General features: G+C 39.5%; 1 protein-coding gene across 1 annotated transcript; it reads left to right on the forward strand.

The window, feature by feature from the left end:
• The first annotated feature begins 27,601 nt into the window (after positions 1-27,601).
• On the forward strand, positions 27,602-56,435 carry LOC128696877 (uncharacterized). Its single transcript, XM_070081263.1, has 3 exons — positions 27,602-28,027; positions 40,693-41,206; positions 56,025-56,435. Exons 2-3 carry the CDS (start codon positions 40,698-40,700, stop codon positions 56,185-56,187), a joined length of 672 nt encoding a protein of 223 aa, XP_069937364.1. The 5' UTR covers positions 27,602-28,027; positions 40,693-40,697; the 3' UTR covers positions 56,188-56,435.
• The last annotated feature ends 7,867 nt before the right edge of the window (positions 56,436-64,302 follow it).

A 64,302-nucleotide genomic window follows, 5' to 3' on the forward strand; every position in this document is an offset into this window, starting at 1 on the left:
ATGGTTTCCAGCTATTTCATTTTACTGGCTGCGATATTTCTTTGCGCATACTTCTGCTGTTTCTGCGAGAGGAGTTAAATATAGTATTGCTCGTGAGGCCAGGACACACAGGAGAATGTAATAGCTAGAGACCATGCTTGAGGCTCACTGGTGTGCCCAGCTTTAGGAAAAATATGGCTTTCGATCCAGCAAGCTACGTAATGTTTTGTGACATCTGTATCTGAGTGGTTTAAGGCGTCAGGTTGGCAGCTAGCTACACGCGAGGAGAACTGACGACTTTGGTTCGAATCCTGATATATATTCACCTCCGTATATTTCTTGCTAAATTGACCCGCCCCTCTCTTTCCTTCTGTTCCCGTCCCCCTTCTCTCACTCTCCCATTTTCTCCGTTAGCCCATCTTTCTGCCTTTGTCTGCGTTGTCTTTCTCAGTCTGTCTCTATCGCTATCTGTCTTTGCCTTTGGGCTCTGTCTGTATCACTGTTTCCTTTGCTCGGTTTCGAGACAACAGACATACCGAGAAACCAATGCCAACTTAACGAATAAACAGTAGTAGACTTATGCGGGTAAAACAAAAAAAGTCAGTTCACAGAATCCACCAAGGATTATGTAAATTACACATGATTACAGAATTAACCCTAATGAATTCTTCAAATACATAAACTAGAAAATCACGTAAATAAATAATTTCTGTACACTGATCTTTTAGCTGCATTTGCACCATCCTGAGCAATGCAAGTCTGTCCATGGACAGCACTTCTATAATACCTCCATGTCGGTAAAAGGCTCTTGATTCGTGGAACCGGAGCTACCATTCCCTTCGGCTCGGACCTGACTGTCTCCCACTTTCCCGGCTGCTGTATGACCCAAACGGGTTTAGCACTTCCCAATATAAAAATAATAATAATAATAATAATATTATTAATATCAAGACGTACCACCTCTGCTGTTTCAGTATTTTCTTCCCCTATCCCCCCCTTCCACGCCCCTCTCTCTGAACATATATATATATATATATATATATATATATATATATATATATATATATATATATATATATATATATATATATATATATATACACACACACAATAAGATCACATAATGTGAGAAGTCACGAAAGCGCTTGGAATTTCACTATTCTTTCACACTGGTTGTTTTGCATATATATATATATATATATATATATATATATATATATATATATATATATATATATATATATATATATATATAAATGAAAGAGGGGAAGGTACATTGGGATTGGCGGAGAGCATGTATAGTCCCTTTATATAAAGGGAAGGGGGACAAAAGAGATTGTAAAAATTACAGAGGAAAAAGTTTACTGAGTATACCGGGAAAAGTTTACGGTAGGGTTATTATTAAAAGAATTAGAGGTGAGACTGAATCTAGGATTGCGGATGAGCAAGGAGGTTTTAGAGTGGGTAGGGGATGCGTAGATCAAGTGAAGCATATATGTGAACAGTATTTAGATAAAGGTAGGGAAGTTTTTATTGCATTTATGGATTTAGAAAAGGCATATGATAGAGTGGATAGGGGAGCAATGTGGCAGATGTTGCAAGTATAGTTTTTTATGAGGATAGTGAGCCTCAGGTTAGGGTGTGTAGAAGAGAGGGAGACTACTTCCCGGTAAAAGTAGGTCTTAGACAGGGATGTGTAATGCCACCATGGTTGTTTAATAAATTTATAGATGGGGTTGTAAAAGGAGTAAATGCTAGGGTGTTCGGGAGAGGGGTGAGATTAAATTATGGAGAATCAAATACAGAATGGGAATTGACAGTTACTTTTTGCTGATGATATTGTGCTTATGACAGATTCTAAAGTGAAATTGCAAAGGTTAGTGGATGAGTTTGAGAGTGTGTGTAAAGGTAGAAAGTTGAAAGTGAACATAGAAAAGAGTAAGGTGATGAGGGTATAAAAAAAATTGGATATCAAATTGGGGAGGAGGAGTATGGAAAAAGTGAATGCTTTCAGATATTTGGGAGTTAACGTGTCAGCGGATGGATTTATGAAGGATGAGGTTAATCATAGAAATGATAAAGGAAAAAAGGCGAGTGGTGCGTTGAGGTATATGTGGAGACAAAAAACGTTATCTATGGAGGCAAAGAAGAGAATGTATGAAAGTATAGTAGTACCAACACTTACATAGGTGTGAAGCTTGGGTTGTAAATGCTGCAGCGAGGAGGCGGTTGGAGGCTGTGGAGATGTCCTGTCTATGGGCAATGTGTGGTGTAAATATTATGCAGAAAATTCGTTGTGTGGAAATTAGGAGAAGGTGCGGAGTTAATAAAAGCATTAGTCAGAGGGCAGAAGAGGGGTTGTTGCGGTGGTTTGGTCATTTAGAAAGAATGGATCAAAGTAGAATGACATGTAGAGCGTATAAATCTGTAGAGGAAGGAAGGCGGGGTAGGGGTCGTCCTCGAAAAGGTTGGAGGGAGTAAAGGAGGTTTTGTGGGCAAGGGGCTTGGACTTCCAGCAAACGTGCATGAGCGTGTTAGATAGGAGTGAATGGAGACGAATGGTATTTGGGACCTGACGAGCTGTTGGAGTGTGAGCAGGGTAATATTTAGTGAAGGGATTCAGGGAAACCGGTTTTTTTATATAGCCGGACTTGAGTCCTGGAAATGGGAAGTACAATGTCTGCACTCTAAAGGAGGGGTTTTGGATATTGGCAGTTTGGAGGGATATGTTGTGTATTTTTATACGTATATGCTTCTAAACTGTTGTATTCTGAACACCTCAGCAAAAACAGTGATTATGTGTGAGGTGAAAGTGTTGAATGATGAAAGTATTTTCTTTTTTGGGGATTTTCTTTCTTTTTGGGTTTTGGGTCACCCTGCCTCGGTGGGAGACGGCCGACTTGTTAATAATATATATATATATATATATATATATATATATATATATATATATATATATATATATATATATATATATTACATTCTCCTCCAGTATGTTCTAGCTTCACGAGGGATACTTTATCAATGCACTATGCAGAAACAAACTGAGGTAAACACAGTTAACCAACCAAACAACTAAAAGTTTAAACCTGAATTGATTGTAGAAGGACACACTGCTGACAGAAAAGAAGACAAAGACGAATATATATATATGTCGTGCCGAATAGGCAGAACTTGCGATCTTGGCTTAAATAGCAACGCTCATCTTGCCATATAGGACAAGTGAAAATTTGTGTATGCAATAATTTCGCCAAAATCATTCTGAACCTAACGAAAAAAATATATTTCACTGTGTTTGTTTAGTATTAAATAATTGTAAACAAATCTAAAATATATTTAGTTGGGTTAGGCTAAAATAAATTGTTCTTGTTATAATAAGGTTAGGTAAGTTTTCTAAGATTCTTTTGGTGCAAAATTAAAAATTTTTACATTAACATTAATGAAAAAAATATATCTTTAAACGTATAAGAGAAAATTTTAGAAAGGACTTAATTTTAAATGAGTTCTTGCTAATTGACCAGTTTTACATATTCGGCACGACATATATATATATATATATATATATATATATATATATATATATATATATATATATATATACATTACGCCAGTAGTTTTTAAAAGACAAATTTATACGTTAATTAAAAAATTCTTAGATCGAAACGCATCCTCAATAAAAGTTTGTTCTGTTGCTTGTATCTGTCTTCATAGCTGGAGTCGTCACCAACACACTGAATCGTACAGTTGCTAACCGAGATACGACTGCTTGAGAACCAGGCCTCAAAAGCGTTAACATTAATACATCTGCTGCTAGGAGATATATTATATTTGTTTAATGGAGCTCGGCCCTAATAGGGTTAACTGAAACTCATGACCAAAAGCTCAATAATAAAACAGGGTACAATACAGTACTAAAACAACTTTGTGAAACAGTATCAAAGTTGAAAGACATTCGTGTCAGTCGGAGGGATACATAGCCACAAAAATGAGCATCGGACCAATGAAGTTCCTTGACTGGGTTCCACTTGATGAGCCACACATGAAATATTCCAGCAATTAATGGCATCAAGGGTGTAGAAACATGAAGATTATAGCCTATCCTGCTGTGGACATATGCATGATGATGATGATAATGCTGAGAATGACGATGCTGCTGCTTCTGATGATTGTGATGATGGCAGTAACATAACTGATGAAAATATAAAAAGCATTGTGTTACATTGGTAAGAAGACAAGGTTTTTAACCCCGCGAACTTGCTATGCGTCACGGAGACGACATGCTCAGCTGGACACACTGGATGAGGTATATTGTAATGCTGATTTTTTCCGCAATAATCTGGCCATTATAACGCGACCGAAATTCATGAGTCTTGTTAGATGGGTAAGACGTGTGCGACACTTAAGTATCTATAATGTCGAGAAAGTTCATCACATGACGTTTCTGCAATATAAGTACCAAGTGTTGCACAACTGCCTTATGCGTCAAAATGGTTGGTATTGTATAGCTTTTGTAATATATTATATTTTCGGGGCTTAGGGGTAAATGATGTCCCTAAAGACCTACAGTATGAGGTGTCACTTTATTACATACACAAAGGTATTAGGGTGATATAGTTAGAAAACAGGATGAATACAACAGCTGCACAAATAACCCGTAGATAGGAGAAAGGAACTTGATGTAGGAGTTATTTGTGTACAGTAGTTATCCGAAGTGTATATGACGAAACGATCTCTACATACCGCATGTATAACCACTAACCGTGAAGCATATAACGAACCAATCGGCAAATAAGAGAAGTATAGCGATTGCTCAACAGCAGATACAGCTAAGAAATCAACATACACGTCGAGTTCATAGATTACCCCTAGATAAATGTTGCGAAACGAGTTCTTATACGTGAGAAGGGCTGGGTTTGAAGACTGCCTAGCATAGACTGGTAGGCCTATTGCAGTGCCCCTCTGTTCTTATAATTTTTATGTACGTATATTTCTTGTAATAATTTCTCAAAGCTAAGCGCCTCCGCGTTTGCCAAACGACTAATCATGCACAGTCTAATGATTATTGTGGTCGCGCAGATTCCTAATGATGGTTACCGTACTTTAATCAAGTCGTTGACTTTTTTAATGATTTTGGTAATTTAACTTCTGGCTATATATTCATTCTACTTTTTGGTAGTAAGAAGGCAGTAAATATCGACAACACTGACCACTTTAAATACAAAAACACGAGAGGTAGGAAGTAGAAGCTGAAGAAAGTACTACTGATATTACAGCTCTCTTCTGCTCCTATATATAGTCAGTTTACTCAAGTATTTAAAATTATCAAAGTCCTAGAACCGAAACATCTTCCATATGTAAATATATTTATGCACCAAAAACTATTCTGACACAACAATGGTCCAGGACGGACCGAAACGTCGTCATAAAATTCCTCTCCTAAGAGTTATCATAAATTGTTTCAGCCACGGTATTGTGACTTTATAATCTTTAATTCATTTGTGTCCTTTTCTATCATTATTCTTCTTAACAGCTTAAGATGTTTCGTGCCTTCTAATCATGCGTGTGGAACAATGGTATGGCTAGAGGAAGGGTGGAGCACATTCAGCGTCTTTTAATTTTATGCCCTCGCTTTTGTTTTTTAGCTGCTACAGCCCGTGCCGATTTAGCGTACTTATAAAAATAATGCCTGAAGGTGTGTAATAGCAAATATGAGAACACCGAAAAGTTGTAATTGATAAAGAGACAAGCAGTATACTGCGGATATTGGTGGAAGGATTATTATTATTATTATTATTATTATTATTAGTAGTAGTAGTAGTAGTAGTAGTAGTAAGAGGAGGAGGTAATTCTCCACAGTATACGTGGTTCAATATCTGTACAGCTAAATATTTTTTTTTTCAAATTACCAGCAGCCCTGCTATGTGATTGTGTTTGATGTCAAGATGAGAGTTGTTCCATAGTATTTCCTCTTGTAAACCATACCACGGGCGGGAATTGAACTTGTGGCGTTTTCAATCGCCACCCGTGGTATAGTTTGTTTGCAATCGTGTCATTACAATTTCGTGAGTCATTTCCTCTTGTATTTTCCTTCCTTTTATTACAAGCTTTGATTCGGAAAATCTCATTAAATGTTTGTGTGCAGCCCAAACTGATAGGTAAAACGCGTGGTTCAGCATAGTGATTCACATAATCGTATGATGACATTTTCCGACTCAAAACGTGTAATAAAGGAGGAAAAAAACAAAAGGAAATGCTATGAACTGCTCATAACAAACACAATAACCCAGAACCAAATCGGCTTTAACTGGCAAAATCCTTCAACAATACAGGCATTAAATTAGGCATATCACCGGGAACTACCAAAAACTAACATTACTACGCACTATCAACACTGGAAATAAATGGTATAAAATACCGACACAATGGAAATATAAACACACATGCAGTATAATGTGATTCTTTACTGACAACGTTTCGCCCACATAGCGGGCTTTTTCAAGTCACAAATCAGATCTGCTTGTGACCTGAAAAAGTCCACTGTGTGGGCGAAACGTTCTCAATAAAGGATCACATTATACTGCATATGTGTTTATATTTCCACTACCAACAATGCTTAACGTGTCTCAAGATCTACCTAGATGGGGCCAGAAGGACTACTGCAATATCTTTCCAATATTTCCTTAATTTCGTGTTAACACCTTTGTTCCTCCTCTTTCCAGCTTATAAACTGTGCTACCACCAGGTATGGTCTACCAGACTAGCCACAGCCTGATGTGTGGGCGAAACGTCGTCTTTTTAAAGCTTCTAAAGTGCTGCTTGTATGTCTTTATCAACCACAGCCTGCCTGGAGTTGATGAATAAGACATATGCAACCCTAGGGTATCTTATTGCCGAAACGTTTCGCCTACACAACAGACTTCTTCAGTCGAATATAGACGGATACAACAATGGAAACAGTACGTGTAGTTTTGACGTGATCAGTCCGTCGCTCATGTGTTGCTTATATGTCTTATTCATCAACTTGTCCGTACTGCATACAGTCATATGATTCTTGTCTGGACATCAGGTGTAGCTCGTGAAATAGTTTAGTTGTCACCAGAAGGTCGACTCCTTGCGGAATATGGCGATAATATCCTCATAAGGAAATTGCAAGTTTCAGAATTAATTTAAATGCATATTTGCACAGCTGAAAACTAGCGATTGCTTCGCTAGGTAATCGGCTACGTCAGACTGTCATAAAAGAAAGTTAAGGAAGTATTCGACCGACTCATGTTCGAAACGTGCTATTTTGTTTCCCCTCATAATACTTTACAATTACTCTTAAAATAACAGATACTGAGATATAATCTACGTAAAGTTAGGTTAGGTTAAGTAAGATTTGTCAGGAAACAGGACAAGTGTTTCCAGACGCAGGTCTTAGTCATATGATGACCCGCCACTGCAGTTTTTGTCATCTGACAGAGGCCTTCCGCTGGCATACCGGTTCAACCCTTTAAAAATTAAGGTTATGATTATAAATATTTTTCCTACTAGTTAGTTACGTTAAGTTTTCATTCCCACGATGTTAAACATCACAACACTACAATCGTCTTCGCTTTACCACTGCATCAATACAACTTAATTCAATTTTTCTTTAACGATAAAAAATGTTAAATATGAGCCGAGATTGTTTTAAAAATTGAGAATTTTGATGATCATATGAATCACAAAAACGACAGTTGCTATCATAAAATAAAATTTTTTTGACATCCGAACATGTATTAATGTATGTAACGGCAGTTGTTAACATGAGAGGCGGTGAGGCGGAGGTAACAGACTATAACAAATAAAAGGCATAAATATAACGACAATGTAGATGGAAGCACACAGGGTCATGCACCTATGATATCTTTATTGTACACTGTTTTTCTCATTCTCTTTAGTGACCAAGGTACAAGAATCGAAAATAAAGATGTCCTAAGCGTATGCATTTGTATCCTTTCATCCGTAGCGAGGGTATATAAAGAAGGATTCGTAATCAAGAGAGGGCAGTCAGAGTGACGAGTTTTGTGCGCTGGTGTAATTGAATCTTCTCTCTTCCAAGACCTGGTAGGTATATATATATATATATATATATATATATATATATATATATATATATATATATATATATATATATATATATATATACACACACACAAGGAATTCACAAGAGCAGGCGAAATATACACAAACACTGATCTCTGGCCGAAGGAGACTCGAGCCTACTAACCTTGGAACAAGGTACGCAGTGCATTACCATCCTCACCACACTGGACCAATACCTTGGTGCCCAGCTCACGCTTGATGTTGATCGAAGGCAGCCAGCTTTCAGGCGGGAGGCTTACAGCTTTTCATCTCATCCACTGCGTGCATCGACCAACTAGAGATTTTAACAATGCAAGGAATTCGCAAGAGCAGGCGGAATATACACAAACACTCATCTCTGGCCGAAAGAGACTCGAACCTACGAGAAATAAGATCACAGTACTCAGGTGATATCACAATATGCAGAACAGCCACTGTGAAAAAAATAGCAAAATTCCATGCGTTTCGTGACTTCTCACATTATCAAGGAACTATAAAAATAAAGGGCTAACAGAAGGCATATAAGAACGAGGCTACACCTATTTTTTCAGTGATTGTTCTGCACACACACACACACATACACATACACACACGGGGCCAGGAGCTAGGACTCGACCCCTGCAACCACAAATAGGTGAGTACACACACACACACACACACACATATATATACACACACACACACATATATATATATACATACACACACACACACACACACACACACACACACACACACACACACACACACACACACACACACGACACTGGAGGATAGGAGGGTCAGGGGAGACATGATAACGACATATAAAATACTGCGTGGAATAGACAAGGTGGACAAAGACAGGATGTTCCAGGGAGGGGACACAGAAACAAGAGGCCACAATTGGAAGTTGAAGACACAAATGAGTCAGAGAGATATTAGGAAGTATTTCTTCAGTCATAGAGTTGTAAGGCAGTGGAATAGCCTAGAAAATGACGTAGTGGAGGCAGGAACCATACACAGTTTTAAGACGAGGTTCGATAAAGCTCATGGAGCGGGGAGAGAGAGGGCCCAGTAGCAACCGGTGAAGAGGCGGGGCCAGGAGCTAAGACTCGACCCCTGCAACCACAAATAGGCGAGTACAAATAGGTGAGTACACACACACACACACACACGAGGGGGACATGACCCAGGTGGCAAATTTTCGGAGAATTGGGTGGTTCACAAAGAAAAGGAATCGGCCTCTCAAAGTAATTTTCAAGGCAGAATCAACCCGAACCATGATCCTGCAGGAGAAAGCACGGCTGAGAGGCAAGCAGGGGTTCCGGAGTGTGTACCTCGACCGAGACAGAACACAGGACGAAAGGAAGACAATGAAATAGAGAGTTCAAAAACGAAAGGAGAAATGGAAGGAAATGAAAAAGGAGAGCAGAATAACCCAGGATCAAATGGAAGGACAAGCGCACCCCCCAGAAACACCTGCAGAAGGACTCCAGCCACGACACCCCCAAGGCAACTGAACAATCCAAACCAACCATCACACATCGATCCCTCTGTTTCCACCCCCCGCACCACAGTTACAGTATTAGAACAGAAGTTGAATGTTTGGTACACAAATGCAGATGGATTAACGAATAAACATGAGGAATGGCAAGAAAGAATGAGAAGTCCCCAGACATCATAGCAGTTACAGAAACAAAACTCATGGAGACAATAACAGATGCAATCTTCCCACCAGGATACCAGATCATGAGGAAAGATAGAAGGGGCAGGGGGGAGGTGGGGTTGCTCTGGTCGTAAAAAACAGATGGAAATTCGAGAAAATGGAAGGAATAGATGAGACGGGAGAAAGAGACTACACAGCAGGTACACTTCAGTCTGGGGAACACAAAGTGGTCATTGCAGTGATGTATAATCCACCACAGAACTGCAGGAGGCCAAGACAGGAATATGAAGAGAGCAACAGAGCAATGGTGGACACACTTGCTGAGGTGGCAAGAAGAGCTCACTCCAGCAGAGCAAAGTTGCTGGTTATGGGGGATTTCAACCACAGGGAGATTGACTGGGAAAACCTGGAGCCACATGGGGGTCCCGAAACATGGAGAGCCAGGATGTTGGACGTGGTGCTGGAAAACCTCATGCACCAACATGTTAAGGACACTACCAGAGTGAGAGGGGAGGATGAACCAGCAAGATTGGACCTTGTGTTCACCCTGGGCAGCTCAGACATTGAGGACATCAAGTATGAGAGTCCCCTAGGAGCTAGCGACCACGTGGTTCTGTGCTTTGAATACATAGTAGAGCTGCAAGTGGAGAGAATAACAGGAGTAGAATGGGAAAAGCCTGACTATAAAAGAGGGGACTACATAGGGTTGAAGAACTTCCTGCGGAAGGTCCAGTGGGACAGAGAACTGGCAGGAAAGCCAGTAAATGAAATAATGGAATATGTAGCAACAAAATGCAAGGAGGCAGTGGAAAGGTTCATTCCCAAGGGCAACAGTAACAACGGGAAGACCAGAACAAGCCCCTGGTTTACCCGACGGTGTAAGGAGGCAAAAACAAAATGCAATAGAGAATGGAAAAAGTACAGAAGGCAGAGAACACACGAAAATAGGGAGATCAGTCGCAGAGCCAGGAATGAGTACGCACAGGTAAGGAGGGAGGCCCAGCGACAGTATGAAAATGACATAGCATCGAGAATCAAGACTGACCCGAAACTGTTGTATAGCCACATCAGGAGGAAGACAACAGTCAAAGACCAGGTGATCAGATTAAGGACAGAAGGTGGAGAACTCACAAGAAATGATCAGGAGGTATGTGAGGAGCTGAACAGGAGATTTAAGGAAGTTTTTACAGTAGAGACAGGAAGGGCTGTGGGAAGACAGCACAGAAGGGAACATCAAGAGGGAATATACCAACAAGTGTTGGATGACATACGAACAACTGAGGAGGAGGTGAAGAAGCTCTTAAGTGACCTTGACACCTCAAAGGCGATGGGACCGGACAACATCTCCCCATGGGTCCTTAGAGAAGGAGCAGAGATGCTGTGTGTGCCTCTAACCACAATCTTCAACACATCCCTTGAAACTGGGCAACTACCTGAGAAATGGAAGACAGCTAATGTAGTCCCCATATTTAAGAAAGGAAACAGAAACGAGGCACTAAACTACAGACCTGTGTCTCTGACATGTATTGTGTGCAAAGTCATGGAGAAGATTATCAGGAGGAGAGTGGTCGAACACCTGGAAAGGAACAAGATTATAAATGAAAACCAGCATGGGTTCATGGAAGGCAAATCTTGTATCACAAACCTCCTGGAGTTTTATGACAAGGTAACAGAAGTAAGACACGAGAGAGAGGGTTGGGTAGATTGCGTTTTCCTAGACTGCAGGAAGGCTTTTGACACAGTTCCCCACAAGAGATTAGTGCAGAAGCTGGAGGATCAGGCACACGTAAAAGGAAAGGCACTGCAATGGATAAGGGAATACCTGACAGGGAGGCAGCAACGAGTCATGGTACGTGAGGAGGTATCACAGTGAGCGCCTGTTACGAGCGGGGTCCCACAGGGGTCAGTTCTAGGACCAGTGCTATTTTTGATATATGTGAACGACATGATGGAAGGAATAGACTCTGAAGTGTCCCTGTTCGCAGATGACGTGAAGTTGATGAGAAGAATTAAATCGGACGAGGATGAGGCAGGACTGCAAAGAGACCTGGAGAGGCTGGACATGTGGTCCAGTAACTGGCTTCTCGAATTCAATCCAGCCTAATGCAAAGTCATGAAGATTGGGGAGGGGCAAAGAAGACCGCAGACAGAGTATAGGCTAGGTGGACAAAGACTACAGACCTCACTCAGGGAGAAAGACCTTGGGGTGACCATAACACCGAGCACATCACCGGAGGCACACATCAACCAAATAACCGCTGCAGCATACGGGCGCCTGGCAAACCTGAGAATAGCGTTCCGATACCTTAATAAGGAATCGTTCAAGACACTGTACACTGTGTATGTTAGGCCCATACTGGAGTATGCAGCACCAGTCTGGAACCCACACCTGGTCAAGCACGTCAAGAAGTTAGAGAAAGTACAAAAGTTTGCAACAAGGCTAGTCCCAGAGCTCAAGGGAATGTCGTACGAGGAAAGGTTAAGGGAAATCGGACTGACGACACTGGAGGACAGAAGGGTCAGGGGAGACATGATAACGACATACAAGATACTGCGGGGAATAGACAAGGTGGACAGAGATAGGATGTTCCAGAGAGGGGACACAGGGACAAGGGGTCGCAACTGGAAGCTGAAGACTCAGACGAGTCACAGAGACGTTAGGAAGTATTTCTTCAGTCATAGAGTTTTCAGCAAGTGGAATAGCCTAGCAAGTGAAGTAGTGGAGGCAGGAACCATACATAGTTTTAAGAAGAGGTATGACAAAGCTCAGGAAGCAGAGAGAGAGAGGATCCAGTAGCGATCAGTGAAGAGGCGGGGCCAGGAGCTGAGTCTCGACCCCTGCAACCACAATTAGGTGAGTACAATTAGGTGAGTACACACACACACACACACACATATACACACACACACACACACATACACACACACATACACACACACACACACACACACACATATATATATACACACACACATATATATATATACACACACACACATATACACACACACACACACACACATATATATACACACACACACATATATACACACACACACATATATACACACACACACATATATACACACACACACATATATACACACACACACACACATATATATATGTATTTATATATATATATATATATATATATATATATATATATATATATATATATATATATATATATATATATATATATATAAATGTCGTGTCGTGCCGTGCTAAATAGGTAAGACTTGCGATTCTGGCTTAACTAGCAACGCTCTTCTTGCCGAATATGGCAAGTGAAAATTTGTTTATGCAATAATTTCGCAAAAAAATAATTTTGAACCTAACGAAAAAAATATATTTCATTGCGTTTGTTTATTAAATTATTGTAAACTTATCTAAACTATATTTACTTGGATTAGGCTACATTAAATTGCGCTTGTTATAATAAGGTTAGGTAAGTTTTCTAAGGTTCTTTTCGTACCAAATTATTTATTTTCACATTAACATAAATGAAAAAATATATATCTTTAGAAGTATAAGAGAAAATTTTAGAAAGGACTTAATTTTAAATGAGTTCTTGCTAACTGGCCAATTTTACCTATTCGGCACGACATATATATATATATATATATATATATATATATATATATATATATATATATATATATATATATATATATATATATATATATATATATATATATATATATATATATACGTATATCCTCAGGTTTTTACAGATAATTTGGACAATTTTTTAGATCAAGCTGGACGGCACCTCTGTTTAATTTTTTACAAATAAAAACAAGTGAAAGTGGTCATAAAATCAACAGGCACTGACTAGTTTACTCACCATGAACAAAAGCTATGCTTGTTGTGCTTTTTATTTTGTCTGAAACTTCAAGTGATCCAAAACCTGGTTGCAAGGTAATTTTACTAAAGGCATGCAGAAAAGTGAAAAAAAAAAACACGATTAAAAGTGAGTCTTGACTAGTCTTTTAACTGGGGGACATGAAAGAGGATACTTCTAAAACGTACTACAGATGAATTTATTTTGGGGGGAATAAACAGGGACTGGCGTTCCCCTGTCAAAACTATCATCTCGGTTGAGGTTCCACACGTATAAACGAAGACATTTATTACTGAGTGATGGACATGTAACATATTTCAGCCCAGCTTCTATCAAAGATAATAATTGAAATTAAAAGTGGTTGTGAACTTTCCAGTAATTGTTGAATAATACTGATCTGTAGAAATGAGCAATTTTCTTTATCCTTGCGATATAGGGACTGATTACCATGTTTTCTACTACCGGATACGTGGTGTTGAATCCACGTGAAACGGTCATAGCAAAAATCAATCCATAAACGCTTCACAACCTACAAATTGGAGAAAAATATTTCGGCGACGTTTCCGCTCATCCTGGACCATTATTTGTCGTGACTATAATGGTCTATAATTGAAAGAAACGTCGTTTAAAAACTTTTCTCCAATATGTGGGTTAAATGTATATTACTCCAACCACGGTATCGCGCCTCATTTTCATAAACACCTAACATAATCCCTATGGTGAAGAGAACACCCATACAGAAGTACTGGAGCACTAATATCTGTTCCCTAGTGAGTGTTACAGCAACACTTGTGGACATGTCATTCAAATTCGTGATGCACGTGTTATTGTAGCCTACGTGTTGCACATGACTTGTGTCCTTACTGACATGATAATCAACACGCGCATCAACATATGAATAACACATGACAGTTGATTTTTTGTTTGTCACAGTTAAATTGACAGGCAAGGAGCTGTTATACAGCATCAGCTCAATTCGGGGCTCACCCCCCCCCCGTCCCCAGGATGCCACCCACATTAGTCAACTACCACGCAAGCACCTATTTACTGCTAGACTAACAAGGGCCGTAAATGTAAGGAGGTTTGCTCAGAGCCTCAACTTATGGAAGGTATTTGATAAAATCCAATGTTATTAGGACTCAGGTTATGCTTAAGATAAATTTATGAGGTGCGCCCTCGACTTGTGAATATAACAATGTTATCCTGACAATTCAACAAGAAATTTGGCCTTTTTTTTGCCCCTCGTTTGCAGTGAATTGGGCAAAGATCTGATAGATATTCTAAGTCGTAACTGAGGTATGTCCTAAGGTTACCATATGTTCTAATAGGCAGAACCTCCTACTCTGCCAATCTCAACCACGAACTAAATTTCAAGGCTTGGATCTATATATGAATATTAGGAGAGAAGTAAATAATGAAACTGAATGTTGTAGGAATGCAGTTAAAAGCCTGAATAGATCTATCATCTGCTATGATAACATGAATGTAGAAAAGTATGCTCATGGAGCAACTTGCAATGTGAACAGATTGGTTACAGGTACCTCTGGCAGTCTGACAGACACACAGATGATGAACCAACCAAATGTAAAGTATGTGGCCATTCCTATGGTCACTTCCTTAAACGCTATGTGTTTTATTGTTCAATTACTGAAGAATATAGAGAAACACCTATGTGATATGTCAAGGCATCTTATTAATGAAAATAAGATACCAGACATACTAAGCAAATTTCCTAAATTTGCTTGCAACAGGTAAGTCAGTTGTAGATCTAAATCAAGATGTACTCCTGATAACCCTTTTGTGACCTAGTTCAACTTATATGTATCCGCATGCTCTTGCGCTACCGTACATAGGATGAATACGTGATGCACAATAAAATTAGCCGCTTGGGGGGAGGGGGGTAAAATCTCGTCCACTGCCAAACACGTGAAAGAGGCAATGAAACCCCATTGTAAGTGAATCTATGTCGTGGTGTCTTCTAGTGGCAAGCAGCAAAAAAACAAACAAAAAAAAGTCACGATTGGAGGAGGGAGGAGTTGGCCCACTAGTCTGTGCTGAACATCACCCTCGCCAGGGTACAGGTTGGACCCGCTCTTGCCCAACTTCCTGGAACCAGCTCCAAGGAACTCCCTGGACTGCGTCCGTTCGTGCGCGCGCGTGAATGTATCTGTGCGTGAGGAATATCAGAGAATAGGTGCATGACAGATGAAGGGAGGGGTTTTCACCCCAGCGTGGACATCCAAGTCAGATCAACAACTTCCTCAGGCGAGTCTTCCAGTAATCGAGAGAGAGAGAGAGAGAGAGAGAGAGAGAGAGAGAGAGAGAGAGAGAGAGAGAGAGAGAGAGAGAGAGAGAGAGAGAGAGAGAGAGAGAGAGAGCATCAAACCGGAACATACAGTTAAACATACTTTCTGCTTGCATTGCGTGAAGGAAAAAAACAGCTCAGGCATACAGACAAAAAAGACGTCAAGATTAAAAGTGACGTTGTCTCTAACTCAGAACTGTGATCCTTATATATTGATACCATTAGAATAAGTGATGTCACGACCCTTTATTGACTCAATTAGACGTAAGTACGTCACTGATGGTATCTGATTTCTGGGAATAACCGCTGAATGACCCACACAGATTTCACGCCTCGTAAATCCACTAAAATCCTTAAGAAACAATGAAAGTTTATTCTTAAGTTTACTGCAAATTTAATTTAAAGAAATGTATGGTAAAAAGATAAATAACCTTCATTTTTTAATTCTTTTTTTGAATTTTGTGTAGGGAGATGGGCAAAGAAGGAAAAGGGGGAGGGGTATGGGTGAGAGGAAGAGAAGGGAACATGGGTGAAGGGAAGGAAGGGGAATACGGGTGTGGGGTAAGAAATAGTGTGGAAATGGAATGAGTAATATAAAGAGAGGAATGAACTGAATAAAGTAAACGAAACTGAACAGGGAAACAGTTAAAAGTACTGACGAAGAGTGGACAGGGATGGGAAACTAGATAAATAGACGTATATGGATAACAGTGAGAAATCCCCACACGGACAGGCGGGGGATGTATGGGAGATTGATAGGGAAGGTGGGGACTGGTATGGTGGTTGTGAATGTGTGGGGAGGGTGAGAGATGGGGATATAATCTGGAATGGCTGATGCAATTTTTAATGAATGTTTGAAAGAAGGAAAATTAACTAAGGATAGGCAAAGAGCATGACATCTTTTCTATAAACAAAAGTGTTTTATGCGGAGAACGAGACTAAAGTAAGGTTGCGTAGATGTGTCATGTGTGGGATAATATCAGGGAGGGTTAAGGGCTTGATGTAGGCAGAAACTGTTATAAAGTGGGAGATGTCATAGGTGCTCTTTGATGATGACACATAACCTTAGGATAAGTAGCCGTAAGTGGTTAGTAATAGTCTGGCTAGTGGTCGGAGTGGTGGGTCACGCCTTAATGATGCATGTTCAACACCTGGGTATCTTTAATGAGAGAAGTTTCGCCTTTACAATAGGCGTCATCAATCTAATAAGAGCATTGGTCCTCTTCGTCAGTTTGTCAGGATTATACCTTTCCTTTAATGATGGAGGTAACAATGGATTTCGATTTCTTTTACAGCATCTTAAGGCAAATATTTCAGTAGGAGTCAACAGTAGTCTTCCCTATTTCCTCTTCTTTCACATCTCTGGTGCATCTACACATTCCCTTTCGTTTCTAATTTCACTAAATACTTTTGCTTCCATAATTTATTTCCAATTATTAATTAGAATTTTGCCAGCCATACTTTCTACTACCTCTACTACTACTAGTTCCACTGCTAGCCTTACCATTACTTTTTCTTCCTTTCCTAGTCCCGTCCCTGTCCTCGCTTATATATGCTGGCTCCCTCACTTTTTTGTTAGTGTGACTTTGTAAATGGTCCAAGTCGGACCGAAACGTCGTCATAGCTTCTCTCTCCTATGTGCGGGTTATGTATAATTCTTACACTCTATCTTATCCCCTATACCTTTCTACATGTTAACTCGGCGTCTTATATGTTATTTTTTTAAACTATTTTGATTTCGTTTATACAAACATGGAACAAATGCACCATCCATTCCAACACCATCTTCAACTGGCTCAGAATTTCAATATTAATTTCATCCAGCTCCGCTGTTTTTCCCACCTTCAGCCTTTATTGCCTTTCTCACTTCATGTTAGTTTTTTTTTATATTTTTTCCTTATTCTAATATATCTAATTACTACTCGTGCTAAGCAAGAAAGTTCAGCCTCTATTTTAGCATTACACTCAACAATTTTTTTAAATATTCTGTGTATCTCTCCAACACATCTACGTGCTAATCCAGCATCCTATCACTTCCACTTTTGCCGGACATGTCCATCTGTTAACTTAGTTATCTCTATTTTTTCCCTTTGTCGTATTGTACATTCCAATCGCCATTTATCTTTTCTATTTAATCTGCCTCTCTAATATCATTTTTACATTTAAACTTTTATCAAGTTAAAAATTTTTACCTTTGCCACCATTTTCACTCTTCTCCCACTAGGATTTTCCTCCTAAGTCTACTGAATTTTTAAATCTATTCCACACCTTTTTTAACGTCAGCTTTTGTTTCACACCACTCAATCTTCCAATAATATCCACACATCCCGCATACAATTTTTTTGTAGTTTATAAAGACAACCAATAGTTGGGGAAGTTTATTGTGAAGATTAATCCAACTAGGTGTATGTCTCTACACTAGATGTCTTAATAAATTTTCAACTACGTCTTTGATGTCAACTATAACTTGTCGTTATCCCCATACTATTACAACAATCCTTAAACACATTCATCTCCACCTCCTGCTGAGACTAATTCGCGTCCCTGGCTGTGATTTGCATGTTGAATTAGTAGTAGTTGTAGTATTCTGTCAGCAATTTCAGCAACTCTACCGATACACGCAACGCAATTTTTTTTTTCGTCATAAATATTCTCTGAATAAGAGACATACATAACAGAAGTAGCTTTTATCGGGGCAACATTAAACTCTGTGTATAGAATTCTCAAATCATACACGACTAGATAATGTGCTACACTGTGAAACGTTGTCACATAAAAGCTTGTTCAAAGTCTTTCCCTCATTACAGTGTGCAGTACTCCATCTGAATCCAACTCATGCTCTTAATACTCGTTGTGCACAGCCATCCGTCCAGTTCTCAATTCTACCTCCCGTTTTGGAAATAAATGGTATAAAATACCGACACAATAGAAATATAAACACTTAAGCAGTATAATGTGATCCTGTATTGACAACGTTTCGCCCACGCAGTGGGGAAGGAAGGTTGGTAGATTACCGCGGAGGCCTACGGAGTGGGTGTCATATGCCTTTTCAAGATCAAAAAAGACTGCTAGAACGGAGTGTTTGTTAGCAAAAGCATTTCGCACATACGTATCTAACTGGAGCAAGAGGTCCAAAGTAGAGCATCCCTTGCAAAAGCCATATTGGTGAGGAGAAAGACTATTGCAAGTGTCCAAATACCACATCAAACGTCTGTTCACCAATTGTTCCATCACCTTACAGACTACAATGGTCAGAACAATGGGACGATAGTGAGAGGTATCAAGCCCCGAGGTGCCTGGTTTGCGAAACGGTAGGACAGTGGCAGATTTCCATTGAGGGAGAACCCCCTCACGTCCAAATAAAATTGAAAAGACGCAAAAGGGCTATAAGAACTGTAGAATGTAGATGTTGTAGCATACTGATATGAATATCATCAAGCCCAGCTGCCGATGACTGACAAGCGGAAAGCGTGGACTCTAGTTCCAGTAGAGTGAAAGGTACATTATATGGCTCCATTTCATTAGGAGAGAAATCCAAGGGCAATTGCTCCTTGGTAGACTTAGACGCAAGAAATGAAGGACAGAGGTGAAGCCCTTGGGAGACAGGAACAAGATAGTTCCCGATTTACATGGCAACCTCTTGAGGTTCCGCAACACTAACACCAGCAACCCGCAAAACAGGAGCTGGATCCGGAGCGTACTAGCCACACAACTTCTGTACCTTCTTCCAAACCACACACATAGGGAAAGTTGAGGTAATGGTAGATACATAGTCTTGCCAACAAGTGCGTTTAGCATCGCACATGATGCGAGGAGCGGCTGCCCTTACCAGCTTAAAATCCAAGAGACGATCAGAGGTCCGATTATACCGATAACGGCCCCATGCAGCGCGTTTCAAATGCACCGCACAGGCACACGCAGGAGACCACCAAGGCATGCATGTCTGAAAATGACTGCCTGAGGTTTGAGGAATAGAATGTGATGCTGCAGTCAAAACTAACGTCGAAAACTGGTGCACTAGCTTATCAATAGAGGACGAAGAAGGGAGTACCCGTATTTAAAATATGTGGAGAATGAGAGTCACAGTGAGATCCTCACCAATGATGATGGTGAGCATTAAAATCACCTAACAAGATGGGCGGCGGTAGAGAAGAGATCAAGAAAGCAATATCCGAGATATAGAATGCACGGGAAGGGGAAAGAGCTAGAGAGCAAACTGTACACCATCTGTGCAAATAAATACGAGCTGCAGTATAATGCAGCAGAGAACGTACAAAGACCTGTTGATACGGTATGCCAACGTGCACAAGAAGCGTGCTCTCATTAAATGAATCATCAGGAAAGTGATCAGCAGAATGCAACATCACATAGCCTGAAACGGGACGAATAACAGCTGAATGAATTTTGGGCTCTTGTAACCCGACACATACTGGGGAAAACTGGGAGAGCAACACCTGGAGCTCCCCCCCGATTACCCCTGAGGCCATGAAGATTCCATGTAAACAAGTCATTATTTACAAAGACAGGTATGCCAACAATAAGAAGCCATACAATTTACGGGCTATCAGGGTCAGTGAAGTTAATGTGTGGAGGCAACGGTAAGCGTGTAAGCAAGGAGGAATCAGAATGCTGTGAACAAAAAGATTGTTGTGAGGGTCGTGAAAAATGAGAATGGGTAGGAGTTGCGTCGGTGTCTATCGAGGGTTTCATCTCTACAATATAGTTGGAGATAGCGTCAAGTGTCTCAGCGGATAAGGATTTCAGAGACAGATGAGGTAGAGCAAGTAGAGATCGGGGAGACTATGGAGGGACCCAAGAGGTCTGAGAGGGGAGAGGAGTATGAACCTGGAGAGATGCGTTGACGGGGGCAGAAGAGTCCTGCGGTGGAACAGGAGAGGAAGGAGGCTGGAAGGTAACTGGGGCAGAAGACTGGGGAATGGGGGGGCGGAACAGGAGAAGGGGAGACTATGCGAAGGGGGTGAACCTCCACCTCCATGTGAGAGTTAGAAAGGGGGTGAGAACGAGGCACTGAGGCCGAAAAGGAAAACTGTTGAAGAATTGTAAGTACTGGAGGAATGCAAAGAAACCTGGGCTTACCAGAGAGGTTCAGCTTTGCAGGTGGTAGGCGTGAAGAAGATACAGACATGCGAGGCCTTGCATACAGAGAAATTAGCAGGCAAGAAGTAGAGGTAGAAGTAAGGAGGTGGGGGGTTCGGAGATGGGGGTGACCACGGAAGACACAACACCGGAAGAGTTGGTAGGCGGGGACACTGTTAAGGTTGGAGGTTTCCTAGCTACTTGCAAATAAGGGATACGAGGAAGATTCCCCTGAAGGTGGAGCCGAGAGACAGCCATAGCCTAAGTGAGGCCTTCGCCCTCCCTAAGACAGCGGATTTCTCGTTCATTAAGATAGACCTGACATTTATTTTTTTATTTATTTATTTACAATTTGAGCATACATACAGAGGTAAAAAAAATATAGATAAGAGCAGCATGCCAAAGCCACTTATACTATGCATAGCATTTCGGGCTGGCTTAAAATTAACTAAGCAATGATGAAATCAGTGATAATACATTATTGTAAACAGACAACTATAAAACACAAATGAGCATTACAAAGACAGGTCATATGGTTGCATGCATTGTTGTACATTCAGCCGAATGGAGTATTCTGTTAGGTAGTGTATTTAAAAAATAATAAAGTTAGATTGGGTTTTAGGTTTAACATTTGTGTGATATAATTGTGAGAAACATTTAAGATATACAATTTATAAGGTTCAGTTATTCAGTATTTATTTGGTTTTGGGTGAGTAAGTGATCTTTGAGAAGAGACTTGACTTTATAAACAGGTAGTGTTTCTTTTATATTTACAGGTAATGAATTCCAGATTTTAGGGCCTTTTATGTGCATTGAGTTTTTGCATAGTGTGAGATGGACACGAGGAACATCAAAGAGTGATCTGTGCCTTGTGTTATGGTCATGTGTTCTGTTGAGGTTGGCAAGCAGATGTTTGAGGGGAGGGTTAATATCAGAGTTAAGTGTTCTATGTATGTAATAGGTGCAGTAATAAGTATGGATGTTTTGTATGGTGAGTAGGTTTAGTGTATTGAATATTGGTGGAGTGTGCTGCCTGTAGTGAGAATTTGTTATTCTAACTGCAGCCTTTTGTTGGGTAATTAGTGGTCTGAGATGGTTAATTGTTGTTGAGCCCCATGCACAAATTCCATAGGTGAGATAGGGGTAAATAAGAGAGTGATATAGGGCCAGGAGGGCTGACTGTGGAACATAATACCGTATCTTCGATAGTATGCCTACAGTCTTGGAAATTTTCTTAGAAATTTGTTGTATATGTGTATGAAATTTGAGTCTATTATCAAGGTGGATTCCTAAGAATTTTCCCTCTGTTAGCTTTGTGATAGGTGATCCGTTTATCATTATGTTAAGAGGGACATCTGTAGCTCTGTTACCAAACTGAATGAAGTAGGTTTTGTCAATGTTTAGTGTAAGTTTGTTAGTCCTCATCCAGGTAGATATTTTCTGTAATTCGGTATTTACAGTATTGGCTAGCGTGACTGGGCTCGGGTGAGAGAAGACGTATGTAGTGTCATCTGCAAATAGTGTGGGTTTGAAGGAAAAAGAAGGATGAGGTTCATTGCAATTGAGACAAATGAGGGGAAGACTGCAAGATGTATCGGTATGATCCGTGTCCAAAGTACCAGCAATTTCGACACAGTTGGGGAGTAGGAACCACTTTACAATCCTCTAGGCGATGGCCCACAATATAAACGGAGGCCAGGAGTTCACGGCAAAGGTTAAGGGGGCGATGTTACTGGGAAAGTGCCTCCGCCCACTAGCAGGAAGGACTTACATATCCACTTTGAGAATAGACAGAAAATCATTCTGTACAATTGTACGCGGTAAAAACCATTGTACCACTGCAAGAACTGAGAATAGCATGCTTGTGAACTGTGACTGGAATGTTATCAATGGAAGTAATACGAGAAAGATCATAAACTTATTCTGCATTCTGGACAGTAACGATGAGTGCACTGCTTCGAAGAGCGTGAAAGGGCATATTTTGGCCAACGTGTCGTACAAGAGCTTTACCAATACTATGGTCAGAAAGATAATCAGTTGGAGATGCCGGTTGTAGGGAAAAGAATTTAGTCCACTGTGTACTTGTAAATATCGTGCGTAAATGAAGTGGGTGTCGTGTATTTCGTTTTTGGGTAGAATGAAGAGACATCAAAGAATCGTCGTCAGTAAATGGTCTGTAACATTTAGGCATAGTACCGCGGGCGGCCCGACCCGAGGTAGATGGGCAATCCAAAAACCGTCACACCGTATTCGGGGAAGCCAGACACATAGTTAAGGCATCCAAGAGGCAGAGGCACTAGAAGGAACAGGTGGAGCCTCAGCACCTGGAGCAGGTGACAAAACGTCACCAACAGAAGGTACAGGGGTACTGGAAGAGTCTGAAGTATGGTCTAATAACGAAGTCAGGTCAGAACAGGATGTGGTAATAAAAAGGGGCCTGGGAGGAGGAAGGTTATCATGGAACAAAGACTCCATAATGATGGGACTTCTTTCTTATTATTTTAAGAAAAAAAAAGGAAAGAAAAAAGAAGAAAAAGAAGGACAGTGGAGGGACAGTCACTAGAAAGCACGAAAGGGTCGTAAGCTCCTCCTCTCATCCGAGAAGACCTCGAGACCACAAGTATTGCAGATGCAGCATGGAACCTGTGCTATACCCTACCTGTCACGCCAGTAAACCAGCACTCCGGGATAGCAACCACACGTCTACTGAGCCACCTCAGTGGACAAAAGAGAGGGTGTTCGGAAACCTGCCACAAAGCATACATCCTTCGGCTGGCACCTCCCAGAACCGACAGGTAGCCTCTGAAGATACACCTGTCACCTGCAGGACACCCCACCCACTTCTCAGAAATCTGGGAAGGGAGCAGGATGCCTCCAGACAATCCAGATTCCACAGCAAACTACGCCACTCCCGAGGAACATCACAGAGCGGGATGAAGCCTGGCACACTTTCCCCTACCTAGAAACCATAATGCCAGAGGGAAGGACCCCCAGAGGCTACAAACGGACTGGGAAAAGGGGAGGGTTGGGAGGGGGAGGCAGGGGAAAAAAGTGGGGACGAGGAGGATGGGACAGGGAAGGGAGGATTGGGGGGTAATTAGGTTCGGTCTGAGGAAAAAGATCAAAAGGTCTAATTCCTCAGATCAAGAGCCTCTTCGCCACTACAAGGAGCCCCCCCCCCCTCTTGAAGAGGAATAATTTCGCAAAAATCGGTCTAAACCTAACGACAAAAATATATTTCATTGTGTTTGTTCATTAAATTATTGTAAAGTTATCTGAAACATATTTAGTTGGACTAAGCTAAATTAAAGTGCGTTTGTTATAATAAGGTTAGGCAAGCTAGGTAAGTTTTCTTTACATTAACATAAATGAAAAAAATATATCTTTAATTGTATAAGAATAAATTTTAGAAAGGACTTTAATTTTAAAAGAGTTCTTGCTAATTGCCCAATTTTACCTATTCGGCACGATATATATATTATAGTAGTAGTAACATTTACGGATAACTGTGACCATAGAGCGGGAGTTGAGTTCGCGATGGATAGATGGAAAGCTAAGGTGTGGATGTTGGTGGATGACAGAAGTACATTAATAGTAAAGTTTGTGTGTTGAATGAGGGAGATTCGGGGAAGGGTGTGGCGTTGGTGAGAGACATGGAGTGTGTGGTGAAGCTTGTGAATTGAGGAGGGAGGTAGAGAGGAGGGTGGAGACTGGATACTTGCGAGAGAGGTGGAGAGTAAGTTTTAGCTCGAATGAGCTAGAACGTTCCTCTGAACTAATCTGCTTGGATTTCCTACTCATATCTGCAAGATTGCAAGCTCCTGATTGCAACACGAAAAGCCTACAACTACCATTCAACTCCCCCTGTGGTTGTTTTGCATTAGTTTTCATGTGATTACTTGTGAATCTCTCTTCTGACTGGCTTCCAATCTTCAACGTTGACATTTAACTGCACTAGTGTTCGCACTTTGTACTATTCCTTTTGCGTGCGGTTATGGAATACGATAATACCTTTCTTGAATCGTGCGGCGACCGAAACATCTCATTATATTCATGGGAAGCGCTAAATCAGCAGGGGTCATACAGCACCTGAGAAATGACAGATAACCACGTTACACTGGAGAAACAGTAGCTTCAATTTCTTTGATTCAAGAGCCATTCAGCAGGCAAGAAATCCCCTTGAGAAACGTCAGGCTCAAGCATTTGCCGGGAAGCGACGACGTGCTGGTCAGACTGCACCATGTTGGCAGTGTTAATATTTGCTTAACCTGAGTGAGAGAGTAAAGGGTAATGTCGAGTCTGGTGTTTCCTTGACCTCGTCACGGCGCGCACGCGCTCGCTCGCGCTCTCTCTCTCTTTCCTCTAAACAAGCGCTATTTGACTTGAACGAATTTAGCGTTTTCCCCCCTTGTTTATACCACATAGACATGTCTTCCACCAAAATAGGGTGACCCAAAAACCGGAAACATTCGACGTCATTCATATAATAGTTGTCTTACGAGGAATGCGCGGACAAAAAACTCAAATACTCCGAACAGCAACATTCCCACCCCTCCTTCAGAGTACAGGCGCAATACTGCTCTACCATTTACTATTTTGACAGTACTACACTGTTAATGTTCTGTATCTGCAAGGTACATGTCTCGAGAATCAGTGCATGACTCAAGCTACCAATCTCTGGAAACTTATTTAGTTCAGTACCTCGATAATTACATGTGAACACTTCTGAAGTGTTACTCAGAGGTTCAGTTTCATTTATTTACAAGAAATATGGACTATAATGACTTCCTTCCTCCCGAGTTGATATTTTGTGAAGCCAGAGGTATTTTGGAACAAAGAGCGTGAAAAAAACAATAAAGCTGGCAAGACTACTGACCAGATTTCTAGATAATTGCAAGAGCGCGTCTGCCCTATATTTTACCGACACCTATCCCAAAATTACACGATGTGACAAGAACTTCAGGTTGACAAAGAGCCTGCCCATGTTGATCAGACCCTGATCCACCACGAGGCTTGGTCTCAGACCGAGCCGCGGGGGCGTTGACCCCCGAAACCCTCTCCACGTATACTCCATGTATGTACTGATAGGGAGAACCAGTTACAGCCGTGATGGCACGTACTGGTACTCTTGCTATTCACTATCAAACCTTTATTCGTAAAGGAAATCGGGCCATCATCAAGTACAGGATGGGCCGGAGCCTCATCTTTAGGTTTTGTCCAAATTGAAGATTCTGTGCAAGTTGTTCCACGGTACTGTGCCTCATTTATTTCTGGTGTTGGTGAGGTACTCTTAGTCTAAGTAACTAAATCTGAACTTCCTTGAATCGAACCTGAATGCCTCACATTTTCCCAGGCGCTGATGACCCCTACTAGTTCAGCGCTCCCCATGAATATAATAATGATTATGCTGCTAAAATGTAATAGTTGAAATTATTATGTGTAATTTATTATTAATAATGGGAACAGCTAAACCCATAGAGGTGATAGTGTCTGGAAAAATCGAAAGGCAACCAGTTTTAATTCAAGAGTCCTACACCGGCGTCACAACTCATCGAAGGCCTCAGGTTCTTCAACCAAAAGGTTGGTAAGCTGGGGAAGGAAGAAGGATAGGTAAGTATGGTATGTTGAAAAAGGTAAGTTGCCCAACCACTTTCGCGCATATTAGTATAGGTGTGAAGGTAGCAAGTGTTTACAGAGCGTGCTTTAAGAGGCAGGCCGAGGTATGAACACTTCATGTAAGGTGAGGTGCAACAAGTGTCACCGCCACTCTTTCTCAACCATCACCTCAGTCACCGCCACCCTTTCTCAACCTTCACCTCAGTCACCGCCACCCTTTCTCAACCATCACCTCAGTCACCACCACCCTTTCTCAGCCATCACCTCAGTCACCGCCACCCTTTCTCAACCATCCTCTCAGTCACCGCCACCCTTCCTCAACCATCACCTCAGTCACCACCACCCTTTTTAAACCATCACCTCAGTCACCGCCACCCTTTCTCAACCATCCTCTCAGTCACCGCCACCCTTTCTCAACCATCACTTTAGCCACCGCCACCCTTTCTCAACCATCACCTCAGTCACCGCCACCCTTTCTCAACCATCACCTCAGTCACTGCCACCCTTTCTCAACCATCACTTCAGCCACCGCCACCCTTTCTCAACCATCACCTCAGTCACCGCCACCCTTTCTCAACCATCACTTCAGCCACCGCCACCCTGTCTCAACCATCACCTCAGTCACCGCCACCCTATTTAAACCATCACCTCAGTCACCGCCACCCTTTCTAAACCATCACTTCAGTCACCGCCACCCTTTCTTAACCATCACCTCAGTCACCGCTACCCTTTCTCGACCATCACCTCAGTCACCACCACCCTTTCTTCACCATCACCTCAAGTATCCCCAGGTGAACAGTTCACCCAAAACGTGAACAAAATGCCACCCATAACGTTGTCATTGCCCCGCCTATGCGTGATAACTTGCTCTTACCGCTGCTACTGTTCTACTTGACAGACATTTCCCAGAGGTGGGATCCGTTAGATCCCGTGACATGTGGGGAGGGAGAGGGATGGGGGGATAGGAGGCGGCTGTTTTGAGTGGGTGGTAGTGGAAAGGCAGCTTCGTGCTCCTGCTTGGTCTCAGTCCAAGCCCTGTCAAGAACCAGTCTGTTTGGTGCGCTATACTGGAGTTCTAAGTGGAGTATTGCGGTTAGAGGGGAAGATAAGTGTATGGAATTTAATGGAGCCTGGAGTGGAAGAAAATTAGCCAGGTGTGTGGAGTTAAGCTGGAGTGTGAAGGGAGGAAAGCCAGGTGTATGGAACAGTTATAGTTTAACCTGCATTGTGGAGGGAAGCTAAGAGTGCGTGGAGAAAAAGGAAGATCAGGAGGAGCCTTGAAGAGCGACTAGTACTACTGAGGGTATATACAAGGAATAAGACGTGTAAATCCTGATGACTAAGTCACCGAGTGAATATCTGTAAATAGGATGGGCGGCCACGCCTCGTGCTCAGCAACTACCCGCAGGCACTCATGAGTCTTAACAGGTAAACAACACTGATACATGAACTATTGACAGTGCAAAATGACACGGTGAACATCATGTTACACTAAGAACAATGACACAGCTATCATGATAAATACACTAAACATCGCAACACATATATCTTGATTCACAAAGAACAATTATAGTGAACGCCATGATATATACGGCGGACACTACACAGTGAACACCATCATACATACAGTAAACACCATGATGCAGTGAATTCCATGATACATACAGTGAACGCAGTTACAATGTACATGTACTTTGAACACAACACTGTCAAGATAAACCTGGAACAATAACACTGTGACTAAAAAAAGCCTACTGCAGCATCACCAGACAGTATGTTGTAAATGCTGAAAGAACCTAGAGAACTGTCCTGTCGAAACAGCCTGTTCTCTCGCGGTACAAGTAAGCTGTCTCGCGCTAAGCAGACGGAGGATCAAATCTCCACCATGACGCTGAATGACCCACATGGGTTAAAACGCTTAATGTGATGATTATTATTACGAACGAAGCTGATTATTTCCGAACATTTAATAAATGTCGGTGTATTCCTCGCTGCTAAACATTGCCCTCCTGTGTGTGTGTGTGTGTGTGTGTGTGTGTGTGTACTCGCATAATTGTACTCACCTAACTGTGGTTGGAGGGGTCGATTCACAGCTCCTGGCCCCTCTTCGCTGGTCGCTACTAGGTCCACTCTCTCCCTGCTCCATGAGCTTTATCGTATCTCTTCTTAAAGCTATGTATGGATCCTGCCTCCACTAATCACTCTCCAGATTTTTCCACTTCCTGACAACTCTGTGACTGAAGAAATACTTCCTAACTTCCCTGTGTCTCATCTGAGTTTTTCACTTCCACTTGTTGCTATGTTCCATTTCTGAAACATCCTCTTCCTATCCACCTTGTCAAGTCCTGTCAATATTTTGTATGTTGTTATCTTGTCCCATATCCCTCATGTGTCGTCAGGTTGATTTCCCTTAATCTCTCCTCGCAGGACATACCCCTTAGCTCCGAGACTAGTCTTGTTGCAAACCTTCGAACTTTTTCTAATTTCTTGATGTGCTTCACCAGGTGTGGGCTCCATACTGGTGCTGCATACTCCAATATGGGCGTGACGTACACAGTGTACAGAGTCTTCAACGATTCCTCGCTAGATGCCCATATGTTGCAGCAGTTATTTGGTTGATGTGCGCCTCAGGTGTGCTCTTTATTATACTTACCCTAAGATCAGATCATTTTCCAAGAGTGAGGTTTGCAACCATCGGCCCTTTAGCCTGTATTCTGTCTGCGATCTTCGTTGACCTTCCCCAATCTTCACGACTTTGCACTTGGTAGGGTTAAACTTCAGGAGCCAGTTGTTGGACCAGGCTTGCAGCCTGTCCACATCTCTTTATAATTCTACATTATCCTCATCCACATTAGTTTCACACGGTCTGCAAACAGGGGCAACCTCTGAATCTATCCCTTCCGTCATGTTATTCACATACACCAGAAACAGCACCAGCCCTAGGATTGACCCTTGTGGAACCCCGCTAGTCACAGATGGTCACTGTGACACCTCGTCACATACCATTACTCATTGTTTCCTTCCTGTCAGGTATTCTTTGATACATTACAGTGCCTTTCCTGTTATTCCTGCCTGCCCTTTTAGCTTTTGCACTAAACTCCTGTGCGGAACTGTGTCGAAAGTCTTCTTACAGTCCAAGAAAATGCAGTCTACCCAGCCCCCTCTCTCTCTCGCTTTACTTCTGTCACCTTGTCGTAAAACTCCAGTAGGTTTGTGACATAGGACTTCCCCTCCCTGAAACCGTGCTGGTTATCGTGTATAAGCTCATTCCTTTCTAGATGTTCCACCAGTCTTTTCTTGATAAGCTTCTCCATGACTTTGCATACGATACATGTCAGTGATACTGGTCTGTAGTTTAATTCTACCTGCCTATCTCCTTTCTTAAAGATTGGGACTACATTTCTGTCTTCTATACCTCAGGTAGTTGTCCTGTTTCGATAGATGTATTGAAGATTGTTGTTACTGGCACACACAGCGTCTCTGTTCCCTCTCTCAGGACCCATAGAGAGATGTCCGGTCCCAACGCCTTTGAGGTATCTAGTTCACTTGGCACCTTCTTCACCTCCTCCTCCTCCTCCTTGGTTGTGTGTAATGTATCCAGCACTTGTTGTGTTTGTGTAATTTTGGTAATAACAGTTAACTGTACGTTAATTAGGAGTGTTAAATTTAAGTACCGTGACTTTCAATAATTATTTTTGTCTCTTGCTTAGCTAGTTCAGAAATTGTAAATGTGTTGAAAATTCAACGATGTATTTTGAGGATGGTTGCCCTACACACAGGTTGCAAGCAGTCAAGATGATACACTCAGACCAGAAAGAATAATACACTCAGAACAGTGAGAATGATATACTCAGAGAAAAGCACAAAAGAAGTATCTGTAATAAATAAAAAAAAACTATGATAATACACTGACCCACTAATGAATCAAGATTAAAACAGTCTTGTTGATATAATGAAGGACCCTAAGTAATTACACTTATCAAGTAAGAAGCAAATAGCAGCCAAGAATCACAAATGAACTTAACCAAAACACAAGTAATACTTGACTTATAAAAAAATCGTAATTTAAAACCATGAGAAATAAAATTAAACAATGTGGTCTTCGTGTCAACTGATACCATACAAAGAAATCCTACTGCTTATAATCACAACGTATTTTATCCTGTAAAAACAGTAGTTGACCAGCGTGTGGGTTTTGGGACAAATTCCTCATGGAAACCATAGCCACTAAGCGTACAAAATTCTATGAAAAGCTTAGAGTAGCGTAAAGAGTTGAGATAATCTAAGAGATCATTACATGAATCATGGACTGAAAATAAATTTAGACATGTCACATATCCACGAAAACAGACGAATAATGAAACAAGGAAATCTCTGAACTGATTTAGTTAGAAAATGACTGAGATGGACAATGAAGTAACGAAGATCCATTACTGAGTACAAGGTTTACCCACATTACTGTGGACTCTCCTACATACTTTAGTTAGTCCTACATTTTACAAATTACACAAACACACGTAATGCCCATTACACACCTGGTAGTGGTGGGTGGGGAGAATGGGGTAACGGGGTTTGGTTGGGGTTCCGAGGCATGGGAGTTTCGGTGTGGGGGGAGAATGTTCAGCATGTATGTAGAATGTGTGGGGGATGTATAACACTGGTGTTGAAAGTTGGTTTGCAGAAAATGTAACCTTCATGAGGTTCCGTTTAAAATGGTTGACAGTGTGTATCTGAACACGTACGTGTGTGTACTCGCCTATTTGTGGTTGCAAGGGTCGATTCATAGCTCCTAACCCCGCCCCGCCTCTTTACTGATTGCTACTAGGTCCTCTCACTCCCTGCTCCATGAGCTTTATCAAACCTCGTCTTAAAACTATGATTGGTTCCCGCCTCCACTATGTCAATTTCTAGGCTATTCCACTTCCTGACAACTCTATGACTGAAGAAATACTTCCTAACATCCCTTTGGCTCATCTGAGTCTTCAACTTACAATTGTGACCCCTTGTTTCTGTGTCCCATCTCTGGAACATCCTGTCTTTGTCCACCCTGTCTATTCCGCGCAGTATTTTATATGTCGTTATCATGTCTCCCCTGACCCTCCTGTCCTCCAGTGTCGTCAGGCCAATTTTCCTTAACCTTTCTTCGTAGGACAATCCCCCTTAGCTCTAAGACTAGTCTTGTTGCAAACCTTTGCACTTTCTCTAATTTCTTGACGTGTTTGGCTGGGTGTGGGTTCCAAACTGGTGCCGCATACTCCAATATGGGCCTAACGTACTCAGTGTACAGGGTCCTGAACGATTCTTCGTTAAGATGTTGTAATGCTGTTCTGAGGTTTGCTAGGCGCTCATATGCTGCAGCAGTTATTTGGTTAATGTGTGCCTCAGGAGAAGTGCCTGGTGTTATACTCACCCCAAGATCTTTTTTTCTTGAGTGTGTGTGCGTGTGTGTGTGTGTATGTGTGTGTATTCTTGGGGTATTATGGGACGAGTATAAGGAATGTGTATATGTGAAGAAATATATATGTAACGGTGATACAGTAAGGGCATGACCTCTATCTTGGTTATCATTCTTTTGCTTATATATGTGTGTATATGTGTGTGTGCATATATATACATATATATATATATATATATATATATATATATATATATATATATATATATATATATATATATATATATATATATATATGCAATAAGATCACAGTAAACAGGTGATTTTAGAATATGCAAAACAACCACTCTGAAAGAATAGAGAAATTCCAAGCGCTTTCGTGACTACTCACATTATCAGGGAACTATGAAAGTAAAGCATCCAAGGAAGCTATATAAGGGGTCTGGCCAACACCTCATGTATGGACTAATAAAAACACACAAACCAGGGAATCTAGTCAGATCAATTATTAGCTCCATAGGATCAGTTTCATATAAATTATCCAAATGGCTTGTTGATATTTTAAGCCCTATTGTTGGCAAAATTTCTAACTTTAATGTTAAAAACAACATAGATTTGGTTGATAAATTAAGCTCCTTGACTGACTTAAATGATTTTAACATGGTTAGTTTTGATGTTACTTCCTTGTTTACGAAAGTTCCTGTTGATGATTTATTAAGTTTCTTATCTGAAGAACTCGTTAACTATGATTTACCATTGCCAGTTCCTACTATCATTAAACTTATTAAACTTTGCATTGTTGATGCAAAATTTGTATTTAATGATAAGTTTTACACTCAGAAGTTTGGTATGGCAATGGGAAATCCTCTTTCACCTGTTCTTAGTAACCTATACATGGAATTTTTTGAAACAAGGTTGCTTAACACAATAGTCCCTAATAGAGCTAAAAAAAAAAAAAAAAGGCCTGAGCTTGCTACCACCTGCAGCTCACAAGACTGCCATCCCCACGAGCCCCTTTGGGGTGGGGCAGATGGCAGACCAGAGGCCTAGCTTCTCCCTACGAGCCCCGTGAGGGCGGGGAATGTGGCTAGGCCTGGGGATAGTTGGTCCCAAAGATGAGGGGGTACTTATACCTCCTCCCATGGGAGACTTAAGTCTCGAGACACTCCCCAGATAGGGAGCCAAGGCCGGGTCACCACTACTTGGAAAAGACCCGGGCCGGGAGAAGTTCAGATATGTTGATGATATTTTGTGTCTTATGCCCAAAAATGTAGATATACACCATTTCCTTGGAAAATTAAATAACTTAGCTCATTCTATAAACTTTACTGTTGAGTTTGAAGAAAATAACTCATTGCCTTTTCTAGATGTTTTAATTATTAAGGGTAATAATGAATTCAAATTTAAAATTTACAGAAAACCTACAAATAACTGTTCCTATGTCCACTATTATTCCTCGCATCAAGATAGAGTCAAACTGTCTGTTTTCTCATCAATGTTTTTGAGAGCTTTACGAATTTGTAGTCCTGAGTTCATAGATGAGGAAATATCCAAAATTTATGAAATAGGTAATGATTTAAAATACCCAAGAAATGTAATTGATAAATCTTTTAAAGTTGCTAGAAATACTTTTTACAATCCAAAAAGGGACAACCAGCCTTATTCAACTAAAAATATGTTGGTTCTCCCTTACCATGAAAACTTGGTTGATATACCTTCTCTTCTTAAGACTTAATATTAAAGTTGTATTCAAAAATCTTGATACAATAAAAAAACTTTTGATAAAGAATTCCCCCCAAAATGCTGATGGATGTGTCTATAAGATTCCTTGTAAAATTTGCGAAAGTTTATTACGGTCAAACTGGTAAAAATCTCGAACTAAGATTAGAACAACATAAATATAGCATTAGAACTGGACAAGATTCCAATGCTCTATTTATTCATGTAAGAGATTTTAACCATCCAATCGATTTTCAAAAAGTTGAGAAAGTAGTATCAAGCAAGTCCATGGTCGACAGGAATATAATTGAATCTTGTTTCATAAAAAGCAGTTTTGACAATAATATGAATATTTCCTTTGGTTTATATAAATTAGATCCATTTATAATTAACAGAATTTGGGAAGAATTTAATAATACACTGGACAAATAATAATTTTTAAATTTTCTTGGGTAGAATAGTTTGTTGGTGAGTTGTGCAAAGGACCTGTCCAGTTGGGCCGGCGCGCGTCAGGTGTTTAACCGTTGTGGGATCTGATAGTGAGGTGTTGGCCAGACCCCTTATATAGCTTCCTTGGATGCTTTACTTTCATAGTTCCTTGATAATGTGAGTAGTCACGAAAGCGCTTGGAATTTCTCTATTCTTTCAGAGTGGTTGTTTTGCATATATATATATATATATATATATATATATATATATATATATATATATATATATATATATATATATATATATATATATATATATATATATTTCAACAAGTCGGCCGTCTCCCACCGAGGCAGGGTGACCCAAAAAAAAGAAAGAAAATCCCCAAAAAGAAAATACTTTCATCATCATTCAACACTTTCACCACACTCACACATTATCACTGCTTTTGCAGAGGTGCTCAGAATACAACAGTTTAGAAGCATATACGTATAAAGATACACAACATATCCCTCCAAACTGCCAATATCCCAAACCCCTCCTTTAAAGTGCAGGCATTGTACTTCCCATTTCCAGGACTCAAGTCCGACTATATGAAAATAACCGGTTTCCCTGAATCCCTTCACTAAATATTACCCTGCTCACACTCCAACAGATCGTCAGGTCCCAAGTATCATTCGTCTCCATTCACTCCTATCTAACACGCTCACGCACGCTTGCTGGAAGTCCAAGCCCCTCACCCACAAAACCTCCTTTACCCCCTCTTTCCAACCCTTTCGAGGACGACCCCTACCCCTCTTTCCTTCCCCTATAGATTTATATGCTTTCCATGTCATTCTACTTTGATCCATTCTCTCTAAATGACCAAACCACCTCAACAACCCCTCTTCTGCCCTCTGACTAATGCTTTTATTAACTCCACACCTTCTCCTAATTTCCACACTCCGAATTTTCTGCATAATATTTACACCACACATTGCCCTTAGACAGGACATCTCCACTGCCTCCAACCGTCTCCTCGCTGCTGCATTTACCACCCAAGCTTCACATCCATATAAGAGTGTTGGTACTACTATACTTTCATACATTCCCTTCTTTGCCTCCATAGATAACGTTTTTTGACTCCACATATACCTCAACGCACCACTCACCTTTTTTCCCTCATCAATTCTATGATTAACCTCATCCTTCATAAATCCATCCGCCGACACGTCAACTCCCAAGTATCTGAAAACATTCACTTCTTCCATACTCCTCCTCCCCAATTTGATATCCAATTTTTCTTTATCTAAATCATTTGATACCCTCATCACCTTACTCTTTTCTATGTTCACTTTCAACTTTCTACCTTTACACACATTCTCAAACTCATCCACTAACCTTTGCAATTTTTCTTTAGAATCTCCCATAAGCACAGTATCATCAGCAAAAAGTAACTGTGTCAATTCCCATTTTGAATTTGATTCCCCATAATTTAATCCCACCCCTCTCCCGAACACCCTAGCATTTACTTCTTTTACAACCCCATCTATAAATATATTAAACAACCATGGTGACATTACACATCCCTGTCTAAGACCTACTTTTACCGGGAAGTATTCTCCCTCTCTTCTACACACCCTAACCTGAGCCTCACTATCCTCATAAAAGCTCTTTACAGCATTTAGTAACTTACCACCTATTCCATATACTTGCAACATCTGCCACATTGCTCCTCTATCCACTCTATCATATGCCTTTTCTAAATCCATAAATGCAATAAAAACTTCCCTACCTTTATCTAAATACTGTTCACATATATGTTTCAATGTAAACACTTGATCTACACATCCCCTACCCACTCTGAAGCCTCCTTGCTCGTCCGCAATTCTACATTCTGTCTTACCTCTAATTCTTTCAATTATAACCCTACCGTATACTTTTCCTGGTATACTCAGTAAACTTATTCCTCTATAATTTTTACAATCTCTTTTGTCCCCTTTCCCTTTATATAAAGGGACTATACATGCTATACATTCATATATATATATATATATATATATATATATATATATATATATATATATATATATATATATATATATATGTGTGTGTGTGTGTTTAGGTCAGTAGGAGACCTATAATTGATCTTTTGGGGTGTAAGTGATTGTTAAATATATTTTCAAGGTTAAGGTGTGGAAAACCATGCATTTTGTGTACACAGTTTTTTCAATATAAAATTGAAATGTTCATAACCTGATCTTCAGGAAATATTGTTATGGGACCTGTACTTGTAGTGGGAAAAGTTAAGGATAAAGTTAATAGTGGCAGACTAAATCAACTGTCTTGCAGAGGTGTGTGTGTTTAGGGAAACAATGTATAAGCTTTTCTTATTTTCTTGTTCTTATTAGTTGTTAAGGTTGGTGACAGGGGACACAGCCGTTGTGTGTGTGGGTGTGGGGGGGGGGATCGAAGCGTGCGCTGTATTGTCCTAACTTCAGCAACATGAACACCTCTGATTTTGTAGCATATGATATTTAAAGGTTAGGATGGGGATTTTGAATGGACTGGAGTTGTACCAGTAGAGATTTTGTTCCATGTAACAATACATGTCTACCTAAATATGTATATGTATTTTGGGTATAATTTTAAATGAACAATGTACCATTATTACAATAGTGAGGTATTCTTAACTATTATCAAGTAGTGGTATGTTTAGGCATTACTTATATATAGTGTCAGAAGTTGCCTGGGTTGTTTATTGTTGATATATTGTGTTACTGATGTTTTCCATGACAGGTTCATTATACTATGTTCAATTAAGTGAACGTGTTTGATATTGTGTATAGCCAGGTGAAAGTGGACAGTTTTCACTTGAGGGGTGGTAGGAGTGTAAGCAATTCTGTGTTTACACCATTATATTATTTTATAAAAACCTTTGTGCTTATGTAGCATTGTACTTAAGAGGCGGAGAGTAGGTTGTGTAAGGTTAGTTTTAGTGTCATTATGTATGATGTAGTTTTTCAGTAGTGTATGTAGTGACAATGTTGATCTCTTGTTCATCACCAGTATAATTGTTACATATTATTATATGTACCTACCTATGTATATTTGTATAAGAAATTTTAAATAAAATATAAAAAAAATGCTTCCAGGAAGTGAACCACGTTGCTTCAGCTTTGGCGGGTTTGCTTGTGATTGGTCAATGAACCAAGGTACTAATTTAACGACGGGTACCCTACTTATTGTTAAACCCTTAGCACCCGGTTCGCTGGTTGGGAAGCAGCCTATATGGGAGTGTGACATACGCCGAATAAATTGTAATATACTCCTTGCATGCCACAGCCACATATATGAGAATCTTTTGTGTACAAATAGGTTTATGTACAATTACTGAAGAATGACTTTTCTGATAGGCTTCAAACCATAAACGCTAGTATATTTTAAGATAAATACTTGGACTGATATTGGGATGCACAGGTGCCAATATTATTGGGAAATTTTAAATATGGTTTTTCTGCCATCATTTGTGAATGCTTCATCCGATCGACTGGAGTGGTGAAGGCCCCGTCCTCCGTCAGTGGAAGGAGTGGTGGAGGCCCCGTCCTCCGTCAGTGGAAGGAGTGGTGAAGGCCCCGTCCTCCGTCAGTGGAAGGAGTGGTGGAGGCCCCGTCCTCCGTCAGTGGAAGGAGTGGTGAAGGCCCCGTCCTCCGTCAGTGGAAGGTGAAATGGACTCAACATCCTTCGTGACAGTCACAACTGTAGAACATCACAGATGATTGAGGTAGAAATGATTCAGATGCAAAAGCGCAAATGAATCTATTATAGCGGAAACTCTTTTTGTGCAGAGACAAGATGGACAGTCGAAGGCTGGTAGTTTGTGTCACACCTTCAGAATCTTTGGTAACCTCTAGGTCGACGACGAACGAGTCACAGTAATTTGGGAGAGAGGTTGACCTAGCACGATGATCAGAATCAATGTTTGCACTCTGTAGGAGTTGAATGAAGATTGAATGAATGATGGTGAATGTGTTTTCTTCTCTAGGTCACGCTGCCTTGGCGGAAGACTGCCATCGAGGTTAAAAAAATCATAACAGAAAACACGTCTTGAAAACTGTGAGTACACTAGGTTCTTAGTTGAAACGATTAGAGGCGTCACCTTTCTAAGGAATAGGTTGATTAGAGCCTGTTTCAATTCGGTGTAATTACCAGGGCTGTGGAATCGGAGTCGGAAGCAATTCTTGTGATACTGGATTTGGAGTCGAAGGTTTTATGTGCCAACTCCACAGTCCTGGTAATTACTATTACGTATGGTTCAATCCAAGGGAGTATAAGTTCAGACTAAAGTTCCTCCACAGACAAGCATAGTGTCTACCTACTGAGGCTCGCAGGACCCTTTATCTAGCCCTTAAACAATTGTCATATTGACTACGCTTGCTCTTCATGGTACTCTGCCTTGACATAAAAAATTGAAAGATAGACTGCAAATCACCCAGAACAAAATGGTAAGACCTAGGTCCAAGAGAGCATGTAGGCCAGTATGAATTACAACAATTGGATATGCTGCATGTTGAAGACAATGAAACACTGAAGCTAAATCAATTTTATAAAATTGCTCACAGTGTCCAGAATTGCTGCCAATTTTGTCAAGGCTGAGAACCAAAGCAATCATAGTACTAGGGAAAGAGAGCACATCTTTTTAGTACCGTAGTGTCCCGTAGCTCGATCGCTAGCGCATTCAGCTCACACATTGAGGTCCAGAGACCGAATCTTCTCCGGTACGGCTGGAAAACATTAGGGACGTGTTTCCATAAGACACCTGCTGTCCCTGTTCACCCATCAGTGTAAAATGGGTACCCGGGTGTTAGTCGACTGGTGTGGGTCGCATCCTGGGACAAAAACTGACCTAATCTGCTCGAAATGCTCAGCATAACATGCGGCTTTCTATATAGTAGTACACTGATGTCACTTAGGTCTGTATACTTTGTACTTGTAGTAATTATTATTACTATTATCTGACATAGACAGGGATGTAAGCCACAGTTCAGTGTCTTTCTTCGCAGATGACACCCAAATTTGCATGTCAGTGTTCTCCATTGAAGACACCTCATGACTCCATGCGGACATCAACCAAATCTTTAAATGGGACGCAGAAAACAATATGAAGTAAAATGATGGGAAATTTCAATTACTCCGATATGGGAAACGTGAGGAAATTAAAACTATATCGGATTATAAAACAAATTCCAACCACACAATAGAGCGAAAAACTAATGTAAAAGACCTGGGTCTGCTAAAAAAAATGACAGGATGGATAATAAGAACCTTCAAAACTAGGGATGCCAAGCCCATAACACTTTTCAGGTCGCTTGTTTTATCTAGGATGGAATATTGCTGCACAATAACAGCACCTTGCAGGGCAGGTGAAATTGGTGACCTAGAAAACGTACCGAGAACTTTCACGACACACATAACTGCGATAAAACACCTAAATTACTGGGAACGCTTGAAGTTCCTCAACCTGTACTCCCTAGAATGCAGACGGGAGAGATACATGATTATATACGCTTGGAAAATCCTAGAGGAATTAGTCCCGAGCTTGCACACGAAAATCACTCCCTATGAAAGCAAAAGACTGGGCAAACGATGCAACATCCCCGCAGTGAAAAGCAGGGGTGTCACTAGCACGATAAGAGACAACACAATAAGTGTCTGGAGCCAAGACTGTTCAACTGCTTTCCAGCATACGTAAGGGGGATTACCATTAGACCCCTGGCTGTCTTCAAGAAGGCGCTGGACAGGCACTTAGTACCTGACCAGCCGGGCTGTGGCTAACAGTACCAGCCTGTATGATAAGGCCCTGATCCACCATGAGGCCTTGTCACAAACCGGGCCGCGGGGGCGTTGACCTCCGAAACCCTCTCCAGGTATACACAGTCAGTGAACAGGCTTCAAACACCTTTTGTTGTACAGCAATAAAGAAATGAAACAGATAGCCTGCACATGTCAAAGACAGTCATAGCATGAACTAGTTCAAAAAGAGAGCCAAAAATGTGCCTAATGAATGTAGCGACAGAAAAGCAGGAGAATGATTATTTTTTTTTACCTAACACACGTAAATATAAATAACTCATTTTACCTTATTCCTAGTATATCTCCTTTATAGTATAATATTATCTCCTTTACAGTATAACAATAAAGTATTAAAAGGACTCCAATGGAAACAAGTCACTGACTTTTTTGGGTTATCCTAGGTTTTCTACACATACGTTGTTATGTATGATAATCTATGTAACTACATGTGTGTCTGCCTGAATAAACTTACTAGTCATCTCCCTGGAAGGATCAATGCAGAGTAAAAAGTTTTAAATGTTAAGCAGCCACGAAACAGGAGATCTAATATGGATGGTAGCCGAGAGACGTTGCTTAAACACACACTGAGGCACACAATCTAAAAAAGTATACGCTTTCATGTTTAAATGCTTGTGTAATGATTCATGCAATGTCTCAGATATTGCATGCTGCTGGCGTGATATAGTACCCGTATACTGACCCACTTGTTGTATTGCAGACGTGATGGCGTTGTGCGCGTTGGTGACGGCGGCAGTGACGAGTATGGTGACGGAGGTTGCCGGCAGTATGGAAGACACAATCAAGGATCTTTACGAGGAGCCGCCGGAGGGTCAGCAAGGCAGGTTCTTCCTTAACTACGACCAATCGACGGCTTTCAACACCTCAGTAGCCTTCACTATTCCGCTCTTCTCGTTTACCTTGCCTGGTGCTGGGGAGTTCACCGCTGCTGGACTAACTTTGCAGTCCTTTGGCGCCCTTACCTTCGTTGCGCTCTTCCTGCTGGGCGGTCTGGGTGTAGCCATTTACACCACCTCTCAGGGGGCCACAGGTAGAGGCAGGTCTGAAGAAAACATCGTTCATGACTCAACGCTGACTAGTTTGGTCACGGAGTCGTTGTCATTACTACCCAGTGTGGTGGACACAAGAAGTTGTGCCAAGCTGACCATCTGCGAGGCCTATGCAGATTCAGACAGATACAGCTTCCTAGCCTGGCCTATCAAATTCATTGTGCCGTAAGTACTGCACCGCGTTCTTCTAGTATATGTAGTCCTTGTGAGGTGCTAATGGATAGTTTATTTTTTCCATAAACTTAATGTTACACCGTCAGTCCGGAGTATTTATGATGTTGTTTTTTTCTCTTATTCTATAAACACAAAACTACACATCAAACCAAATGACATCACTTGGTTCAGCTATGAACATTACCCTGCTGATTCTTATGTCACTTTTTCTTTGTTCTTAATAATTAAGTCCAACCGGTGATCCTCGCCCACCTCCTCACGGCACCAACTTCGTAAAAATTATTTATATAGCAATTGTTTCAAAAACCACCTTGAAACTCATCTCCCTCATTTTTGTTTGGTTGGAGTTTTAAGGCCGCCGGGGCACCTATAGAAAATTATAGAGGATGTTTTTAATAATGACTACTCAGCGTATTTTCCTTTTCACAATGTACTTGTCAATGTAATTATTTTCATTTTAGGGGAAGGGATTAGCTTTAACCTTTGAATATGTAGTATACATGTCTGTACGTGTCTTTTTATTAGAAAGAGTACTGATTGACCAATTAGTCCCAATGCATTGTAAATTTTACGACTTGATTCCTTTTAGTTGTTGCCTCTCCTCCCCTCCCCACAAACACTGCTGAAATCGCTGGGCAATGGGAGAGCAGGGATCGTAGGGAGAGATATTGGTAAGCTGCTCACGTTGGTAAAGAAGGCACAAATGTAGTGAAGTTCTTAGTTTGTAAAAACGGTTCACCCATCACTGGGCTTCATCAAGTACAAGAAGCCTAATGGTGGGTGAAACGTAGTATAAATAAAGAACTTTACTATATGCATTTTCACGAGAAGGGTTAGGGGTAAAGTGTATATAGGAAACCATACCCCCGGCCGGGATTGAACCCGCGGTCATAGAGTCTCAAAACTCCAGCCCGTCGCGCTAGCCACTAGACCAGCCAGCCACAATAAGATTCATCCAACTAGGTATATTTCTACACCATAGGAAAGTTAGCACAGGCACCTCTGTGACCACAAATGCAAGTTTTTACAGACGAATCTCCAGCTAGCGTGGCCGTGGCGAACTCTAGCTCAAGTCCCTTCACTGCCGTCAACATGACTTAAGAAATCGTAATGACACGATTGCTGGAGATTCGTCTGTAAAAACTTGCATTTGTGGTCACAGAGGTGCCTGTGCTAACTTTCCTATGGTGTAGAAATATACCTAGTTGGATGAATCTTATTGTGGCTAGCTGGTCTAGTGGCTAACGCGACGGGCTGGAGTTTTGAGACTCTATGACCGCGGGTTCAATCCCGGCCGGGGGTATGGTTTATTTGCAATCGTGTCATTACGATTTCTTAAGTCATGTTGACGGCAGTGAAGGGACTTGAGCTAGAGTTCGTCACGGCCACGCTAGCTGGAGATTCGTCTGTAAAAACTTGCATTTGTGGTCACAGAGGTGCCTGTGCTAACTTTCCTATGGTGTAGAAATATACCTAGTTGGATGAATCTTATTGTGGCTGGCTGGTCTAGTGGCTAGCGCGAGCTGGAGTTTTGGACTCTACCGCGGGTTCAATCCCGGCCGGGGGTATGGTTTATTTGCAATCGCGACGGGCTGGAGTTTTGAGACTCTATGACCGCGGGTTCAATCCCGGCCGGGGGTATGGTTTGCCAACCTCTACGAAACACTCCTACCAAGGCCAAATACAAGCCTGATTCGACATCTTTTTCCAGAAACTCAATCAACTAGTCTCATCCATACAGTTCAAAGCAGAATGGATATACTCGTCGCTAGAGAAAACAATCAACTTGCAATCTTCGTATAAAGCACGGTATGCAGCCTTTTTCTTTGAGACCTCGCAATCTGCACGCCACTCAAAACAACCAAAAAATGAACATCAGGACTTATTTCTTGAGACTAGGATACCCTAAATAGTTTATTTAAAAAAGGTCTTAATCTAGTAAACCAACTACAAGTCGGGCCCTCAAAAAAAAAAAATCCTAAAATGACAAACTCAACATACCCTTCAATCAAAATGCACAGAAAAAAAATAAAATAAAAATTAATCACCTCCAGCCTGTTTTATCCAGCCTCTGAAACAACAACAAAAAAAAGAGTCCAGTATGATTAGTCACGCCAGTCTACCAAATCCCCTGCAATAAGCAATAACTGAACAAAAGTAGATAGGTTAGACCGGATGATACCTGAAAAAGAACAACTGAATACAAAAGAAACGTCAGTTATGCACAGGAAAATTTAGCTGTAGTTTAACAAAGAGAGAAAGAAAATAATACTTATATGGCATGAAGCCTCCATCACACAAAAGAAAAATTATAGAAACAGCACTCATTGATTCCATTTCTAATATTAATATATCTCAGGGTCAGTGGAAGCCAGATTGTGTCTCAAAACACGCCCCAAAACAACACATTCCAGCATCTCACCATAACCAAAATATCGGAACAAGCATTTTACCTACTATGAATGAAATTATTTAAGCAGCTCACCTTTAACTCAGATCAAACACCTCACATTCTACCTCACCCTAAACTTAGATGAGGCACTTTATATATCTAGGCACATAATTTTATACATCCCTATAAATACATGTTTTCCTCTCCCGTATCTGCTACAGAGGATTTCTGATGGAGATTGAAATATACAGCTCCGGGGTGCCTCCTTTTTGAAGAGTATAACAGAGAACTGACACAATTCAAGGTACTGTCGAGAACCATTCGGAAGTATATATGTCGTGCCGAATAGGTAAAACTGGTCAATTAGCAAGAACTCATTTAAAATTAAGTCCTTTCTAAAATTTTCTCTTATACGTTTAAAGATATATTTTTTTTCATTTATGTTAATGTAAAAATTAATAATTTTGTACCAAAAGAACCTTAGAAAACTTACCTAACCTTATTATAACAAGCGCAATTTAATTTAGCCTAATCCAACTAAATATATTTTAGATAAGTTTACAATAATTTAATAATAAACAAACACAATGAAATATATTTTTTTCGTTAGGTTCAGAATGATTTTTGCGAAATTATTGCATACACAAATTTTCGCTTGCCTTATTCGGCAAGAAGAGCGTTGCTATTTAAGCCAAAGTCGCAAGTTTTACCTATTCGGCACGACATATATATATATATATATATATATATATATATATATATATATATATATATATATATATATATATATATATATATATATATATATATATATATATATATACAAGTCCTTGACCACCTACCTGCAATATCATAAAGGGTTAGGTGTTTGAAAAAATTTCGGTCCTGGGACCTTGATCAAGGTCCCAGGACCGAAACGTTTTCTAATGATATGCCCTAGTGTTTGCTTACATGTTTTTTTCTAAACCACTGCGAGGTGTAATCTTATCCTTACATGCCTTCTGATTTTTTATTTTTACAATTCCCTGATAATGTGAGAAATCACGAAAGCACTTGGAAGTCCACTATTTTTTCACAGTAGTTGTTCTGTATATTGTGATATCACCCATTTGTTGTGATATTATTGCATGTATAAATATAATATGCATGCATGCATGCATATATATATATGCATGCTCACCCCGCTGTATGCATAATATCAAATTAAGTTTGGTTACGCGAGACATGGGTATTTGTAAGGAAACAGCCCGTCTTCGTGATACGGAGATTCATCTAAGGCAAATGTGGAGTTCTCAATGACTAGCAGAGAATTAACTCGGTCCAAAACGGACCTGTTTACCAGCGCTTGCTATACGCATAACAATGGCGAATAACAATGTTGAATAACAGTACCCTGGTAGCTTGCATGACACAATCCAGCCACGTAGAGGCTGTCGCTCCTGGGAACGCCCTATACCGCCACATGAATATTCCACCACAATATGCTAGAAAACTTAGGCATTCTGAGGCACGTCTTTCCACCAGTAAACTTAGCACTCTTGAGGGTATATTTAGACCGGTCACAGATTTTAGTGGATGTCAGTGAAGGCTGGGGTGTGTCGGGAGAGTAGCACTTAGCTGGCAACTCGCCTTTGCCTTTGGTTGCATCGATAACGACTGTTGCTCGTCTTAAGAATGTTAACGGCTGTTATATTTCCTCTGTGGTACGTACACCCCGTGTGTTTATACCTTGCGAATTAATCAACGACTGACTGATCAGACAAAACAGTTTTACTATAAAAATACGATTACCAGTGACTCATATTTTGTCCACGTTGATATTGGCTGATGTCTAACATTGATGGAATAAACCAAATTTAGAATGAAAGGGAGGGTAGGTAATGAGAAATACCGATACAATGGTGAAAGAGAGATGCGGTTATATGAACCTATACGTGACGACGTTTCGCCCACACAGTGAGCTGTATCAATCACAAACACCTTGTATGGCAGGGAAAGCTTATGAAGTAGTGACCAGCGGTGAGGTTGGATTAGGTTAGGTAAGGTAAGGTTTGTCAGGAAACAGGACAAGTGTTTCCTGACGCGGGTCTCAGTCATGTGATGACCCACAGCTGGTCAGGTCCAGGGAGGGCGCCAAGGAGGTAGGCTTCATCCTCCCCTCTCCAAAAATTTTCCTCAGCCCCCAAATATATAAAAATAGTAATGATGATAACGTTTCTTCAAAAAGGTCTCCTAACCTCCCTCCAACCAGACAGCCACACCTACACTACCCCTAGCGTTGCCTCTAGTCAGGTCACAGATTCTTCAATGTCCTAATAGTTTTCTGACAAGAATTTCAGATGAAGTTTAGAAAATTTTGATCTGGTTGACGAGAGAATGTAAACTACACTGTTTGACACAATGTAGCTTATATCCAAATATATTTTTCTACCTATATATTACTAGGTAAGCGAGGGCAGCGCGTGTAAATTGACCTGCCCATATGGCTCAGTCCACCTGAGGATCGAATCAGGGTGCTTTTGGTTATAAGCCCAACGCTAACCCAAAACACTCCATGACCTGCTAGTTACTGCTTCAAGAGCATGGATTGATCTAAATAGAAGACAGAAGCTAAAGAACAGCCAGTCATGAATGTTGCATGCTCCCTAAGCCAGCACTGAATCCATGATTCTTCCTCTGATTAACCAGCAAGCCAGTCTGATTGGTTTACTGGCTGAGTGGCTCAGAGAGGACTAGAGCGAGACATTGGACCGGTTTGCTCTGATGTTTCTCCCTCTAAAGAGTTTGTTGGAAGTTCTCCAAATCTTTTAAAAGATATTAGCTTTTAACCGACATAATGAAAAATTTTCTTGCAAAAGCAGAATCAACAGCAGTTTCGGTAGCAGCAATAACAGAATTATCAGCAGCAGCAACGTCAACTGTATCAATAGTAGCAACAGCGGCCCTCAGCAAAATCAAAAGCAGTATTAGTGTCAATAGCAACAGCAGAATCAGTAACGGCATCATCTGCAACAGTATCATCATCAGTAACAGTATCAGTATGATCTTCAGCAACAGCAGCAGTGTAATCATCAACAGCAGCAGTATGAGCATCATCAGTAGCAGTATGAGAATCAACAGGAGCAGTATGAGCATCAACAGCAGCAGTATGATCATCATCAGCAAGAGTATGAGCATCAACAGCAAGAGTATGAGCATCAGCAGCAACAGTATGAGCATCAACAACAGCAGCAATATGAGCATCATCACCAACAGCAATATGAGCATCATCAGCAGTATGAGCAGCAACAGCAACAGGAGCAGTATGAGAATCAACAGCAGCAGTATGATCATCATCAGCAAGAGTATGAGCATCAACAGCAAGAGTATGAGTATCAGCAGCAACAGTATGAGCATCAACAGCAGCAATATGAGCATCATCAGCAACAGCAGCAATATGATCATCAGCAGTATGAGCAGCAACAGCAGCAGTATGATCATCATCAGCAAGAGTATGAGCATCAACAGCAAGAGTATGAGTATCAGCAGCAACAGTATGAGCATCAACAGCAGCAATATGAGCATCATCAGCAACAGCAGCAATATGAGCATCATCAGCAACAGCAGCAATATGATCATCAGCAGTATGAGCAGCAACAGCAGCAGTATGAGCATCAACAGCAACAGTATAAGCGTATAAGCATCAACAACAACAGCAATATGAGCATCAACAGCAACTGTATGAGGATCATCAGCAGTATGAGCAGCAACAGCAAAAGTATGAGCATCAACAGCAGCAGTATGAGCAACAACAGCTGCAGCCTCAGCAACGGTATGACCATCAACAGCAGCAGCAACAGTTCCAGCACTAGTAATTATAGAAGTATTATATAAAAGTAGTAGTAAAAATACAGTAATAATAGCAGTAACAGCTGATTTGATAGCATTGTCAGCAGCAGCATAAGTTAAGCACAAATAGTAGCAAAAACAGCAACGGGAGCAGCAGCAACAGAAACAATAGCAACATCAGCAAATGCTGCAGCAGTAGAGGAAATAGATACAGCAAAGGTAGCAATAGTAGCAGCTGCACCAGCACTAATAACAGCAGTAGCAGCAGAACAAAAAGGCTGTGACAATACCGTGACTGGGACACTAACTTTGTTAGTAGATTTTGTAAACTGTCCAAGTCGGACCGAAATGTCATCGTAAGTTCTTCTCTTCTATGTGCAGGTTATTTGTGTACTCTGTATAGTTACCAAGGACGCTAATAACCAGTGTTCTGATAAACATCTGGTGCGGCACAGTGAACTCCCAACATTTACACACTGAGCTTCAGAAAATCAGAACTCGCAGAAACACTCGCAGCTTTCAGAAAATCATAACCGAAATATTCAGTACTCTAGACCCTTACGAATTTACCACTTTTAATAATAATAATAATAATAATAATAATAATAATAATAATTATTATTATAACATTGTAATACCGGTGCTCTCTCGTATAATAACTGCATCTACTAGCAATATAATTGCAATTAGTAGGTAGAAGAGGTTAGTAGATCAAGACACGAAACATCCTAAGCATCTGAAGAAAAGTTTCGCGTGCGGTACGACAAAGTCTCGCTATGTGCAGATCTTTAACACGACTTGAATAAAGCTCTACATTGAACAAAACGTTGTCCAATAAAAGTTTGTTTTGTAAACGCGACTTTCCGTCACCACTGTCGACTGTAAGCCAGTTGGAGTCAGCCTATGTTCATGGAGAACTATTTTGAAGTTATAACCTGATCAAGCACTCCCTTAGATCTTAGTTGTTATACTCAAGGTTTACGCACGCGTCTTTGGTACCAGTTAGAATTCTTTACTCCAGAGCGGGCAAATTGCCTCCCATAGATCTTATAGATACGCAAAACGTTTTTGGGGGTTACCTGTTGGTTACATGTAATCCTTTCCTGATATCACCACCTCTCGCGGCCTGGTCCCAGATCAAGCCTCCTGGTTTCTGGCCTGGTCGATCAAGCTGTTGGCGCCCACCGCCCGCAGTCTAACTTATGCATCACGGCCCGGCTGATCTGGAACTGATTTGAGGAATTTGTCGAATTCTCTCTGGACAACAGCTTGGAGGTTGTTAGTAATTCCCCTTATGCATGAAGAGAGGGGGTCTTGGGTCGTGGTCCCTTTACATGCACTGAGTTCGACCTCTTTTCATTGAGGCACTCTGGGATCATCCTTGAGATCCAGTCAGTAAATGGCAGCTTCTGGCACAGCCCATCCTCCATTATAATTATGTATGCTCGTGTTTGTGCCTGAATTACTGTGCAAAGTTAAGAGGGGGGAGGGTGCGCTCTAAGCTGAAATCTTAAAGCTGTTCAACTCCAACCTTCATTTGAGTACAAGAGTAAACAGGATGACCAAAGCATAATTTAGTTGAGAAAACCTAATCGGATCAAATTCACCCAATGTAAAACTTGTATAAAATGCTAATCAGAATGGTGCTTGAATAGTCAAGTTCCAGCAGATCCAAACTCGGAAACCTGCACAGAGTACAACAGCTGCGCTGCATTATCAACCTCTCCCTGAAAGGGGAGAGAGAGAGAGAGAATGAATCATGACTAGGCAAGTACACTTAACATAACATTCAAAAGAGTCAGGGGATTACAAGACAGCATAAAGCAGCATAAATCCCAGACAGAGATTACTTTTTCTTTCTCATCAATTCTAAAACGTTACTATATTCCAACAATTCTACAAGCTACCACATACCTACAGTTCTACAAACTACTATATACCTACACTTTTACAAGCTACCACATACTAATTATTCTAGACTGTGAGAATCAAGACCCCACCCAACGGGATACAGATACCTAGTAAGAAAACGAAGAAAAAGAAAATAATAATGATCAAAGAAAACAAGAAATCCTCTGACTTATTTAACACATGAAGACTATTAATATAACCTAATAAAAGCCAAGCACTAGGCCTTATGTCTAGTTGGGATGTGACTGGACTGCTAACTCTTAAATTTCTAAAAACAACTGAGTTGTGAATTAAAAACGAGTAACTTCAAGAAGTTATAGATCCACGAATGGTTATGGTTGTGTGCGACACAAGACTCCCTCCACCTGCCAAAACGTCACCCAGCACATACCCCCTAGACTCCTAAATCAGCACCCTACTCACATTCAACTTATCAACCCCAATCACACTCCTCCAACCACGCAAGCGCGCACACACACACACACACACACACACACACACACACACACACACACACACACACACGACCAGGCAGGACTTCAAAGAGACCTGGACAGACTGGACACCTGGTCCAGCAAATGACTTCTCGAATTTAATCCTGCCAAATGCAAAGTCATGAAGATAGGGGAAGGGCACAGAAGACCACAGACAGAGTATAGGCTAGGTGGCCAAAGACTGCAAACCTCACTCAAGGAGAAAGATCTTGGGGTGAGTATAACACCGAGCATGTCTCCGGAAGCACACATCAATCAGATAACTGCTGCAGCATATGGGCGCCTGGCAAACCTGAGAACAGCATTCCGACACCTTAGTAAGGAATCATTCAAGACACTGTACACCGTGTATGTCAGGCCCATACTGGAGTATGCAGCACCTGTTTGGAACCCGCACTTGATAAAGCACGTCAAGAAACTAGAGAAAGTACAAAGGTTTGCAACAAGGTTAGTTCCAGAGCTAAGGGGAATGTCCTATGAAGAAAGATTAAGGGAAATCGGCCTGACGACACTGGAGGACAGGAGGGTCAGGGGAGACATGATAACGACATATAAAATACTGCGTGGAATAGACAAGGTGGACAAGGACAGGATGTTCCAGGGAGGGGACACAGAAACAAGAGGCCACAATTGGAAGTTGAAGACACAAATGAGTCAGAGAGATAGTAGGAAGTATTTCTTCAGTCATAGAGTTGTAAGGCAGTGGAATAGCCTAGAAAATGACGTAGTGGAGGCAGGAACCATACACAGTTTTAAGACGAGGTTTGATAAAGCTCATGGAGCGGGGAGAGAGAGGGTCTAGTAGCAACCGGTGAAGAGGCGGGGCCAGGAGCTAGGACTCGACCCCTGCAACCACAAATAGGTGAGTACAAATAGGTGAGTACATACACACACACATACACACACACACTACCCAACGCTCTTACACACCACACCCATAATCTCGCCCAAAAACACGCACCCACGCGCACACACACACACACACACACACACACACACACACACACACACACACACACACACACACACACACACACACACACACCCTCCGGGGTTAAAAATCCGAACAAAATCTTATCTTATCTTATCTTATCTTATCACACCAAATGCGGATATATTAACGAATAAACATGAGGAATGGCAAGAATCAATGAAAAGTCCCCCAGACATCATAGCAGTTACAGAAACAAAACTCATGGAGACAATAACAGATGCAATCTTCCCACCAGGATACCAGATCATGAGGAAAGATAGAAGGGGCAGAGGGGGAGGTGGGGTTCCTCTGCTCGTAAAAAACAGATGGAAATTCGAGAAAATGGAAGGCATAGACGAGACGGGAGAAAGAGACTACATAATAGGAACACTTCAGTCTGGGGAGCACAAGGTGGTCATTGCAGTGATGTATAATCCACCACAGAACTGCAGGAGGCCAAGAGAGGAATATGAAGAGAGCAACAGAGCAATGGTGGACACACTTGCTGAGGTGGCAAGAAGAGCTCACTCCAGCAGAGCAAAGTTGCTGGTTATGGGAGATTTCAACCACAGGGAGACTGAATGGGAAAACCTGGAGCCACATGGGGGTCCCAAAACATGGAGAGCAAAGATGTTGGACGTGGTGCTGGAAAACCTCATGCACCAACATGTTAAGGACACTACCAGAGTGAGAGGGGAGGATGAACCAGCAAGATTGGACCTTGTGTTCACCCTGGGCAGTTCAGACATTGAGGACATCACGTATGAGAGTCCCCTAGGAGCTAGCGACCATGTGGTTCTGTGCTTTGAATACATAGTAGAGTTGCAAGTGGAGAGAGTAACAGGAGTTGAATGGGAAAAGCCTGACTATAAAAGAGGGGACTACATAGGGTTGAGGAACTTCCTGCAGGAGGTTCCGTGGGACAGAGAACTGGCAGGAAAGCCAGTAAACGAAATGATGGAATATGTAACAACAAAATGGAAGGAGGCAGTGGAAAGGTTTATTCCCAAGGGCAACAAACAATGGGAAGACCAGAACGAGCCCCTGGTTTACCCGACGGTGTAAGGAGGCAAAAGCAAAGTGCAATAGAGAATGGAAAAAGTACAGAAGGCAGAGAACACACGAAAATAGGGAGATCAGTTGCAGAGCCAGGAATGAGTATGCACAGGTAAGGAGGGAGGCCCAGCGACAGTATGAATATGACATAGCATCAAAAATCAAGACTGACCCGAAACTGTTGTATAGCCACATCAGGAGGAAGACAACAGTCAAAGACCAGGTGATCAGATTGAGGACAGAAGGTGCAGAACTCACAAGAAATTATCAGGAGGTATGTGAGGAGCTAAACAGGAGATTTAAGGAAGTTTTTACAGTAGAGACAGGAAGGGCTGTGGGAAGACAGCAAAGAAGGGAACATCAAGAGGGAATATACCAACAAGTGTTGGATGACATACAAACAACCGAGGAGGAGTTGCAGAAGCTGCTAAGTGACCCTGATACCTCAAAGGCGATGGGACCGGACATCTCCCCATGGGCCCTTAGAGAAGGAGCATGATAACGACATACAAGATACTGCGGGGAATAGACAAGGTGGACAGAGATAGAATTTCAACAAGTCGGCCGTCTCCCACCGAGGCAGGGTGACCCAAAAAAGAAAGAAAATCCCCAAAAAGAAAATGCTTTCATCATCATTCAACACTTTCACCACACTCACACATAATCACTGTTTTTGCAGAGGTGCTCAGAATACAACAGTTTAGAAGCATATACGTATAAAGATACACAACATATCCCTCCAAACTGCCAATATCCCAAACCCCTCCTTTAAAGTGCAGGCATTGTACTTCCCATTTCCAGGACTCAAGTCCGACTATATGAAAATAACCGGTTTCCCTGAATCCCTTCACTAAATATTACCCTGCTCACACTCCAACAGATCGTCAGGTCCCAAGTACCATTCGTCTCCATTCACTCCTATCTAACACGCTCACGCACGCTTGCTGGAAGTCCAAGCCCCTTGCCCACAAAACCTCCTTTACCCCCTCTCTCCAACCCTTTCGAGGACGACCCCTACCTCGCCTTCCTTCCCCTATAGATTTATATGCTTTCCATGTCATTCTACTTTGATCCATTCTCTCTAAATGACCAAACCACCTCAACAACCCCTCTTCTGCCCTCTGACTAATACTTTTATTAACTCCACACCTTTTCCTAATTTCCACACTCCGAATTTTCTGCATAATATTTACACCACACATTGCCCTTAGACAGGACATCTCCACTGCCTCCAACCGTCTCCTCGCTGCTGCATTTACCACCCAAGCTTCACACCCATATAAGAGTGTTGGTACTACTATACTTTCATACATTCCCTTCTTTGCCTCCATAGATAACGTTTTTTGACTCCACATATACCTCAATGCACCACTCACCTTTTTTCCCTCATCAATTCTATGATTAACCTCATCCTTCATAAATCCATCCGCCGACACGTCAACTCCCAAGTATCTGAAAACATTCACTTCTTCCATACTCCTCCTCCCCAATTTGATATCCAATTTTTCTTTATCTAAATCATTTGATACCCTCATCACCTTACTCTTTTCTATGTTCACTTTCAACTTTCTACCTTTACACACATTCCCAAACTCATCCACTAACCTTTGCAATTTTTCTTTAGAATCTCCCATAAGCACAGTATCATCAGCAAAAAGTAACTGTGTTAATTCCCATTTTGAATTTGATTCCCCATAATTTAATCCCACCCCTCTCCCGAACACCCTAGCATTTACTTCTTTTACAACCCCATCTATAAATATATTAAACAACCATGGTGACATTACACATCCCTGTCTAAGACCTACTTTTACCGGGAAGTAGTCTCCCTCTCTTCTACACACCCTAACCTGAGCCTCACTATCCTCATAAAAACTCTTTACAGCATTTAGTAACTTACCACCTATTCCATATACTTGCAACATCTGCCACATTGCTCCCCTATCCACTCTATCATATGCCTTTTCTAAATCCATAAATGCAATAAAAACTTCCCTACCTTTATCTAAATACTGTTCACATATATGCTTCAATGTAAACACTTGATCTACACATCCCCTACCCACTCTGAAACCTCCTTGCTCATCCGCAATCCTACATTCTGTCTTACCTCTAATTCTTTCAATTATAACCCTACCGTACACTTTTCCTGGTATACTCAATAAACTTATTCCTCTATAATTTTTACAATCTCTTTTGTCCCCTTTCCCTTTATATAAAGGGACTATACATGCTCTCCGCCAATCCCTAGGTACCTTCCCCTCTTTCATACATTTATTAAACAAAAGTACCAACCACTCCAACACTATATCCCCCCCTGCTTTTAACATTTCTGTCATGATCCCATCAGTTCCAGCTGCTTTACCCCCTTTCATTCTACGTAATGCCTCACGTACCTCCCCCACACTTACATTCTGCTCTTCTTCACTCCTAAAAGATGGTATACCTCCCTGACCAGTGCATGAAATTACCGCCTCCCTTTCTTCCTCAACATTTAAAAGTTCCTCAAAATATTCTCGCCATCTACCTAATACCTCCCTCTCCCCATCTACTAACTCCCCTACTCTGTTTTTAACTGACAAATCCATACTTTCCCTAGGCTTTCTTAACTTGTTTAACTCACTCCAAAATTTTTTCTTATTTTCATTAAAATTTCTTGACAGTGCCTCTCCCACTCTATCATCTGCTCTCCTTTTGCACTCTCTCACCACTCTCTTCACCTTTCTTTTACTCTCCATATACTCTGCTCTTCTTATAACACTTCTGCTTTGTAAAAACCTCTCATAAGCTAACTTTTTCTCATCATTCCACCAATCACTCCTCTTTCCACCTGCCCCCACCCTCCTATAACCACAAGCTTATGCCCCACATTCTAATACTGCATTTTTAAAACTATTCCAACCCTCTTCAACCCCCCCACTACTCATCTTTGCACTAGCCCACCTTTCTGCCAACAGTCGCTTATATCTCCCCCGAACTTCCTCCTCCCTTAGTTTATACACTTTCACCTCCCTCTTACTTGTTGTTGCCACCTTCCTCTTTTCCCATTTACCTCTTACTCTAACTGTAGCTACAACTAAATAATGATCCGATATATAGTTGCCCCTCTATAAACATGTACATCCTGGAGCCTACCCATCAACCTTTTATCCACCAATACATAATCTAACAAACTACTTTCATTACGTGCTACATCATACCTTGTATATTTATTTATCCTCTTTTTTTATAAAATATGTATTACTTATTACCAAATCTCTTCCTACACATAGCTCAATTAAAGGCTCCCCATTTACATTTACCCCTGGCACCCCAAATTTACCTACTACTCCCTCCATAACATTTTTACCCACTTTAGCATTGAAATCCCCAACCACCATTACTCTCACACGTGATTCAAAACTCCCCAGGCATTCACTCAAAATTTCCCAAAATCTCTCTCTCTCCTCTACATATATGTATATATATTATATATATATATATATATATATATATATATATATATATATATATATATATATATAATATATATATATATATATATATATATATATATATGTATATTATATATATATATATATATATATATATATATATATATATATATATATATATATATATATATATATATATATATATATATATATATATTAGTTCAAAATGACAACAGGGCTTTCGCAACTTTGCAGGCTGCCACGATCCTTACAACAACAACAAAACAAAAAAAGAAAACGCAGAAAGATGATCAGGGTTTATAGTCATTCATAAGGAAACTATTTCTAGAAAACTATTCAACAATTTTCCTTTCAGATGTAGTCTTCAAATATAATAAAACTTGCATAAAATGGAGTTTTGCAGCTGTTGATGACTAGTAAGTAAAGAAGAATACCCATAGCCTAGTATTTATCAATAATTTTATTATGTGACATTTAATCATATAAATTCCACTGGTTCATTGAAACACATACACCTTAAAGTGAATTATTCAGTTTATATAATTATGTGAGCTTTGAAAACAAAATACATTAAAAAACATACATACATTAGGCAAATAAATTAAGGTAGCAGATTGAAAATTTTTTTTGTTGAATCCAAGATCAGAGGTACTCGAGATAAAACAAGTTAATGTTCATCCATTTTTTTTATATTCCTCAGGTCCCCTGGGCGCGACGTACCAGAAAAGGAGATAACAGAATTTGAGGCGGCGGCGAGGTACGGCGACGAGAATGGAGAGGACTGTCAATACGAGTATCCTTGCCTGGTCCAGCCCCTCGACCTCATCCTCCTCATATACAACTACTGGCACCGGGACGAGTAGATGGTCCCTGGCGACCACTGAGGCAGCCGCTGCAGCACAGCGGCGCCAACATCGAAGATGACAGAGTTGAGAATGGGAGAGTTTGAAACTCTGGTTGCTCAAGATGGCCCCGTGGCTAGAACCCTGTCGTCGGCTGCTTGCTTCGGCATTCTTGCGTCTACCTATCTAATATTTTACAGATATCAACATGCAGTACTTGCACTGGTTTATGTCACTACGATAAACTAATAATAAAGACTTTTGTTTGAGACTGTGAGTTGTCTTGTACAAGACATTCATTAAAGTAACCACTAAACTGACATGCGCACAGAGAGGTAAGAGTGATGAACATTAAGGCATAAATGTGTATCGCTTCACTGTAACCGAAATAAACTAAAGACGAGTGAATATAAGAAACTCACTGGCCACTTTAGTGCGAATGTTATTCATACTAAAGGTATTACGATTATTATAGGTAACTCAATTTCTCAATGGTAGAGCTTCCATAGTGTGTACAATAAAATGACTGTCATAAACTCATGAAAAATCGAGTTTAAAAGAGTTTACTTTCAAGTGAATTCTTAAGCAGATTGACTAATTAGAAAATGACAAAATTATTAGCGAGAGATGAGTTATTTCTTATCTGAGTGAACAATGCGTCCTTGAGAAACGCCAGACCTGGTCATTAAGGCATGACTGGCAAGCAAACTATACGTTATATACTACAAATAAAATAAAATGAATTAAAAAAAAAGACCGGCAAGATACACGAAAATGTCTAGAGAAGAATTTTAAAACGGTCAAGTCATCGTCGAACAGAAATGTCTGCTCCTATTAGGCCCAGACAGAAAAACATCACCCTGAATGATGAACAGAGTGGCTGTGACCACGAAATACAAGATGTGATCTAATAATACAAATTCGGTGAAGTGACTGACCTGCAACGACCAACATGGAGAGGACAATAGACTATTACAGACGTGTTCTGCGAATATTACAGAATGAACGGAGTTTTATGCTACTCTTCTGGGTCAAACAAGTTTGCTTTGATGAGAAGCGTGCAGATTTTTGTATATCACTATGACAGTGATACTCTCCTGGAGCGCATTCCTGTAGTGCCCTGCAAATAATCTATCACAAATCCAACCAAAAGTATTCGGTTGTTCTGAAAATGTACGAAGCTTTCACTAACATTTTCATCGATAAACTGGAAATTTTTTTTAATCCAATTACTATTATGTAAAGTAAAAGGGCACAAGTGCAACTAATGTGACATTTATTGTGGCAACGTTTCGCTCTCCAGGAGCTTTATCAAGCTTTATCAAGGCTTGATAAAGCTCCTGGAGAGCGAAACGTTGCCACAATAAATGTCACATTAGTTGCAATTGTGTCCTTTTACTTTACATATTGTCGGTAATTCTACCAACTTTATTACAATTACTATTATATTTAGGGGGAAGCGTTAAACCCATAGGGGTCTAGCGTCTGGGGAATAGAAGGAATTCAGGTTTGTTCCAAGGATGGGGAGTACGAGTCCAATGCTTTCGACAGTAGCTCTGTGCCCACATCAAGGAACCTTTCTTGAGGGTTCTTTTGAATCCAGACTAAACACAGAATTACTGATAAATTCACGACAGATGTACGGTGACCCCAAAAAAAAAAACTCACCATCACTCACTATCACTCTCTCGACAGATAGGTGCCGATACTACAGTTCAGATGCCCCTCCAAACAGCAACAGCCACACACACACACACACACACACACATTATATATATATATATATATATATATATATATATATATATATATATATATATATATATATATATATATATATATATATATATATATAAGTTGAAAGTGAACATAGAAAAGAGTAAGGTGATGAGGGTATCAAATGATTTAGATAAAGAAAAATTGGATATCAAATTGGAGAGGAGGAGTATAGAAGAAGTGAATGTTTTCAGATATTTGGGTGTTGACGTGTCAGCGGATGGATTTATGAAGGATGAGGTTAATCATAGGACTGATGAAGGAAAAAAAACTGAGTGGTGCGTTGAGGTATATGTGGAGACAAAAAACGTTATCTATGGAGGCAAAGAAGGGAATGTATGAAAGTATAGTAGTACCAGCACTCTTATATGGGTGTGAAGCTTGAGTCGTAAATGCTGCAGCGAGGAGACGGTTGGAGGCAGTGGAGATGTCCTGTCTAAGGGCAATGTGTGGTGTAAATATTATACAGAAAATTCAAAGTGTGGAAATTAGGAGGTGTGGAGTTAATAAAAGTATTAGTCAGAGGGCTAAAGAGGGGTTGTTGAGGTGGTTTGGTCATTTAGAGAATGGATCAAAGTAGAATAACATGGAGAGCGTATAAATCTGTAAGGGGTAGGGGTCGTTCTCGAAAAAGTTGGAGGGAGGGGGTAAAGGAGGTTCTGTGGGCGGGGGGCTTGGACTTCCAGCAAGCGTGCGTGAGCGTGTTAGATGGTAGTGAATGGAGACGAATGGTATTTGGGACCTGATGAGCTGTTGGAGTGTGAGCACGGTAATATTTAGTGAAGGGATTCAGGGAAACCGGTTGTTTTTATATAGCTGGACTCGAGTCCTGGAAATGGTTAGTACAATGTTTGCACCTTCAAGGAGGGGTTTGGGATATTGGCAGTTTGGAGGGATATGTTGTGTATCTATATGTATATGCTTCTAAACTGTTGTATTCTGAGCACCTCTGCAAAAACAGTCATTATGTGTGAAGTGAAAGTGTTGAATGATGAAAGTATATATATATATATATATATATATATATATATATATATATATATATATATATATATATATATATATATATATATATATATTATATATATATATATATATATATATATATATATATATATATATATATATATATATATATATATATATATATATATATATATATATATATATATATATATATATATATATATATATATATATATATATATATATATATATATATATATATATATATATATATATATATATATATATATATATATATATATATATATATATATATATATATATATATATATATATATATATATATATATATATATATATATATATATATATATATATATATATATATATATATATATATATATATATATATATATATATATATATATATATATATATATATATATATATATATATATATATATATATATATATATATATATATATATATATATATTTATATATATATATATATATATATATATATATATATATATAATATATATATAATATATATATTATATATAGCATATATTATATGCAAAACAACCACTCTGAAGAATGAGAAATTGCGCTCGTGACTACTCACATATCAGGAACTATGAAAGTAAAGCATCAAGGGAAGCTATATAAGGGGTCTGGCCATACCTCACTATCAGATCCACAACGGTTAAACACCTGACGCGCGCCGACCCACCTGGATAGGTCTTTGCACAACTCACCCCACAAACTATTCTACCCAAGAAAATTTAAAAATTATTTGTCAGTGTATTATTATTCTTCCCAAATTCTGTTAATTATAAATGGATCTAATTTATATAAACCAAAGGAAATATTCATATTATTGTCAAACTGCTTTTTATGAAACAAGATTCAATTATATTCCTGTCGACCATGGACTTGCTTGATACTACTTTCTCAACTTTTTGAAAATCAATTGGATGGTTAAAATCTCTTACATGAATAAATAGAGCATTGGAGATTTTAACCATCCAGTGAATTTTCAAAAGTTGATGCAGCTAGCATCAACAATGATGGTCGTAGAATATAATTGAATCTTGTTTCACAAAACAGATTTTGACAATAATATGAATATTTCTTTGGTTTATATAAATTAGATCCATTATAATTAATAGAATAAAGGAATTTAATAATACACTGACAAATAATTTTTAAACTCTTAGTAAATAGCTTGAAATGGTGACAAGAAAGGATACCAGTTGGGTCGCGTCAATGTTTGGGCTGTTAATGACTGATAGTAGGTGCTGGCCAGCCCCTATACTTCTGGATGCTTTTACTTTCATAGTTCTGATAATGATAGTCAACAGCGCTTGGAACTATTATTTGAGTGGTTGTTTTGTATATTCTGAAATCACCTGTTTTGTGTCTTATTGCATATGCATATATATATATATATATATATATATATATATATATATATATATATATATATATATATATATATATATATATATACACCTAAGAGGTCATACGTTAATATATATGACTTGCATAAATAAAACTTGCATCAATGTAACCCCTGTATAGTGTAACTGGTAGATACTATTCAAGTTATATTCCAAAGAATTACTTATTGGCTTACTTTAAAATGAAGAGGTTATAATTCTTAACCTATAGGTCAAAGTGAGCTTAGATTTTCAAAAGTGAGACCTTGAATACCATATCTGAAGAGATGGTAGAATTCTGGGCACTGTTTGTCTTGCCCCAGAACTCCAAGTGTCAAACACTCATTAATGAACAAGAAAATTCCACTTGAACGGTAAATCATACGCGTTGTAGGAATAAACTGGGGTAGAAACACACGGAGTAAGAAAAAAAATCTATATATTTCGAATTTGCGCTGTATGATCCATTCGGGTATGGCGTCTTTTTGCAAATATTAATAATGTGTATTTCCAACCCCCAAAGATCCTCTTCATGCCTATGAAAAGGTTTATTTTTAGTCTGAAATACATGTATCCGTATGACTTTGTCTTCTCATGTCTACATAACAAATACTTTTAATAATTATACAAGTATTATTATGAGTTAACATATAACAAGTCAGAGTTCATACCTAATACCAACAAGTACTATGTCGTTAAGACATGTGCACCACTAGGATATATTTTATTTAGGAAAACTCACCAGCAGCTTCGTCACTCGGAGGCTCCTAGTGAGCAAAGTTTCCTTAATAAAATATGCTAGTGCTTCCCATATGTTGTAATTACAAGACAGAGGTTGTGGTGTCTGTCATATTTCATGAGAAGTGATAAACCATTCGGTGTTGTACAACACCTGGAGAGTTCGTAAGGGCTGGTCCATGAAATAAGAGCCCCTCATTTGAAAGGGCCACAGATTAAAGAAGATAACATTGAAGCCAAATCGCATCAGGTCATATTAACTGTCGTTCAATGTTCTCCATTTTGTGTGTGTGTGTGTGTGTGTGTGTGTGTGTGTGTGTGTGTGTGTGTGTGTGTGTGTGTGTGTGTGTGTGTGTGTGTGTGAGAGAGAGTGTGAGTGTGCAATAAAATCACGGTAAACAGGTGATATCACAATATGTCAAACAAACACTGAAAAAATAGCGAAATTGCAAGCGCTTTCGTAACTTCTCACATTATCAAGGAACTATAAAAAACAAAACATCAACAGGAAAGCACATAAAGGGGCAAGACTACACCTCACAGTCAAGTCACCACAAGAAGACTACACCTCACAGTCGCGTGACAACACCCAACTCTGTGAAGCAGAACTGATATTCTACCCAAGCATTAAGATTTTTTACTTGTCTAATGTACCATTAAATTCTTCCCAAATTTTATTAATTATAAATGAATCCAATTTATAAAAACCAGAAGAAATATTCATATTATTTTCAAAACTGCTTTTTATGAAACATAATTCTATTATATTCCTGTTGACTATGGACTTGCCTGATACAACTTTCTCAACTTTTTGAAAATCAATTGGATGGTTAAAATCTCTCACAAGAATAACTAGAGCATTGGAATCTTGTCCAGTTCTAATGCTATATTTATGTTGTTTTTAATCTTAGAGACTTTAATCAGTTTGACCGTAATAAACTTTATCGCATATCTTTACAAGGAATCTTATAGACACATCCGTCAGCATTTTGGGGGGAATTTTTTTATCAATTTTTTTTTTTACTGTATCAAGATTTTTAAATATAACTTTGATATTAAAAGTTTTAAGAAGAGAAGGCATATCAACCAGGTTTTCATGGTAGTTGAATAGGTTGGTTGTCTCTTCTTGGATTGTAAAAAGTATTTCTAGCTACTTTAAAAGATTTGTCAATTACGTTTCTTGGTATTTTAGATCATTGGCTATTTCATAAATTTTGGATATTTCTTCATCTATGAACTCTGGAATACAAATACGTAAAGCTCTCAAAAGACAGTTTAACTCTATCTTGATGTGAACAATAATAGTGTACTTACTTATAGGAACAGTTATTTGTAGGTTTTCTGTAAATTTTATATTTAAAATCATTGTTACCCTTAATAATTAAAACATCCAGAAAAGGCAATGAGTTATTTACTTTGAATTCAACAATAAAGTTTATAGAATGGGCTAAGCTATTTAACAAGGAAATGGTTCATATCTATATTCTTAGTCATACGACACAAAATATCATCAACATATCTAAACCACTTTTCTCTATTAGGAAGGATTGTGTTAAGCAATCTAATTTTAAAAAATCCATATGCAAATTACATGTACTAAGAACAGGTGAAAGAGGATTTTCATTATAAAATTTGGGATAAAGTTTATTAAGGTTAAATTGGCAAAAGTCTCCAACTAAGATTAAAATAACAAATATAGCATTAGAACTGGACAAGATTCTAATGCTCTATTTATTCATTTGAAAGATTTTAACCATCCAGTTGATTTTCAAAAGGCTGAGAACATTGTATCAAGCAAATCCATGGTAGACAGGAATATAAAAGAATCATGTTTCATAAAAAGCAGTTTTGAAGATAATGTATATCTTTTGGTTTATATTAATTGGATTCACTTATAATTAATAAAATTTGGGAAGAATTTAATGATACATTAGACAAGTAAAAAAATTTAATGCTTGGGTAGAGTATCAGGTGGGTTTCACAGAGTCGGGTGTCGTCACGCATCTGTGAGGTGTAGTCTTCTTGTGGTGTAGTGACTGTGATGTGTAGTCTTGACCCTTCATATGCCTTCCTGTTGATGTTTTGTTTTTTATAGTTCCTTGATAATGTGAGAAGTCAGGAAAGCGTTTGGAATTTCGCTATTCTTTAACAGTGGTTGCTTTGCATAATATATATATATATATATATATATATATATATATATATATATATATATATATATATATATATATTATATATATATATATATATATATATATATATATATATATATATATATATATATATATATATATATATATATATATATATATATATATATATATATATATATATATATATATATATATATATATATATATATATATATATATAATATATATATATATATATATATATATATATATATATATATATATATATATATATATATATATATATATATATATATATATATATATATATATATATATATATATATATATATATATATATATATATATATATATATATATATATATATATATATATATATATATATATATATATATATATATATATATATATATATTATATATATATATATATATATATATATATATATATATATATATATATATATATATATATATATATATATATATATTATATATATATATATATATATATATATATATATATATATATATATATATATATATATATATATATATATATATATATATATATATATATATATATATATATATATATATATATATATATATATATATATATATATATATATATATATATATATATATATATATATATATATATATATATATATATATATATATATATATATTATATATATATATATATATATATATATATATATATATATATATATATATATATATATATATATATATATATATATATATATATGAAAAACAAAGGGAAAAAAGGCGGCAGTCTTGGCTGTAAGCAGTAGGTCGGGACGTTATGAACCTCGCATTTTTACCGTTTTTAATTTTATTGCCTGATGAAGAATCCTGGGCTATCCTGAAAGATTCACCAAATATTTTCCTTTTTGCGAGTATTTTGATATTTAATTTCCACTATACTGGTGAATTTACATACATACATTCGCCTGTTCCATAAATTCCTTGTCACCGTAAAAACGATATATTTTTAGATACACTGTAATGTTAAAAGCATTCTTAAAATG

The sequence above is a fragment of the Cherax quadricarinatus genome, unplaced genomic scaffold (genome assembly GCF_038502225.1).
Source record: "Cherax quadricarinatus isolate ZL_2023a unplaced genomic scaffold, ASM3850222v1 Contig2131, whole genome shotgun sequence".
NCBI lineage: Eukaryota > Metazoa > Arthropoda > Malacostraca > Decapoda > Parastacidae > Cherax > Cherax quadricarinatus.

Bases quoted from the DNA above. Each gene is read 5' to 3' on its own strand.
- LOC128696877 (XM_070081263.1), top strand. From the start codon at position 40,698: ATGGCGTTGTGCGCGTTGGTGACGGCGGCAGTGACGAGTATGGTGACG. The intron at 41,207-56,024 runs GTAAGTACTGCA...TATATTCCTCAG, and splicing joins CCTATCAAATTCATTGTGCC to GTCCCCTGGGCGCGACGTAC.